Source organism: Danio rerio, chromosome 8, assembly GCF_052040795.2.
Source record: "Danio rerio strain M-AB ecotype USA chromosome 8, GRCz13ab, whole genome shotgun sequence".
Classification (NCBI taxonomy): Eukaryota; Metazoa; Chordata; class Actinopteri; order Cypriniformes; family Danionidae; genus Danio; species Danio rerio.
Window position 1 is genome coordinate 8616157 of NC_141028.1, and position 72089 is coordinate 8688245.

Genomic DNA, 72089 nt, shown 5'->3' on the forward strand with positions numbered 1-72089 from the left:
TGACGTGGAGCTTGAAGGATGTCGACATCTTCTTGTCAAGGTCTAAAACTTGATACTTCTAATATAATACGTTGAATTGGATTAAACACTATTAAACATAAAAATAAAATATGGTATATAATCCCAAACCTTATTTTTGAAAAAGTCCATGATATAGAGTTTCTTTTAAAGTGTGACTTTGACATTAAACTCCCCATTCAGTTTTTCATAGGCAGGCTCTTTTATGTTGGATTCTTCTATACAAACACAATTTTTCACCCCATAAACAAATGCAGTAATAAAACTGTCAGATATAAAAACAAATAAATTTTCTATAATATTTGGGTTCAAAACTATATTTTATTGGTATCACAGTTATTAAACAATGAAGGATATTTACTGACTTATAATCACGAGATTAAAGTAATTGATGCAATACCAGCCGGCCTGGCAAGGCTTTTGCAGGGTTACAGTGAACCAAATAAACTAACAGTTAAAAAGGCTTAAAAAATATGGAGGACAAAACCTGCAAAAACAATAAATAAATACGCAAAAAAATACATGAATGAATAAATGATTACTCAAATTCCTGCATAAATATACCAATAAATAAATAAATAAATATGCAAATAAATAAAAAAATGTATATATAAATCTAAAAATTCTTGCATAAATAAATATATAAACAATTAATAGTGCAGTTCTATATATAGCATATTTATTTATTTATTGTTTTATTTATGCAGGAATTTATACATTTACTTATTTATTTGTGTGTTTATTTATTTGTTTAGTAGGTTTTGCCCTCCATATAAAAACAACTGAAATTCGTAAATTAAATATTTTTCTTGAATGTGTGATGTATATATCTTCTCTGTATCTTTTTTTATTATATATATACAGTTGAAGTTCAAATTATTAGCCCACCTGTTTATTTTTTTTCCCAATTTCTGTATAACTGATTTATTTTGTCTTTGCCATGATGACAGTAAATAGTATTTGACTAGATTTTTTTCAAGACACTTTTATACAGCTTAAAGTGACATTTAAAGGCTTAACTAGGGTAATTGGGTTAACTAGGCAGGTTAGAGTAATTAGGCAAGTTGTTGTGTAATGATGGTTTGTTCTGTAGATTATCAAAAATAGCTTAAAGGGGCTAATAATTTGACCTTAAAATGGCGTTTAAAAAATTAAAAACTGCTTTTATTCTAGCCAAAATAAAACAAATAAGACTTTCTCCAAAAGAAAAATATTATCAGACATACTGTGAATTTTTTTTTGTTCTGTTAAACAACATTTGGGAAATATAAAAAAAAAAAAGAAAGAAAATCCAAAGGGAGGCTAATAATTCTGACTTTAACAGAATATTTGTATTATATTCTTTATACTACTGTGATTGTATATTTTCGCATTGTTCATTAAAAATATCTCATCTTCATGTTCTTTGTAAATTCTACAGCCACAAATGTACATTTAAGAATTTTGTAATTATTTAAATCTAATTTCAGTATCTGAAAATAAGAAAACAAGCAGAACTATGCCTATTTATGTGCTGTAATTAACTCTTAAATGTTTTAACCTCAAGTTCATGTTCATTATTATTTATTTCTCTTTCTTACTCTCTTTGTATCCTTTTTCAGTTGACAATGTATGCCATTAATGTTGTGCATTGAATATAGAATACTGTTTACATATATTTTAGTTGCATTAATAAAAATAATTTAAAAAAATCTTCTTGTCTAATCTGAGCTTTACTTGTAAATCCCGATTTAGTTTTTTCAATGTGTATTGTTTGATTTAAAATTCTTTCTCTTTTCTTATTTTCCATTTCAGTGTTGAGAATGCCATTACTTTGGTGATAGTTATACTTTAATAGCCGAATGCAGGGGCGTCCTAGCTCAGTCCTGGAGGGACCTGCAAAGGTAAGTTTCAAATCCAAGGGCTAGCTAATCAAGCTCCAGACTTTCTAGAAACATCAGTGCAGTTGTCTTGAGGCAAGTTGGAGCTGAATTCTGCAGAACACCAGCCCTTCCAGGATCAATTTTGGGCACCCCTCGCCTATGTGAATACATGTATATACCGTTTTTGACCATTAGCCAATAATTAAACAAAAAAAAAATATTCTATGCTAATTGGTCACAGACCCAAATCAAACGCACCTTTCAAGGTCTTTAGCCATGAAAGACTCAAATATAGAGAAACAGTGAGAAAAATCAAGCCCTAATGCAGAAATTAAGGAGTTTTTTCATTAATATTTGCTAACCCTTTGACCCAGGGGTGCAAAATTACAACATTGATATATATAAAAGTTTCAAGTCAACAAATATTCAACCATGCATTTATCTACATATTAATTCACATATTATTTTACCTACTCAAATGTTTATAGTTTCGATAAAAGCTCGACTAATTTGTGAAGGCCTCCTTCCATGTGAATCAAATTGCTAATAACAACTTCTTATTGTAACATATATCCAGACGCCATTCATGAAATTAATGAAACCAAAGGGATTTAATTTACATTAAGTGTGGCTTGAGACTTCAACAGGATGACACAACCATGAAGCATTCAAGGCGAATCATATATTATTATAATGTATTCACACTATACAATGCAAGTCAAACATTTCTTCAATATTCCCAACTACATAGTTGATCTTGTTAAGGCACATCCAGTACATCACACAGCAAACTAATAATGCAAAACGGTTTCAAAACAATAGTACAATGCACATCCGGCAGTGATGCTGAGAGTATATTAAAGATTCATCTGTAAACAATCATCACTTTTCGTACTGAAAGATAAACTACAATACGAACAGAAAATTACCTGATAAATTGTAATAATACAGCAAGATTACTGTCATTTTGGCACAGAAAACACCATTTCATGACACTTATTTACATATTTAAGGAGACAGTTTACCTGAAAAATCAAACAATATTTACTCAACTTGTTCCAAACCTGTTTGAGTTTCTTCTGTTGAACACAAAAGTTTACCCTAATAAAAGACATTTGCTGTTTATTCAAACTATTTATTTAATATGAGCTGAACCAACACTACTTGTGTTAAGTTTTTTTTTGGGACAACTTAATTGTTTTATATTCAATCCACTTAAACTTGTATAAATGATTAAGTCAACTTAATCCATTTGTGTTGGGACAACATGTAGAAATTGTGTGGAACCCTGCATTTTTTACAGTGTATATTTTTCTACTCATTTACCTTCAATCTTTTCATACAGCACAGGGGTCAAATGTTGTTGTGTTTGTTTGTGCTTCACAATTAAATAAATGACAAATCAATTTGAATGAATGAGGGAAACCTGTAACCGTTGATTTCATGTATTTTTTCCTACAACGGATGTCAATGTCCACAGGTTTCCAATATTTTACCAAATATCTTCTGTTGTGCTCAAAAGAAAAAACAAAAACTAAAAAAAATATATATATATATATATATATATATATATATATATATATATATATATAATATTAAAATAAAAATCTAGAACCACTCAAGCATGACTACCCTGTTCCTGGAGGCAGACCATATTTTTATTTTTATATTAAATAAAATATACGTAACCCACCGGTCCTAATGCACCTAACCCGCTTTGAGCTGGGATTGAATCGGCGATTCTTTGTATGAGTTAGTTGCTCTAACAAGAAGTGTAAAGACCATTACCTCTAGTGTCTGTCACTAGAGCACCTTTAGAGGTCAGAGGAATGAGGTTTACCTGCATAGCACTTTGCTAGCTGGCCTCTGTTACATATATATAATATTAAAATAAAAATCCAGTACCACCCAAGGATGACTAAACTAGTGTGTCCCAACCCTGTTCTAGGAGGCACACCGTATTTTTTTTTTTTGTATATTAAATAAAATAAATGTAACCCACCGGTCCTACTGCACCTAACCCGCTCTGAGCTGGAATTGAACCTCCGATTCTTTGTATGGGAGTCAGTTGCTCTAACAAGGAGGCTTAAGACCATGGCCTGTCACTAGAGCACCTTTAGAGGTCAGAGGAGTGAGGTTTACCTGCATAGCACTTCACTAGCTGGCCTCCGTTACACTTACGCCCCTAAACCTCACTCCCATCCCGGACGAGCCCCAATGTGTAACCCACTGGTCCTACTGCACCCAACCCGCTGTGAACGGGGATCGAACCTGAGATTCTTTGTATGGGAGTCGATTGCTCTAACAAGAAGTCTAAAGACCATGGCATCTAGCATCTGTCACTAGAGCACCTTTAGAGGTCAGAGGAGTGAGGTTTACCTGCATTCACTAGCTGGCCTCCATTACACTCACACCCCTAAACATCACTCCCATTCCAGATTAGCCCCAAAGTGTAACCCACTGATCCTACTGCACCCAACCTGCTCTGAGCTGGAATTGAACCGGCGATTCTTTGTAAGGAAGACGGTTGCTCTAACGTCGGTCGCTAGTACACCTTTAGAGGTCAGAGGAGTGAGGTTTACCTGCATAGCACTTCACTAGCTGGCCTCCGTTACGCTTACGCCCCTAAACCTCACTCCCATCCCAGACGAGCCCCAATGTGTAACCCACTGGTCCTACTGCACCCAACCCGCTGTGAACGGGGATCAAACCTGGGATTCTTTGTATGGGAGTCGGTTGCTCTAACAAGAAGTCTAAAGACCATGGCCTCTAGCATCTGTCACTAGAGCACCTTTAGAGGTCAGAGGAGTAAGGTTTACCTGCATTCACTAGCTGGCCTCCATTACACTCACACCCCTAAACCTCACTCCCATTCCGGACTTGCACCCATGTGTAACCCACCGGTCCTTCTGCACCCAACCCACTCTGAGCTGGAATCGAACCGCCGATTCTTTTTAAGGAAGACGGTTGCTCTAACAAGAAGTCAAAAGATCATGGCCTCTAGCATCTGTCGCTGGTGCACCTTTAGAGATCAGAGGAGTGAGGTTTACCTGCATAGCACTTCACTAGCTGGCCTCTGTTACACTCACCTCGCTAAACTTCACTCCTAACTCGGACGAGCCCCCTCGTGTAACCCACTGTTCCTACTGCACCCAATCTGCTCTGAACTGGGATCGAACCTGCGATTCTTTGTATAGGATTCGGTTGCTCTAACAAGAAGTGTAAAGACCATGGCCTCTAGCATCTGTCGCTAGAGCACATTTAGAGGTCAGAGGAATGAAGTCTACCTGCATAACATTTTGCAAGCTGGCGTCCGTTACACTCCCCACGCTAGAGGTCAGAGGAATGAGGTTTACCTGCATTCACTAGCTGGCCTACGTTACACTAACTCTGCTAAACCTCACTCACATCCTGGACAAGCCCCAATGTGTAACCCACCGGTCCTTCTGCACCCAACCCGCTCTGAGCTGGAATCGAACCGGCGATTCTTTGTATGGAAGACGGTTGCTCTAACAAGAAGTCTGAAGTCCATGGCCTCTAGCATCTTTCGCTAGTGCACCTTTAGAGGTCAGAGGAGTGAAGTCTACCTGCATAGCATTTTGCAAGCTGGCCTCCGTTACACTCCCCACGCTAAACCTCACTCCTATCCCGGACGAGCCCCCACGTGTAACCCACTGATCCTACCAAATCCAACCCGCTCTGAGCTGGGATCAAGCAGGCGATTCTTTGTATGGAAGTTGGTTGCTCTAAAAAGGAGGCTAAAGACCATGGCCTCTTGTCATCTGTTATATAATCATTATATATTCAGTGGCATAAAATGCTCTCAAAATGATAATAATATTGATTATCACCACAATTTCCATGATAATCTATAGCACAACAAAAATTCCTTATCGTGACAGGCCTAACACCAACAGTAGACATTTTGAATGGCTGCTTTTTCTAACCCATTAACTTCAGGTTTTGGAGTCTCTTCTTTGTGTTCTGATGAGTTGATTCAGCTCATCTTTGATTAGGGAGAGGTTAAAAGACAGTTGGTGTGCCTTCAGCAACAGGGTTGGGAAACACTGGACTAAATGATGCATAATTTTCATTTTTAAGCAAGGTGAACTATCCCTTTAATACTAGTTTCTCCCTTAGATCACTGATTATAGGAAACAAGCTTTAATAGTCGCTTTAATCTGAGATTTAATGGATTCAGTGCTCATTAAAGGCTCAATATTTACAAACACACACGCACAGGTTTGTATCTCAGTGTGAGGAGCCTCGAGGTTTAAATCGGTCCCATCCGGCTCTATTCTTCCAGCTGTTTTCAGGAAGCAGCAGGTCTTTCAATCTGTCTGGCAGTGGCAGGGCTTTGACCTTCTCCTCAAACGGCCAGGGCAGAAGACAGTTGCGGATCAGTCTCCTGCAAAGGCACCTGAGCGGCATCGGTTGGCTTTCTCGCTCCTCTAGTTTGCCGTAGAGCTCCAGCAGGGGCTCATGGGTCGAGCCCTGCTCCAGCACAGGCAGTTGAGAGCGAGGAAAAAGAGGAGGGATGGCCGGAGAGCAGATCCTGGCTAAATCCAAAAGCACTTCGGCTTTGGCTAAAACATCCGCCACTTCTGCAGCATCTACAGCTTCACGGAGAGCTTCAGCAAGTCGGGTGAATATCAGCTGTGGTCCTGTCCAGTAGGAGGCGCTGTGGTGAGAGCAGACGAAGGAGGCACTGTGTTGGAGAAGGAGAACTGTTAGGGGAAAAAGCAGGTCGAAGTTTTCCAAGCTGGTGTAGGTGAGGGAATGCTCCCACACTTCCCCGTCGGTGGCGCTCAGGCAGCAGCTTGGACCAGCGCCGTGGCTGATCAGAAGATGTGCCACATGGGTACAGAAGTGGCCGATTTCTTTGGCATCCTCCACACTGCTCTCTAGAGCCTCCTTCACTAGGAAGGTCAGAGAAGACATAGGGGTCTCGCCGTCTTGTGTGGTCGCGTTCACATCTGCACCTGCATGGGATGGATTAGTGTACATTAACCCCTGTGTATTGTTCAAATTGACTACTCTTTCGTTATGTTCGGGGAGGTTTTTGCCCCATTGACTTCCATTATAATAAAATGTTTTGATTGCAAAGCCATGACAGCACATAATCATGCATTCTTGATTGCTGGAGGTTTTCACTGATTACTGTTAATAATCTGTTGGTAGCAGTAACTCTTTAGATAGGTCTGTGCTAGACACGTTTCAGGCTTTTATAAGGAGTTCTATGGAGTAAAGCCGCAGATTATAGCGTGTGTGCATAAATACACTTACTGTTTACTGTGTTCTGAGAGCTGAGCTGCTAATTTAGATTTTCTCAAACATATCAAGGTACTGTAAGCGTGCAAAGGTCTCTCTCTCTCTCACACACACAGACATACACACATACACACATACACACACATACACACACAGACACACATAGACACACGCGCACACACACACGCACGCACACACACACACGCACGCACACACACGCACGCACACACACGCACACGCGCACACACGCACGCACACGCACGCACGCACACGCACGCACACACACGCGCACACACACACACGCACACACACACACACGCACACACACACACGCACACACACGCACACACACAATAATACAATGAAGAACGCATGATTATATGCCATCTTTTCAATCAAAAGATGTCATTATAATTCAAGTCAATGGGGCAAAAACAGCCCTGAACATAATGAAAGGGTAGTCAGTTTTTCCAGATTGTATTGCTGGGTTTTTTGCAAAAGAACTTTCCAAAAGTATGTCAAAATACCAAAAATCATTCCATTTTATTAAACACAGGGAAGGCTGTGACCAAATTAAGACTCAAAATCCCCCAGAGTTAGGGCTGGACAATAATTCGATAACAATATATCTCACAATAGATTTTCTTTTTTAAATAAAGGTGATATGATTTTTAACCCTATTTCCGGTTTTTTGATATATATATATATATATATATATATATATATATATATATATATATATATATATATATATATATATAAGATCTTATACATTGTACCATTTGTCACTGAATGACATTTTTTTTTTTTAAAAGTTGTAAGAGCCTGGAGGTATTATAGACTTTGCCAATTCAGTTTGTAGACTTTTATGAGTACAGACATCTATTGTGTGCATTCTTGGCAGTTTTTTCCTGGCTTTTTAAAATTGTCCACATTGATAGCGACCAAAATTAAGAAATATATTATGATATAAAATTTTTGCCATATCGTCCAGCCCTACCCAGAGTGGATGAAAAAATCCTCAACAGCACATAAGGGTTAATAAGATCACCGCAAAAATGCCAGTTCTGTCATCGTTTACCCACCATTCACTTGTTCCAAACCTTTAGGACTTTATTTCTTCTGTTAAACATAATAGAAAATATTTTTAAGAATGTAGGAAACTTGTAACTACATAGATCTTCTTCCATAGAATTAGTTTTTTGGGTTTTAGGTTTTTAGCTTTCTTCAAAATATCTTCTTTTATGTTAAACTGAATAAAATACATTAAAGGAGGAGTAAATTTTCATTTTTGGGTTTAAACTATCCCTTTAAAGCACTATCAAAGTCTTTGTGAAATCTAAAATTACTATGTTTACTTTGCTAGAGCACATTGTTATTCTTTAGGTGAACAATTAATCTGTGAAAGTTAAAAAATGTATATTTGTTCTGGTAATCTAAGTTTTATTTCATGATAAATGAAGCTGGATATATGATTGGAGAAAGTCAAAAATATGTATAGTGGGAGTCTTTATGTTGATATTTACAAGTCAAAATATTCCTCAGTACATTTGATTCAATTAAGTATTAATAAGTAATCTCCCATTTTTAAGTCTATAAATATATAAATTATACACAATTTAATACATTTATAAATATATATAGTTGAAGTCAGAATTATTAGCCCCCCATTTATATTTTTTTCTTTGATAAACATAATTTGGGAAATATTTTAAAGAGCAAAAGTATTTTTCACAGTGTGTCTGATAATATTTTTCCTTCTGGAGAAAGTCTTATTTGTTTTATTTCGGCTAGAATAAAAGCAGTTTAAAAAAAAAAACATTTTAGGGACAAAATTATTAGCCTCTTTAAGCATTATTAGTTATTGATAATCTACAGAACAAACCATCGTTATACAATAACTTGCCTAGTTACCCTAACCTGCCTAGTTAACCTAATTACCCTAGTTAAGCCTTTAAATGTCACTTTAATCTGAATAGAAGTGTCTTGAAAAATATCTAGTCAAATATTATTTACTGACATCATGGCAAAGATAAAATAAATCAGTTATTAGAGATGAGTTATTAAAACTATTATGTTTCGAAATGGGTTGAAAAAGTCTTCTCTCCGTTAAACAGAAATTGGGGAAAAAAACAGGGGAGCTAATAATTCAGGGGGGCAACTAATTCTGACTTCAACTGTACATATATACATACATACATACATTATATATATATTTAAAAAAATATTAATCTACAATAAAAATTATGCAATTTATGGGTCATAATTCATAAATGTAAATTTTTTTTTAATAAATCTAAAACATTAAATTATATATATATATATATATATATATATATATATATATATATATATATATATATATATATATATATATATATATTTATATATATATATATATATATATTTATTTATTTATTTATATATATGCACCACAGGTCATATGAAAAATAAAATAGATTTAAAATAATTAAACTTAATATAATACTACATATTTACAGCATATAAAGTACATTTTAAAACCTTTTCTCAGAGATGGGTTGCAGCTGGAAGGGCATCCGCTGCGTAAAACCTTTGCTGGGTAAGTTGGCAGTACATTCGGCTGTGGCGACCTCAGACTAATACAGAGACTAAGCCGAAAAGAAAATGAATGAATGAATTTCAAAAGCTTAATTGTGCGTTTGTATACACATACACAATATCTATTATGCATACAATAGTTAACAGTGGGCAACGCAGTGGCGCAGTAGGTAGTGCTGTCGCCTCACAGCAAGGAGGTCGATTGGTAGCTGGTCCGAGCCTCGGCTCAATTGGCGATTCTGTGTGGAGTTTGCATGTTCTCCCTGCGTTCGCGTGGGTTTCCTCCGGGTGCTCTGGTTTCCCCCACAGTCCAAACAGTCACATGCGGTACAGGTGAATTGGGTAGGCTAAATTGTCCGTAGTGTATGAGTGTGTGTGTGTGGATGTTTAGCAGAGATGGGTTGCGGCTGGAAGGGCATCCGCTGCGTAAAAACGTGCTGGATAAGTTGGCGGTTCATTCCGCTGTGGTGACCACAGATTAATAAAGGGACTAAGCCGACAAGAAAATAAATGAATGAATGAGTAGTTAACAGCATAATTGTTATTTTTTGTGTGTATATATATATATTGAACACCATATTTGCTAAATAAAAAATAAACGTTTTCAAGTTTATTTTGCACAAAATATCTTAAATTAATATTTTATAGAAACTACCATTTTTGTCTGATGTACATCTATTATTGACATTTCTTAATATAATAAAATAAAGGGAAGCACCTCTTTCTAGAAGCAGCTGTATGTTGTCCATGTTTTTGACCGTGAGTCCATCGCTGCTGGCCAGAGCATGAAGCAGTGCTGTTTTTCCTGCAAAATTGCAAAGCAAGCATGTGCCAAACGACAGAGAGTAACAATCACATATAAACAGAGTAAGAAACCACAAATGTTCTATTTTGCTAGATCGCTTAGAGAAATCACCGTTCTTGTCTTTTGCATTCACATCAGCACCAAAATCCAGAAGCACACGGAGACATGGCAGCTTATCAGCCTCCTCACTGGCCAAGTCAATAGGGCTGCTTTCATGAATCTAATGCAAAATAAAACACACCGAATGCATCAATACATGACTATTGTGCTACTTTATATAACATACAGCAGTCAACAAAAATAGAGAAATCAAGCACACAGAAACAGCTTGTATATTACAATTGAATTAAATGTGGTGTGATAAGGGTTGAATTACCAATACATCGCATTAAAATATAATTTGCAATCTACAGTAGTACATGAGACTAATAGTTTGTTTGCTTCTGCTTAAAATTCTGGTGGTACTTAATTTTTATTTTGACTTTATAGGGTAAAGTGCCATTTTGAACTAAATTGATTTGAATTTTTATATATTACAATTTACAGTTGAAGTCAGAATTATTAGCCCCCCTGAATTATTAGACCCAGTTTATTTTTTTCCCAATTTCTGTTTAACAGAGAGCAGATTTTGTTTAACACATTTCTAAACATAATAGTTTTAATAACTCATTTCTAATAACTGATTTATTTTATCTTTGCCATGATGACAGTACATAATATTTGACTAGATATTTTTCAAGACACTTCTATACAGCTTAAAATGAAATTTAAAGGCTTACCTACGTTAATTAGGGTAACAATTTACCTAATTAACCTACGTTAATTAGGTAAATTGCTTCCTAGTTGTGTAAATTGCTTCCTTGTCCTCATTTGTAAGTCGCTTTGGATAAAAGCGTCTGCTAAATGACTAAATGTAAATGTAAATGTAAACTAGGACGTAGAGTTGCACAATTAATCGTTAAAAGATCGCGATCTCGATTCGACCCCCTAGACGATCTTAATCCAGCATTTCTACGATTCTGTCAATCATATTTCAAGTTCAGAAGAGAAGAAAAGGCGGCTGCACGAGTCTTTTCATTGTTTCACACAAGTTGCTCAGTGACACCTCCAAATAAAGTTGAATGAGTCACATAATGTACTTGTAAGGTATAATTCACCTAATTATGTCATTTTTGTCTTTATATAATGATGTTTTCGCGGCCGGGAAAATCACACGTGACGTGAGCTGCTGACCGTGAGCCGTTATAGAGAGGGCGAGCGCGCTCTACTTAATAATAGACGCGCGCGTCTACTTTAGTGAACAGAACCTGCATAAGTTGCGAGTAAAATGTAATACATTTGTAAATAATGTTCTGTTTGTGGCACAGAGTGATCGTTTGGAAGCCGCGCGCGAAGTATGAACAAGTGCTTAGCAGTCAAAATGAAACCGAAAGTGTGCACTTCATTTAAATGATCATATCGCATTTTAGAGTTATGATTACGGCAAGCGTTTGAAATGTTTTTTCTTTGATAGTGAACCCACAGTTGTGCATGAAAATAAATGTTTACAATGTCAGTATAACTACTCTAGCCTATATATTGTTGAATATAATCTGATAATGGCAAATGTCTGATTTTACCAGTCAATAAAATTGTCTAATATGACAGAATGCAAGCATATATCTTAAACATAATAATTCAACATCAGTAAGTAGAAAATAATTTTTTATAAAAACCAGTAGACCTACACATAATATTATTATCGATGTTGTGCCATATGTTTGTTTTTACCATACCTTTATTTTACATCTACAGAATCGAGAAAATCGTGATCTTTATTTTAAGCAAAAAAATCGCGATTCTCATTTTAGCCAGAATCGTGCAGCTCTATTAGGACGGTTAGGGTAATTAGGCAAGTTATTGTGTAATGATGGTTTGTTCTGCAGACTAGAGAGAAAAAAAAGGAAGCTTAAAGGGGCTAATAATTATGTGCTTAAAATGTTTTTTATTTATTTTTTGTTTTTTTTATAGCCGAAATAAAGCAATTTAGACTTTCTCCAGAAGAAAACATGTTATCAGATATGCTGTGAAAGATTCCTAGCTCTGGTAAAAATCATTTGGGAAATATTAAATAAATAAATAAATAAAAATAAATAAAATAAAATAAATAAATAATTCTGACTTTAACTGTACGTGTCTAAGTAATAGCTATTAACTTTTTTTTTTTGGTGGGGCCAGTGAAAATTTTGTGCAGGGCAAGTAAAAAATCTCAACCACTGGTATGATCGGGCCAGTAGAAAAAATCCTTAGTGTTGAACCCTGTATTTCCTAAATATCTAAATATTTCTAAATTGAAATGTGAATATTATAATAGTATATACATTTTAACATATTGATATAATATATTATACATTTACAAATAATAATATATAATAAATATTCTTAAATTGTATGTGTGTGCATTTATAAATTTATCATGAATATACACAGTATGCACACGCAGTATATCAATAAAAACTTACATTTTGTACATTTTGGTCAGGATTAATCATTAAACACCACAAATGAAATGTATTAATTCTCACCCTGTCTCTTTTGTCAATATCAGCTCCACTCGAGATCAACATTCGCACCATGTCTGGTTTGTTTCTCAGTACTGCGATGTGTAAAGGGTTGTAGTACGATACAGGGTCTGAAAACAATAAGACAAAAATATAGATTTGTTTTCCAGGATGGTTCCGGGGTGAGTTATCAACACTGCCTTTAGCATCTACAATACACACCCTCAAAGTTGAGATCAGCTCCGTATCGTAGGAGCACCTGTGCGGCGCTCACTAAACCAAACTCAGCCACTCGAAACAGAGAGTAACTGATTCCCTGCATGAAGACGGGAGACTGCGCCTCTCTGTCCAGCAGCTCGGCCAGAGCCACAGACACGCTTTCCTCTTCATCTTGCCTGTGAAATGAAGAAAAACAAAACATGATTCACAGAAATGTGGAAAAAATGTATGCAGTTTATGTCCCTTAATCTCTGTAGCGTGAAACTGTGTTAATTTTTTTCTTGCATTATCCATCTACAGTTGAAGTCGGAATTAAGTTAATATTAATATTATTATTATTAATTAATTTAGGTAAGTTAGGCAATTTATTGAAATTAGGCAAGTGATGAATATTGATGCTTTGTTTCGTAGACAATCGGAAAAAATATATTGCTTAAGAAAGCTAATAATATTGAACATTAAAATGGACTTTAAAAATGTAAACTGCTTTTATTGTGGCCGAAATAAAACAAGACTCTCCAGAGGAAAAAAATATTACAGGAAATACTGTGAAAAATTCCTTGACCTGTTAAACATCATTTGGGAAATATTTAAAAAAGAAAAAATAAATAAATAAATCACTTTCACACAAACAAAAACAAAATTCTTTTTTTTCTTTTTGAAATATATATATATTATATTTTTACATTAAATTTTTCTTCTGGAGAAAGTCTTTTTTTTAGCTTTGCTGGAGTAAAAATAATTACTTACAATTAAAAAACAAAAACAAATGGTAAACTCAAAATAATTAGCCAAGAACTTAAAGCTAAGCATTTTGATTGTGTTAGCTCACATTGCTAGTTTTGTGGTGGAATCATCTGTGCATGTCATTAAGTGACTTTTTTTTTGCCCTTCTAATCTTTAACAAAGACTCTAGAAAACACAAGACGTTTCACTCATATAGTTTTGAATGGGGGAAAAGTGTAATGGTCAATATGGCAAATGAAGCCCCGCCTACAGGTACAGGAGCCAATCATCCATTGCTATAGACTGTGTGCTTTTACGAACAGGTTTTTTTGGTCAACAAACACACTGGAATCTCACAGACATAAGACATATATCCACGAAAAGCTTAAAATTTGTACTTTTACACTTGAAAAAAAATGTTTTTTGGTTTTGTGATCTGTATGAAACGAACGCGAGGTTTAGTCCGTCCTGTCAAACGCACAGTACATGACAGCAACTACTCAAACACCCACAAATTAGTAAACAAAGAGTCGCTGTCATTTCCGAAGTTAGACTTTAAAATGTAGTTGAAACCTCATTAGCTTAAGATACTTTTTAAACTTAAACTTAAAACAATTTCAAGTAACATAAAAATATTTGTTGACATGAATTTGTTGTCATGAATTTGTCATATTTTACAGAGTATTGCTCTAACTGTGGAGCTGCATATTTCTTTACAGTTTATGACAGGGGGTCAAATTCGGACGGCAGCCCAACACAGTTTAGGTTTAACCCTGCTTCAATTCAATTAAGCCGCGGTCTCACTGCACTTTGTGACCCATAGACTTCCATTTATACGCATGCGAATGTGATAGACCAGAAAAGCAAGTTCCTGCGACAAGTTTCGCAGTTTGCTGCATTGGAAAGTTCAAGCTTGGTGAACTCCACCTGCGAAATCGTATCACTTGACTGCATGAGACCATTCATTCATTCATTTTCTTCTCGGCTTAGTCCCTTTATTAATCTAGGGTTGCCACAGCAGAACGGACCGCCAACGTATCCAGCATATGTTTTATGCAGCGGATGCCCTTCCAGCTGCAACCCATCACTGGGAGACATCCATACGCACTCATTTTACACACACATACACTACGGACAATTTAGCCAAACCAATTGACCTGTACCGAATGTCTTTGAAACCGGAGCACCCGGAGGAAAATCACACGAATGCAGGGACAACATGCAAACTCCACACAAAAGACCTTCTTGCTGTGAGGCGACAGCACTACCTACTGCGCCACTGCGTCACCCTGCATGAGACCAACCGAAGTTAACTTAGTTCGATACGAACAAACTGAATAAACAAAGAGCACTGGTCGCTCACTTACCAAATCTGTAGAGACAGGACAATCACCAGCAACTAGAGCCGCGTCTTTATGAAGAGAATACTACAAGCTTATCCGGATCTCAGCGTTTGCAGATGAGAACAGCTCTCAAGTAAACAATAATCCTCCTTAGACACGTAAGTTATTGTTGTCGAGCGTCGCGTACACTGTTAATCCACACGTGAGTCTGAGCTCTCACAAAGAGAAAAAGAAAACGAAACTTAACGGCAGCAAACTATAAAAGCAACACTTCACGCTTGTTTTGCCAACACAACGTGGCGTCTATGTCGTGTAAACACAGTAATGAATATTAATGAAGTTGTACAATAGAGCGCGCTGATTGGTTTGAACCAAGCCTTACTCATGCATTAATGCAGCACACTGTAACACGTAATAAGACTCACTCTGGCACAGACGCCCAGTCTGCACGCTGGAATACAGGCTATTATGTCATGGCCGTGACGCAGCTTCAAAAATTCGTTTCAAACAGGAAGTACGAATTTGCTTGAAATAACGCAAAAACAACCAATTTACACTTTTTAGTGAAATATAGGTGTCCTAATAATGTTTTTAGCAGTGTGGGACACATATACGACTGTCAACAGCTCAAAAAATGTGTTTTGGTGTTTCTTGACCCTTTAAATGTCTAATCATCTTGTTTAATCCCACCCCTTTGTGCATGCTCAAACTCTAGTGTGATCGCACCATTAAACTGCAGTCACACTCCAGTTTGAGCGTGCGAAAATCTGTCGTACGGCGATTGCGAAAAGAGGTGGGATTAAACAAGATGATTAGACATTAAAAAAGCAAGCGATTGCTCCAAATTTTACATTTCTGTCCAGAGAGGCCATGTTTTGATCCTCGATTGGTATTACACAGTCCAATGATGCAGTTTCGCAGGTCAGAGAACACCAAGCTTGAACTTTCCAGTGCAGCGATCTGCGAAACTTGTCTCGCTAGCTTGCGTTTCCAGTCTGACGCATTCGTGTGCGTATGAATGGAAGTCTATGGGGAGAAAAGTGCAGTGTGACCGCAGCTTTAGGTTTCAAACAAGCCTGAAAGACTCAAATGGTATGATCAGGTGTGTTTAATTAGAGTTGGAACTAAACTGTGCAGAGCTGCGGCGGAGATTGACACCCCTGGGCTGCTTCCGAAACTGCCTACTACTCAGTAGGTACTTCATTTGAATTTAAACGTACTACTCGGCCGTTAGTAAAGTACGTTCTATACAGTATAAATGTGAAAAGAATAAATGGAATTCAGACGTACTACATCAGCCATTTTGTCATGGTCACGTGACCATCTTGCATCAGTTGCGTAGCTTTACTCCCATTCATGAATTCGCTTGCGGATGCACACTCCAGAATCTCGCCGGAAGTAGTAAGTCATCCAAGTACTTCTCGCATACAGATTTTCAAATTCTATGAATTCGGACATACTACTCGGCTCACGTACTGATTTTAGCGTACTATATTTTCTTGGAACGCAAACTTACCCATTATGCTTTGCGTGTATGCGAAAGGAGAATGCGAAGAACTTCTGGTCGGCAGCTGATGTGTGTAAACAGACACATTTGGACAGCTTTGAAACGATAGTTTTCTTATTTTACCTGCTTTTATCCTCTTTGAACTAATACTGTTGTCCATCAGCACCATCTCCTGGACTGATCATTTAAAGAAATGCGATCTAATAGGATGGAAAACAGCTGCTGTGAGGCATTTTCCCCTCGTTGTCAGACGGCATCTTCAGCAGTTTAAATGAAGCCTTGCCATCGCTAAAGTCAACATTTTCTCTTTATTTCAAATATATAACCAGCCCAAACAAATGTAGTTCACCAAAATGTTTGACACACACACGTAGCCTGTACTGTCTCACTGACACACTGATTTAATAACTGTGACAAAGTAAAAATATAGGCTAGTGTCATTTCGAAATGACAGAAAAACACAAACCCTGGTAAAAACAACACACTTAATAAAACTCAAACGGCTCGCGATTAGAATGATCAGCAAATCAGCCAGCAGAGTATCAATTACAGACTTTTATTGGTCATTTTTGTAAATTGCACGACTTTCATACCTGTTAAGTTTCATGCCAGTACTCTGGTTTGCTCTCTCTCTCTCTCTCTGTGTGTCTGTCTGTGTGTGTGTGTGTGTGTGTGTGTGTGTGTGTGTTATTTCTGTTATTTCTGACGGCAGACACGTGAACTAGGAGAACGTTTTTCTCGTATTTCTGACGCGCTTGAACCACATGTGACAAATTATAACGGCTTTAACGGACACATTTCTACGTTGTGTGTCACAAAAACACTCTGTTATCCATTAAAAACGTCATTGAAACCCATTTTCGGAGTGCAAATTACCAGTTGTACACGCTGTAAACGGAAGTTTTTAGCATTCTACCGGAAGACGCTGGTCGCTATGGCACCCTTCATGCAGCAGCCATGAAAAAGGTCTATAGTATGGAAGTATGCGGTTTCGGACGCAGCCCTGGTCTATGATTTCTATGGCAGGGGTGCTCAACCCTTTTCCTAAAGATTTACTTTCCTGCAGATTTCAGCTGCAACCTTGATCAAACACACCTGTATTTAATTAACAAGTGCTCCTTCACATCCTACCTAATTTGATTATCTGTGTTTGACCAGGGTTGGAGCTGAACTCTCCATGGAGGTAGATCTCCAGGAGCAGGGTTGAGCCCATCTGCCATAGGAATCAAAGACCAGGGGTGTCAAACTCAGTTCCTGGAGGGCCGCAGCTCTGCACAGTTTAGTTCCAACTCTATTTAAACACACTATGTGAGCTGCTGACCTGCGCTGGTTTTCTCCGTCTGTCCCCAGCACACAAAGCACCGCGTCCACCAGTGGCTGATACTCGTAAACAATCCTCCTGAAGCCATGGAGGAAAGGCATGTTCGGGTCCCGCTGACTCACAGTCTCTTCTCGCTGGAAAACAACACAGATATGCAAATATCAACATGTTGCCATTCAGGAAAGCGCACCATAATATAATCTATTGTAGACCTCAACAGCTTAATAAGACATATCAATGTGATAAACTGCGTTATACGCGATAATCTACCAGAAACGTACATGAACTGTCCCTGAAAAAAAAACATAAACACACACACACACACACACACACTCTCTCTCTCTCTTAAAGGAGCCGCATCCCGTTTTTACTCGTTACAAACACTTGTTGACTGACTGTTTACACAAAACGCGTGTGCTTGTACGGGCGTGACATGGAGCCGATCCGCGAATCGCAGCATATTATGACGATGACCAATCAGAGTCACTCGAGGGCGGGCCTTTCAGAAGAACTAGGATATATATCAGTCGTTTTCATGTTAGCTGAGTAGCTGTATGTAATCAAAGTGAGATTTATGAAAAAATACCACGATTTCCTTCAAGTGAAATATGAGCACACATTGCTTTGCATCTTATTAACACAACCAAGCCTTAAAATTACATTCTGAACCACCCCTTTGAAAACATAAGATTATAAATAAATTCAACAATAATTAAATAATACAAATATATAACTCAAATACATTTACAACTGTCGCCATGTTTCAGTCAGTCCTGTCACATTTGCTCTAGATTTACAATATAATGCGTGCAATACAACTCTGATGTTAATATGACTTAAAGGAAGTGACCAAATTTGATGCAGGAGAAGCTGACAGTGATCAAGAATGCATTCTATCATTGAATTGTATGATTTTGTGTATGTTTTCGTATGGTTGTTTTGAGGATGACAAGTGTAATCAGGCCCCGTCACATTTTATAAGTGCAAATGTACGTTTTTGGTAGAATGTCCCATACATTAGACATTATGGAACACTCTAAAATGCTTAACATTTCTTAATGTACCTAAACATCAACCAGAGAAACCAAAGTATTTTGTCAAACATTACTTGAAAATAACACTAATTACTCTGAAAAAATTAATAGTAGTTTTGACAGTAATTAGCGTTAATTACAGGTAAAATTTGATAGAAATTTGATTTGTTATTAAAGACAACAAAGCACAATAGCACACACAGTCTCAGTCGAGCATCACATCTTAACCAACAATAAAAATATCAGCCCTAAAACAAAGATTATAAGACAACACGGGTTTCTGTCATTCAGGTAAAGTTCAGGTAAAATTCAGGTAAAATTCAACTGCTCCAGAACGCAGCAGCACGAGTGGTCTTCAATGAACCTAAACGAGCACATGTCACTCCGCTGCTAGTCCGTTTGCACTGGCTGCCAGTTGCTGCTCGCATCAAATTCAAAGCTCTGATGTTTACCTACAAAGTGACTTCTGGCCTTGCTCCTTCTCATCTGCTCTCACTTCTGCAGATCTATGTGCCCTCCAGAAACTTGCGTTCTGTGAATGAACGTCGCCTCGTGGTTCCATCCCAAAGAGGGAAGAAATCCCTTTCGCGAACACTCACGCTCAATCTGCCCAGTTGGTGGAATGAACTCCCTAACTGCATCAGAACAGCAGAGTCACTCGCTACTTTCAAGAAACGACTAAAAACTCAACTATTTAGTCTCCATTTCACTTCCTAATCTGCAATTGCCTCTCTGAATATCACACTAACTGTACCCAAAAAAATAAAAAATAAAAAAATAAAAAATTACTAATACTACTAATACTTCCCTTCTTAGACTTTACAGACCTGAAACTTGCCTATAGCACTTATTCATTGTTGCTCTTAGTTGTGTAAATTGCTTCCTTGTCCTCATTTGTAAGTCGCTTTGGATAAAAGCGTCTGCTAAATGACTAAATGTAAATGTAAATGTAAAGTTGGTTTTATACTCGCACATTCGTTCAGTGACTTGTAACATGCTCCTTCTATTGTTAACCATGGTACTTTGAATATTCGTTCTGAAATAAAGTGTTTTACATTTGACATTCATTAGACATTTGGTTTAAAACCAATTCAATTCTTTGCTCCTGCTATTGTTTGAGTCAAAACTATGTCAAACGGACATAAATATGTGCCTGATATGTTGCACAAGGCTTAGGCAAGGTTTTTGAATAAAAAAAATAAATAAAATTAACCATATCAAATTATACAACACAACTAGTACCCAAATGTTCAGAAAAACATCATGGTTATTGCACAGGAGTCTGTTTTTTTGGAATTAGGCCTTTATTTATTTTAATATATTTTTTAAATAGTTTTTTAATGTTAAAAAAAAAATAATCTTTTAAACTCTCACACCATTTAAAATAAAATAATCAAATCAACTCTAATATTGTCTAAATATTGTTCTCTATGATGCAAAAGACCTGTTTTTTTGTTTTTTACAGTTTTTTTGTTGTTTTTATATCCAGTACTGAATTCATATTTTCAGTATATTGGATTTATTGTAAATGCTTAAATGAATTAAAAATCTGACACTATTTGGATAAAGAAATTAAATCAATTGTAAAATTGTCTAAATGTTATTCTCTCTGTTGCACAAGACCTGTTTTATTACAGTTATGCATTTGTTGTTTTATACAGTATTGAATCCATATTTTCAGTTTATCAGATATACTTTAAATGCTTAAATTAAGAAAACTATGACACAATTTGAGATAAAGAAATCAAATCAACTCTTAAATTGTCTAAATGTTATTCTCTATGATGAAGAAGCTTTGCTTTTTACAGTTCTGTCTTTATTGTTTTTATATACAGTACTGAATTCATATTTTCAGTATATCGGATACACTGTAAACACTTAAATAAATTAAACTCTGACACTAATTAAAATAAAGGAATCAAATTACCCCCCCCCCCCACCCAAAATTTTGCATTTTAAATGATTTTTAATATTTTTATTACATATATATATATATATATATATATATATATATATATATATATATATATATATATATATATATATATATATATATATATATATATATTTGTTTAATAAAGTGTCAGGAACAATACTTTTAAATTCCAAAGCTATTAACTTGTTTGTGTTTCAAAATATCATCCTTTTTTAAATGTCCACTACAGTGGACAACAGGACCATCTTAATGTAATTAATGACTGCATGTTGTAGGAGGCAGAACTGAAGCAGAGAGGATTCTTTATAAGATAGTTGAGGGAGACTCTGACATAGAGTCTGACAATCAGACAATTAGAGAATGACAATCACTCAGTTTTAAATCGCTTTTATGTTAAATTTGTTTTGGATTAACGTCACTTCTTTTTTTGTTTTTGAGTTTGGCTCTCTTTCAGAATAAACTGTTTCAGGAATTTCAATACAAAAGGAAAAAATGGCTTTTGTTTTGTTTTTGTTACATTAATATTGGATTATTATCCCTTTACAGTCATATCCTGTACAGTTTTGTTGTCTGAGTGGCGGTCAATTTGTACTAAATTGGTCCTGTGGTCAACTACAGTGGACATGCTGTAAAATTAAAAACAAAAACAAAATGTAAAAACTCTGAATTGTAAATTTAGAAAAAAAAGAAAAAAGAAAAGAAAAAAAATTAAAAAAAAGAAAAAAAATTCTTCAGGTCTCAGAAGGATATACAGTACTGAAATCATAATTTCAGTATATTGGATACACAAACACTTAAATGAATCGAACTCTGACACTATTTGAGATAAAGAAATCAAATCAACTCAAAATTGTCTAAATAGAATTCTTTTAGATTTTTACAATTTTGTCTTTGTTGTTTTTATATACAGTACTGAATCCATATTTTCAGTATTTCGGATACACTTAAACACTAAAATAAATTAAACTCTGACACCTTTTAAAAAAATAAAAGAACAAATCAACCTAAAAACTGTCTAAACATTATTATCTATGAGGCACAAGACCTGTTTTTTACAGTTCTGAATATGCGTTGTTTTTATATACAGTAATGAATCTATATTTTCAGCAAATCAGATACACTTAAACGCTTAAATTAATTAAAATGACACCAAGTTATTTGAGATAAAGAAATCAAAAAAAAAGTTTTTTTTTTCTCTATGACGCACAAGAGCTGTTTTTTTTTTACAGATATGGATTTCACATGGTTAATTTTATTTAGTTTTTTTATTGAAAAATTAAGCCTTGTGCAACATAAAGGGCTCATATTTATGACCATTTGACATAGTTTTGACTCAAACAATAGCAGGAGAAAATAATTGAGTTGGTTTGAAACCAAATGTATAATGAATGTCAAAACTAACTTAACCACAGATAATATGATGTCCCTATTTTAAATTTGCAAACAATACTTTTCTAAAATTATAATATTAAGAAGAAAGCGCGAATGTGTGAATATTAAACCAATTTTGACTTACCTCAGTACATTAGAGTCCATTGAAGACCTCAACTGCTTAATAACAATGAACAATCAATCTGTTAAACAGTTTAATAAATTAGAAATTATACATACATAATATACTAAATATATTAATGGTGCAGGTATATAAGTAACAATCCTCTTCAAGTGTTTAAATAATGCACATTCACGTCAGAGGTTCAGTTTATCAGATGTAACGTTACCACACCTCTAAAAAGAGCGGCCAATTTGACTGCTAGCATAGTTAGCATCACAATGTTGACTAATATTTTACACTCAGTACGATATATTTACAATTTAACCGCCTAATGTAATAGTAAATAAACCTAGAATACAAATTTATTCATTCTGTTAGATTCATATTGTAGGATGTTCAATGTGGCGGGCTCTAGTTGTTTGCAAGCTGTTTACCTTTTACTATTATGATTAACGGCTAATCCGAAATTCGAGGTTCCTCATTTTTCCCCACATATATATTATGCGTTTAAATATTCAGGTCACAAATGTAATACTCGTCTATTCTACTGTTTGATATTACATTTTTCTTACCCACTGTAGAACCGGAAGTAATTCTTCCCACATGTTACCTTCAAAATAAAAGTACGTCGGGGAAAGTGTTGCAAAATAAAAGCGTTCCATTAAAACAAAGTCAACGAAATTCATTCATTCATTTTCTTTTCGGCTTAGTCCCTTTATTAATCTGGGGTCGCTACAGCGGAATGAACCGCCAACTTATCCAGCATATGTTTTACGCAGGGGATGCCCTTCCAGCTGCAACCCATCTCTGGGAAACATCCACACACACTCATTCATACTCATACACTAAGGACAATTTAGCCTACCCAATTCACCTGTGTCGCATGTCTTTGGATTTGTGGGGGAATCTACGAAATTTAAGTATCATCAAATGTTTGACAGATTAATAAGGATTTATTTTTATAGCCAATAATGTGTGTATGAAAATAAAAAACTACTAAACATGCCTAATATTTAGCTGCAAATCAGTATGTTTGCTGGTTTTATTATGTTACATTTAAGACTTTAAAAGTTATCTCTAAAGATATATTTATCAGAAGCATTGACTTATTTATTTTCGAAAAAAAATATCAGTTTAAATAATTGTGCTACAAAACACTGAAACATAAATACAATGATCTATTTACATGTACACTCACCGGCCACTTTATTAGGTAAACCTTACTAGTACCGGGTTAGGCCCTTTTTTGCCTTCAGAACTGCCTTAATCATTCGTGGCATAGTTTCAACAAGGTACTAGAAACATCCTTCAGAGATTTCGGTCCATATGGACATGAAAGCATCACACTGTTGCTGCAGATTTATCCGCTGCACATCCATGATGCAAATCTCCTTTTCCACTACATCCCAAAGGTGCTCTATTGGAATGAGAACTGGTGACTGTGGAGGCCGTTTGAGTATGGTGAACTTATTATCATGTTCAAGAAATCAGTCTGAGATGACTCGCGCTTTATGACATGGTGCGTTATCCTCCTGGAAGTAGCCAGCATGTTGTTGTCGCCAAATTCTGACCCTAGCAAAAATCGAGACTCATCAGACCAGGCAACGTTTTTTAAATCTTCAATTGTCCAATTTTGGTGAGCCTGTGCCAGTTGTAGCCTAAGTGTCCTGTTCTTAGCTAACAGGAGTGGCAGTGTTGTCTTCTGCTGCTGTAGCCCATCTGCCTCAAGGATGCTCTTCTGCAGACCTCGGTTGTAACGAGTAGTTATTTGAGTTACAGTTGTCTTTCTATCAGCTGGAACCAGTCTAGCCATTCTCCTCTGACATCAACAAGGCATTTACGCCCACAGAACTGCCACTCACTGGTAATTTTCTATTTTTCAGACCATTCTCAGTAAACCCTAGAGATGATTGTGCGTGAAAATCCCAGTAGATCAGCAGTTTCTGAAATACTCAAACCAGCCTGTCTGCCACCAACAACCATGCCACATTCAAAATCAATTAAATCACTTTTCTTCCCCATTCTGATGCTCGGTTTAAACTGCAGCATCTTGACCATGTCTAAATGCATTGAGTTGCTGCGATGAGATTGGCTGATTAGAAATTTGCGTTAACGAGCAGTTGAACAGGTGTTCCCAATATAGTGGCCAGTGAGTGTATATACAAATTCACAAGATTTAATTCCTCAGTATTAAAAAAAATAAAAAATCATTACTAATGTTTTTGCTTTATTTATTTATTTATTTATTTATTTATTTATTTATTTATTTTTAAATTGACCCAAAGGAAACTTTTCCACAGATGGGTTGCAGCCGGAAGAGGATCCACTGCGTAAAACATATGCTGGATAAGTTGGCGGTTCATTCTGCTGTGGCGAACCCAGATTAATAAAGGGACTAAGCCGAAAAGAAAATTAATGAATGAATAAATAAATCAGATGTAATATTATAACAAACATCTGCCAATGGTCTTAGGAAAATCAACTTAATAAATATGTAATTTTTCGCTAAATGAGAACTTAGCATTTACTACCATAACGCTCAATTTAAGACTTTCTACTCTAATTTAAGAACATCTTAAAGCCTTAAATTGTGAACGGTGTGTGAACTAACACCTTTACGATCCACATAAACCCTGGTATTATCAATAATATCCAAAGTTAACAGTTAAGTTGTCCTTTAGTTTCAAAATCTTGTATAATGTATCCACACAATGTAAAAACTCTTCTGATGTCAAATCCAAGGAACAGGCAGAAAGACCCAAGTTAAGCTAGTGTGATTACATTTATTAAGTTCAACAAGGCATAAATACAGTAGTGTTATTGTGCAAGCGAACGAAACTTCAGTCTCCAACGTCCTCATTCTCACACACTTACTCAAAAGACACACGACGGTGAATAAAGTATTATATTATTAACATCTCCTCTCTTTTAAGTTACACATTTATGACCACAAAGCACAGTAGCGCACACAGTCTCAGTCGAGCAACCAACAATAAAAATATCAGCCCTAAAACAAAGATATAAGACAACACGGGTTTCTTACATTGAGGTCAAGTCGGTTTTATATTCGCACATTCGTTCAGAGACAACTTGTGGCACTGTCTCTATATTGTTTATTACGCTACTTTGAATATTCGGTCTGAAATGCCATGTAAACACGACTTCAAAACAACATTAGCTCTATTTATTTGAGTGTGAATATCTTCTGATAGTCTTTGACTGCGAATATGACTTCCCTATTTAGGGATATATTTCTGAACTGATATGATAAAGGAGAAAGTCTGAATGTGTGAATATAAAACCAGCTTTACCTCAATGTCTCCTTCATGGTCCACAAGATTTAAACGGTCGTCGCACGTTTACAGTAGGAGTTTCATTGCACGTGATTAAAGCCAGCCTGCATGGAAGTTACTGTTAGCGAAAGCTTTATTTGTCATGTTTACTTCTGCTCTCGTCTCCAGATTATCACCATCCCGGAGGCGTCAGAGGAGGCCAGCAGGCTTTCGTCGCAGTTGAAGCTCACGTCCAGAACGGGCCCGCTGTGACCCTGCAGCTTGTTTACGATGGCCTTAGTGTTGCGCTCCACATCGAAAAAGTAAACGCATGCATCCTCGCTGCCAGTGACTGTATAAGAGGGAACAGGAGAAATGAGTTACTATAGTCTTGATACAAAACCACAGATAGTTCATGTAAATGAAGTCATTTATTGTTCATTCATCTTATCATGTTAAATCACAGTGCATTGACTAATGTTAAAGTTTCAGGACACCCTGGAGAACTTTTTTTTATATATTAACAGATTTGTGTGTGTTGAGCATCAGATAAGGCAATGTTAGCACCTGTCAGCTTTAATTGTGGGGAAAACTGGATAATTTTGAGCTTTTGTCTGCTAATTTCAGCTTCCGGGTTTAAAATGATTTTTAGGGCGGGATCAAAATCTGCGACGTAGCGAAGTACCGCAAGTGCAATGATGACGCGACGGTTTCTCATTATTATTCAAAGCGGAGTTTTCTTATCCTATGAGAAGAGCCGGCTGCTTAATTATTCATGAGACCTGCCAGAGTCAAGCCCGAGCTGTGAGACACGGACCCCCACGGCACACAGTATTTAGCCATTCATAAAAGCTTATGTGTGTTTGTTTCCATGATCCACGGGGTTTGTTGCATGTTTTTCCCCGCGATCTTGTCAGGGCCGATCATACAGCAAAGCTGTGTGTGTGCTGCTAGCATTTTTGTCGAGAGAACAGCACGAGAATTAGAGAATGGCGGACGCTGTCTTTTATCAGGAGTTCGTTCACATTCAGACACATCGCCGTGCTGCTGTGTTTGCATAAATCCTCCAGATTACCAGCAGGGCTAATGGTTAAAATAGACAGGTCAGGAGACCTGCTGCATGAGTCTGCTGGATACGGGGATTGAGGGAGAAGTCCTCATTTATAGGGTTTACATGAACACACTTATCTTTATAATGATATAAAATGTGGTTATGTGTGTATGAAAATACGAATAACAAATGTAGCAGGGCATTAAATCACTGTTCATTTCTTTGCATTTTAACTTTGTAAACTATAAACTCATGCGTCTCCTCACGGTTTGTCTCAGTTTGTGAGCTAACTGACAACAAAGTTGTTCGCTCACGTTCTCCCCTGCTGGCTACGCCCACTCCTGCCCTCTGCTCGCGGAGCTCCACGCCCATTAATCATGCATCTTTAGAAAAAATTCTGAAGTAGACTTTAACCGAAAGTGGGGGGTGTCATGGCCCTTTAACTAGAATGCATTTGAAGTTTAATAATGCACTAGTAAATGCTGACCTACGATAAATAAATGCTGTGCATACACTCACTGGCCACTTTATTAGGTACAACTGCTTGTTTACACAAATTTCTAATCAGCCAATCACATGGCAGCAACTTAATGCATTGAGGCATGTAGACATGGTCAAGAGGCTCTGCTGCAGTTCAAACTGAGCATCAGAATGGGAAAGGAAGGTGATTTAAGTGACTTTGAACGTGGCATGGTTGTTGGTGCCAGACGGGCCGGTCTGAGTATTTCAGAAACTGCTGATCTACTGGGATTGGTCCGGAAAATAGGAAATATCCAGTTAGTGGCATTCTGTGGGCAAAAATGCCTTGTTGATGCCGGAGCGGAATGGCCAGACTGGTTTATGCTGATAGAAAGGCAACAGGAGCTCAAATAACCACTTGTTACAACTGAGGTCTGCAGAAAAGCATCTCTGAACACGTCCAACCTTGAGGCAGATGGGCTACAGCAGCAGAAGACCACACCGGGTGCCACTCCTGTCAGCTAAGAACAGGAAACTGAGGCTACAATTCACACAGAGTCCCCAAAATTGGACAACAGAAGATTAGAGAAACCTTGCTGGTCTTATGAGTCTCGATTTCTGCTGCAACATTCGGATGGTAGGGTCAGAATTTGGCATCAACAACATGAAAGCATTGTTCCATCCTTCAGGCTGGTGGTGTTGATGTAATGGTGTGGGGGGTGTTTTCTTGGCACACTTTGGGCCCATTAGTAGTTATTGAGCATTGTGTCAAAGCCACAGCCTACCTGAGTATTGTTGCTGACTATGTCCATCTCTCTATGATCACAGTGTACCCATCTGCTGATGGCTACTTCCAGCAGGATAACATATTAAGTCATTAACGTGAATTAGGCATGGGCCGGTTTAAGATTCTGACGGGATAGGTGCAGTATGTGATTGTCTTCAGAAATGTTTTGCTGTGCTAGTCTCTTCACATTCCAATAGCAATGATTAAAGTAAATGATCTGAATGTATTTATATGTATTTTTATATTTTGGGTAATGCATAAAACTAAAAAATGTTCAGCCAATTAAATAGTCATAATTTCGATAGGAAGCTCAAACTGTCTGTCAGCAAATGCAGCTTTGAACAACTGCGCAGCCATTTGTATGTAGCTCCGCCGACCTGCGCGTTCATGAGAGAGAGCAAGATCGGCAAAAACCTGCTGAATCAAAACTTTTTTAAAAACTGAATTTATATAGGAGAAAGGATGACACCATGGCTTAGTGATTTCTCATAGACAGGTTATGTTCTGTTTTAAAACAATTTTAGCTTCACGCAAAGCAGATTTTGCTGTTACAAAATGGGTTATATCTTGACAGAAGTGTTGTTCAGCCACAAAAATCTTCCGGTGAAAGATTGATAAGACAATTTTCAGTTTCATAAGGAACCTTTTTACAGCATCTATAATGTAGATTTTAATTAGTTTAACAACTTAACACAAGTAAATTCTGCTATTCCACCTAGTCTCTCCCTATATTAATTACCATAAAACTCTAAATACTCGCTCTGAAACAGCATGTCAGTTTGGCTTAGTAATGAGTGTAATTCCTGCACGCCGCTGGACAAGCACTAGTAGCTTTTAACACATGGGAGAAGGTTCTTCTGCTGTCATCTTTAAGGTGCGCGTGCTCCTGTTTCAGGAGGCATAGCTCTGGACGGCAGAGGAGAGACTGATTCAGAGATGTATGCTAAGCTGTTAGCATTGTGGAAGATCACCTACTGCACCTTTAACCTAACTTGTCTAATAACCTAATTAAGTCTTTAAATTGCAAATTTGCATTAAGCTGAATACTAGTATCTTGAAAAATATCTATTCAAATACAGTGGTGTAAAGTAAAAAATTACAAAGACTCAAATTACTGTAACTGAGTAGTCTTTCTTAGGAATTGTACTTTTCTAAGTAGTTTTAAAAATGTGTACTTCTACTTTCGCTTGAGTACATGTTCATGGCTGTATCAGTACTTTTACTCCACTATTTTCCTTCAACCTGCAGCCACTACTTTTTCTTGTCTATGGAGGATTGGCTAAAGTAGAAAAAGCAGTTCTGTGATTCCTGTCCAATGATATTACCAATGACATGGACGCTTCATAAATGCAGCTAATCATTTGGAAGCATTAAAAGTGTCCAAGAAGATGTCTAAGATCACACACAATGACCCAGAGACTGTGTAGACTGCATATCACTGATGAGAAGATGACAGATGTCTTTTGTATGATGACTGAAATGGCCTTAAATAATAACTAAATGCTAGGGCTGCAATCATGAAAAATCATAATCACGATTATTTTGGTCATTGTAATCACGATTATTCAAAACGATTATCAGTTGAAGTCAAAATTATTCATCCTTCTGTGAATTTATTTTTATATATAAATATTTCCCAAATGATGTTTAACAGAGTTTTTTTTTTTTTTAACAGTATTTCCTATAAATTTTTCTTCTTCTGGAGAAAGGCATTTTGTTTTATTTCAGCTAGAATAAAAGCAGGTTTAAATATTTGGAAACCTATAATAGCTCGATATTATTAGCCCCTTTAAGCAATATATATGTGTTTGATTGTGTGCAGAAGAAACTACTGTTATACAATGACTTATCTATTTACCCAAATTAAGCCTTTGAATGTCACTGAAACTAGTATCTTGAAGAATATCTATAAATATAATGTGTAAAATCTAATGTGCTGTCATCATAGCAAAGATAAAAGTAATCAGTTTTTAGAGATTAGTTATTAAATCTGTTGTTTAAACTGTGCTTTAAGCATCTTCACTGTATTTTTGATTTTTTGTTATTGATTAATAATAAAAACAGTCGGCAGCAGCAGGAATATCGCATGCTCACTTTAAGAATAGTGCGGCTCTGATATGGTTTCTCTTTCTCGTGTCTTTTGATTCTCAACTTGTTAGTTTATTACACAAATGAGGGTTAATATGAATAATCACTAAACACCGCGCTCTCACACAAATGTGCATGTATTTGACCATTAAAGCGCTCACATTAAGATCGCGTTAGATGTGTGTGTGCTCTGCTGTCTGAGGCTAAGCGCGGCACGCGCAAACACACACTCACGCTACCTGTCCGAGGCCAGACACGGCGCGCACACACACAACAGCACGTGCTCTTTTACGCTTTTAAAATTATGAATGATGCGCATCCCGTGCTGCAAAAGTTACATTACAGCTCATGCTTTTAGTCATTTTCACGTGGAACTGAGCTTTGCAGAGGCAAAGAGTTTTCACAAGTGTACAACTGGAAAGGAGGCGGTACGTAATAATCGTTTATCTCGATTAATGGTTTTTCATAATCGTTAAAAGCCGAAATTGAAATCGGATTTTCGATTATGCCCTACTAAATGTAGGGCCCTACTAAATGCCCTACTAAATGCACTACAGAATGTTACGTTTACACACACAGACTTTCACAGTGTAATACTCACTACTCTTGAGTACTTTTAAAAGGGCTACATTTTACTCATACTTTGACTTATAAACAAATACTTTAACTGTACTTGCACTACATTTTTGGGCAAGTAATGGTTATTTTACTTTAGTATGGTTTTTCAGTACACGTTCTACCTCTGGTCAAATATTATGTACTGTCATCATGGCAAAAATAAATGAAATCAGTTATTAGAAATTAGAAGTTATTGAAACTATTTTGTTTAGAAATGTTAAATCTCTGTTAAACAGAAATTGGGAAACAAAATATAACATAAGGGAAGTTTACTTATAAAATAATTTAGAGAGGATCACGTGCTTTTGATTGCTATCGGCTGGATCAGCATTATCCAATTCTCAATGCTCCAATCAGATGACTCCTAAGCTATTACAAAAACCTAATATTTCTATCTAGTTACCTATCTGTCCATATAAATATACTTCTTTTTAACTTTTAAATCTGCACCACAGCCCGCGGCAACTTTCTCCTATGCTGTTTCCTTAACCTGCAAGTCTTTGTTTTACAAATTCTAAAGAATGTCTGCTTCTCAAGTCATTCATGTATTTTAGGATGCACTCGGTCAGAAGACTATCGCATGAGATATGACATTGTGTTTTTGATCGTCTGCATGATGTAGGCTTATAGAGACAATAATATTTATACAATATGATTATAATGATATTTATACATGACCAAACTAGTGTGCAACTTAAGCAACTTTTTTTTTTACATTTAGTTTTGTAGTTCGGGCCCAAACAAATATTTGTTGCATTTTTTTAATTGTTAAGGTTCATTTGATTGACAATGTAAAATCTTTTAGCTACGATTGATGTTTCATTGTTGAGTTAAACATTTTTTTAAGGGTATCCGATACATTGCTTTTATTATTTTATTAATCAACAATAACTGTGCATCAGCAGGCAGTTTTTATGTTCATTATTTATTAGGCTCCCTCAAAACACACAGGCACACACAAGAACACAAGATGGACTTCCGGTGTGGATTATCATTTTATTATAATAATAAATTGAAAAAATTAAGTTTTTATTTTGCCAACTCTTGTTATTTAATATAAATGGCTTTTGTGCTTTTATAAAATGGGAGTTGGTAAACATTTTTAAGGGCGTGCACAGATGGTGAGCATTTTGATTGATGTAGTGGGCCGCTCAAGCCCAAAGTGCCAGGGCTGATTTTTTTGTTCCAGTTTTCTTTATTGGCATCGATTGTTTTAAAATTCAATTGGCATTAACAGGCCTGTGTTTTTATTTCTGTAATAAATATGGCTGTCAAGCAGGATCTTGATGGTTTTTTGTGGGTATGTTGTTTACATGAAGAAACCCGTGTTACAAGTTAAACAAAAATTCTAATAAACAATTATATTTTGAATTTAAATAGTTTTTTGTCTTGCGTTTACATTAATTTTACATTCGAATAGCCAAAATGACAAGTTTCAGTCTTTAAAATGCAATTAATCACGATTATTATTTTTTTTAAAGTGTGATTAATTAGTTAATTTATTTTAATCGATTGACAGCACTACTTATAATTAATCATCAGCTAAGTGTGAACTCTTGAATTGAAATTTAAAAGGAGGGCTAATAATTCTGACCTCGACTGTACAGTATATCCTGACTTGAATCAACCCTTTTATCATCAAAGCATTAATAAACATATGAATATCACAACAACTCAAAGTTAAGATCATGCAGGTTTATGAATGAAGATCTCGATCTTTTTACACTCTTACCAACACAGGCTCCCTGCCTGAAGGACATGAGAGGACAGAAGATGCTGTGCAGAGGTTGGGATCCGTGTTGAATGGGAAAACTCCTCTTCAGCTGTAGAGTCCCTTCATTATCTACAACCCTGTCAATAGCAGATTTACACCCATCAACAATCGCCTAAGCTGATAGAATGAGATAATCTGGAGAGTTTTACCTGTAGAGCAGTAGTTTGTTAACACAAGCGTTGACGAGCAGCGATGGATCGCGAGCCTCTCGACTGATCCAGGAACGAGCAGAGATACTGGAGATAGAGCTGCCTTCATTCACCACCAGCCTTTTAGCTTTGGTCAGCTTTCCTACGGTTGTAAAATGAAACATTAATGAGAATACATAAAGATTCAGGGCTTTCATGCTTATGAAATGTGGCTGATGACTATTTGTCTAAGATATAATTGCAATTATAGTGATTAATAGTCTGTTTTGGGGTGCATACAGAGATCTAATGCATGGTCAAATATAAACATATACTGTATGTAAAATTACAGTTGATTTATTTGCACATATTTGAAATTTATAATAATTGAAAATAAATACAAAAATTGCAATTTTTTGAAATATATATTGTACGTGCGTGATGTATAAATATTTTTAATTTGTGTGAAATCCAAACATAAACTCACATGTTAAATATGTAATTTGCATACAGTATTGAATATATCAGATTTCTATATGAGGGCTCAGCTGAGCTTTTTATGTAGATATTAAAAAAAACAGTTTAGAAATTATTGTGATTATTTTGAAAAAAATGCTTTTCTTACTTAGATTTTTTGTCTTGTTTCTAGTCCAAATATCTAAAAGTTCCTAAATCAAGAAGAATTTTCTAAACAAGCAAAACATATTGCCTTGTTTTGAGAAATATTATGCCAATATTAAGTCAGTTTTTCCCTAAAACAAGCAAAATAATCTGCCAATGGGGTAAGCAAAATAATCTTACGTCAAAAGAAAAAACAAGATTATTTTGCTTACCCCATTGGCAGATTATTTTGCTTGTTTTAGGGAAAAACTGTCTTATTATTGGCATAATATTTCTCAAAACAAGGCAATATGTTTTGCTTGTCTAAAAATGCTTCTTGATATAAGAAATTTTAGATATTTAGACTAGAAACAAGACTAAAAATCTAAGCAAGAAAAGCATTTTTTGCAGTGTGAAAAGTATTCATAGCGCTTCACTTTTTTATGTTACAGCCTTATTCCACAATGGATTAAATTCATTTATTTCCTCAACATTCTACACACAATACCCCATAATGACAATGTGAAAAGAGTTTTTTTGAAATTGTTGCAAATTTATTTAAAAAAAAAACCCTGAAAAATCACATGTACAGAAGTATTCACAGCCTTTGCCATGAAGCTCTAAATTGAGCTCAGGTTCATTCCGTTTCCACTAATTGGAGTTCACCTGTGGTCAATTCAGTTGATTGGACATCATTTGAAAAGGCATACGCCCATCTGTATAAGGTCCCATGGTTGACAGTGCAAGTCAAAGCACAAACTAAGCATGTAGACAAAGCAATTGTCTGTAGACCTCCAAGACAAGGTTGTCTCGAGGCACAAGGTTGTAAAAGGTTACAGAAAAATTTCTGCTGCTTTGAAAGTTTCAATGAGCACAGTGGCCTCCTTCTTCCGTAAGTGGAAGATGTTTGGAACCACAAGAACTTTTTCTAGAGCTGGCCGGCCATATTAGCTGAGATATCAGGGGAGAAGGGCCCTAGTCTGAGAGGTGATCAATACACGATGGTCACTCTGTCTGAGCTCCAGCGTTCTTCTGTGGATAGAGGAGAACCTTAAAGGACAACCATCTGTGCAGCAATCCACCAATCAGGCCTGTGTGGTAGAGTGGCCAGACGGAAGCAACTCCCCGACTGGAATTTGCCAAAAGGCATCTGAAGGACTATCAGACCATAAGAAACTAAATTATCTGGTCGGATGAGTCTAAAGTTGAACTCTTTGGAGAGAATGCCAGGCGTTACGTTTGGAAAAAACCATACACCACTCATCACCAGGCTAATACCATCCCTACAGTAAAGCATGGTGGTGGCAGCATCATGCTGTGGGGATGTTTTTCAGCAGCAGGAACTGGAAAACAAGTCAGAATGGAGGAAAAGATTAATGCAGCCAAGTACAGAGACATCCTGAATGAAAACCTGCTTCAGAGTGCTCTTGACCTCAGACTGGGGACACGGTCGTCTTTAAGCAGGACAATGACCAAAAGCACACTGCCAGAACATCAATGGAGAGGCTTCACAACAACTTGGTGAATGCCCTTCAGTGGCCCAGCCAGAGCCCAGACCTAAATTCTATTGAACATCTCTGGAGAGATCTGAAAATCGCAGTACACTGTCGCTTCTCATTCAACCTGATGGAGGTTGAGAGGTACTGCAAAAAGGAATGGGCAAAAATTCCAGATGAGTCAAGGCTGTAATTGCTGCAAAAGGTGCATCAGCAAAAGATTAAGCAAATATAAAAAAAAAAAACCTCTCTGTTCGCATTGTCATTATGGGGTATTGTGTGTAGAATTTAGCAAATAAATTAATTTAATCCATTTTGAAATAGGGCTGTAAATATACATAAAAAATGTGGATAAAGTGAAGCTCTATGAATACTTTCCAGATGCACTGCATGCACATACTTGTAATTCTAAAGATTAAAAATGATTACGCAACCTGCCATTTTTGCAATATTTTCAAATATATTGAATATTTACATGTACAACATATATAATTTTATATCTGTGAAATCAAAATATGAACTTGCATGTTAAGTTAATTATGTGATTTGCATATTTAAACATCTATCAGAATTCTAAATGGAGGCTCTTTCAAACTTTCTGTGTTCTTAGGTATATTAAAATGGTTTAGAAAGTATTGTGATTATTTACATGTACATTCAGTCATTTAGCAGATGCTTTTGTTTTTGCAAATCGGCTTACAATTATATATTTAAATTCACCAGCTGAAACTCACATATATTTTAACAGATTTGTGCAGATTTGTAATTCAAATGATTCAAAATTAATATGCAACCTGACATTTTTGCAATATTTTCAAATATATACTGAATACTTACATGTACGACATATATATATTTCTTTATCTGTTAAAGCTAAACATTGACTTTCTATATGGGGGCTCTGTCAAACTTTTTCTGTACTTGGTTATTTTAAAAAAGTTTTAGAAATAGGTTTAGAAAATATTGTGATTATTTAAACATATATGTGCATATTTCTAATTTAAATATTTAAAAACGAATATGCAACCTGCCTTTTCTGCAATAATTTAAATATATATTAAATATATATATATATATATATATATATATATATATATATATATATATATATATATATATATATATATATATATATAATATATTTCCTTGTACAACATATATACTTTTATATTTGTGAAATCCAAACATGAACTTGCATGTTAAACATGTGATTTGCATGTATTACCACATAGCCGATTTCTATATAGACCCTCAGCAAAGCTTTTTGTGTACTTTACATTATTTAAAAAATGCTTGCGATTAATTGACTATTATGTAAATTAATTTGTAAATGAATTTGTAAATTTTTGTAAATAGTCAATTTGCACCTTTAAATATGTAATTTACTGTATTCTGTAAATGTTAGAAACAATTACAACAAATTGACCTAAAAAACAAAATGGCGTGCACACACACACACACACACACACGCACATACGCACACACATGCATTATTGACATGCATAAAAACATTGTATTATCTTTAGGCAATTAGCTTTTTTCTCAGCAAAGAGTTGATGGCATTGCTTGTATTTGAAGTACTTAAATTAAAGTTGCTAGTAGAGAGATCTAGAGCATCTAAAAACACTTTATTTTGATTTCACAGGGATTTTAAATAAATCACATCTCTGTACCTGTTGCCATGTCAAAGAGGAAAGAGAAAATGCTTCCCCTGTCATCACCAGCCCACAGGATTCTCCCCGGAGCATCAAACGACAGAGAAAGCACTCGGCCGGTGAGTTTGCTGGAGCCTCCTTTCACTTTCTTCCCAGTGGAGATGTTCACCACCTGCAGGTGCTGTTTACTGTTGCCAACCTGGGGACAGAAAGACATTCACAGCTCTCTCTTCTGTGGGTCTTGGTTAAAAATGCACACAGAAATGTTTATTTTTGATCAAGCACTAGAGAAATGTTTTAGGTTACCAGTGCACACTCTACATATGATTTCTTTAGTTACATGCATTGAATAGACTGTTTCACTGAGAAATAAAAATTTAATATTAGAATGATATATTATATCACTTTCAACTTATCATATACATGGGTCTAATGTCAAATCTGTAAACTTATAGCATTCAGTTTTTAATGTTGTGTCTTCTTTTTAAAAACGTTTTGAAAATTGTAGTTAATTTTTTTTAACTACAAATGTATTTATTTTTATTATATTTTTCAAAAATGTTAAGGTCTACGTTGCATTTTATACAATTTATTTATTTGTGTTAATTTTTTTCTTAACTAGGAGTGGGATGGAGTAAAGAGGGTTTTAATTTTGCTATCATAACAGAGGCCAGCTAGTAAAGTGCTGTGCAGGTAAACATCACTCCTTTAAACCCCGAAAAGGTGCTTTAGCGACAGACGCCATGGACATGGTCTTTAGCCGCCTTGTTAGAGCAACAAACTCCCATGCAGAGAGTCACCGGTTCGATCCAGCTTGGAGCGGGTTGGGGGTGTAGGACCGGCGGGGTACCACTACAGTATTTGCTATTGTGTTCTAAATCTTTCCAACAATTGCTTTACGTTTAACATTGCTATTTTCTGTAGAAAATTCGATAAACATTTAAAAAAAACATATTTATTATGTTTAACATATATGTTTTAATTTAACTGTGGTATCAAGCGGCAACCTCCCGCTCTCTCTCAGGAAGCCAATACGGAAGTTACTAAAACTGCAATTCATCCAAAATTCCGCTAGTCCTGGCCGCTCCTGGCTCCAAAACAGAGCAAATTTCAATTGAGCCCACTGTTAGAATGGCCAACTTTACAGCAGAAAAAAAGGTGTTTACAGCCTGGTACAAAAAAAGATTTTGGTTAATACAGCTAATATTACCCTTCATGACAACTGTGAGGGGGGTGAATTTTTTTAGAACTCATTTGTTTCCCTTATATTAAGTTATATTAAGTTTGCATAATTAAGGGCGTGGCCACTTGAGTGACAGCTAGGTCTCGCTGGTCGCCGTCACGTCACCTCAGCTGAATCCTGCAGATTAGCCACTGAACTCGGCATATTAATCGTATTTCTGTGTTGTTTTATGTGGCTTTACACAGTCAACTGCCTTTTAGACTTGTTTCCTACACTTATTTGAAGGAATGTCATGCTGAGTGCACTTAATTGTGCTCACAAACCATTCACGTGGCCTCCGTTTCCCATGTGAGTAAAGTTATATACTTATATACCATCTCTATACATGTATTCGTTTTATTTAAGATCATTTATCGTTTTTATTTATATTTAGATCTGTAATGCACTCCAGAATCTGACAGATTGATTAGCTGTAGGCTCTAGAACAGTCATCTGAAGCGTTGTCATACAGTTTTATGCTGGATTTCATCAATAGTCTTACATTAACTAACACAGACTATATCTGAAGTGTTTGGAAGTAATTTGCGTTTTCCTCCTGTTGAAAAACGTCATAAGAACAATGTTTAGTGGCTCAATGTATTACAGCAGTGTTTTTAAAAGACTAAACACTTTATTGATATAGTATACAACCAAGCACAAGTGGTCAGAATACAAACGAGTCACAGGTGATAAACTATTAAGCGTTTTCCCAAATTAAAGTGTGTCTGAACCAGGTCCATGCAAACTGTCAGCAGGTGTCTGTAGCTCCGCTCACTCTCCGCCTCTTTGCCCTTGTTTGGTATCCCGCCGTGGGAGTGATTACGCGCGAACAAAATGGCGACGGTTGGCCGCGCCTACTTGTGGCTTCTTTTGCGCTCTTTAGAAACCTATGGGTGACGTCACGAACACTACGTCCATATATTTTACAGTCTATGTGTGGTATATATATATATATATCTGGAATACCCCCTCAAGAGATTTTCGATCTTTGATATGTAACCCTTAACAGAACTTTGCATGGCAGGATCTGAACAAACTGGATTTTGGAAAACTGGAAAAAGTGGATTCTGACACGCCCTTAATGCTTTTGCACCCTGCGCTTTGGACTTTGCACCTGGATCATCAAAATAGAGCCCTAATAGTGTTGTGTAGCATAAGCTTTGTATAATAGCATAGGCGGATACAAATATATGCAATGACAAATTGCTAGAAATGAAAGTTAATCTAGAATGCACATTATAAGCAAACCAGAAAAGGTGAATAAAGTAGAAATGTTATCATCGAATACATTTCTTTGTGTATGCATATTTTGCTGTAACGTTTCATATCAAATGTCATTCAGATATGCATTCACAGGTCGCTCACCGCCGTTGTGAGGCTGGCAGATAAGCAGCATTACTCATTTCTCCATTCAAAGTACACTTTTTTTGGCTTGCAGCACAAGCTAATTTCACACTCTAATAGGATTACTGAAAAGACTGATGGTATTTGTTACCGCAGTGTTTCATGTGGACTCACCACAGTCAGGTTGTTGTTCATGGGCTGAAAAGTGCAGCACAGCAGCTCACTGCCCTCAGGGTCGACCACCTCCCGGATGCAGCGTCCATCTTCGGTGTTCCAGATTCGCAGAGTGCCATCTTTTGAAGTGGACACAATGATATCATTGCTCAGCGACCAAGCGAAGTCGGTCACAGGCCCAGCGTGGCCCTTCAGAGTCACCTTTACAGTTGGAGGAGGCGGAGACAGAGTCATGATTGACAACGTCCCATCCAATGAGCAGCAGGCGAGGAGGTGTTTATCGTCATTAGCAAACTGCAAACGGGGAACTGAGGAGATGAATAAGTCAAACATGTTAATGATCAAATTTAACAAGAGATTGCTGCATTTCTACAGGTTAGTGGGTTTGACAAACCACCTGTAGAAACACTCACAAAATTTGGATGACTTCTTTCCCTAGACTGAAACAGCATGTTACAAAAATCCATGTCTTCAATTATAGCATATCACAATTATTGTTTTTGCATATGCAATCCTTAACCGTATCCTCTTAGAAATAGATTATAAAAATGTGATATAAAAATGCTAATCATGATCGCTAAATTCTGATAATGCTGTTATAGACTATTTCAGGCAGCATTTTATTTTAAGGAGCTTTTTTTTACATATGCTGTAGAGCTGCTGGATTATGGGAAAAATCAATATCACAATTATTTTGGTCATAATTGTAATCACGATTATTCAAAACGATTATCAGTTGAAGTCAAAATTATTCGCCCTCCTGTAAAGTTTTTTTAAAGGAATTTTTTTTACAGTTTTTCCTATAATATTTTTTCTTCTAGAAAAAGTCTTATTTGTTTTATTTTGGCTAAAATAAAAGCAGGTTTAAATATTTTTAGGTCTATTTTAAGGTCAATATTATTAGCCCATTGTCTGCAGAAGAAACTATTGTTATACAATGACTTGCCTAATTGCACTAATTAAGCCTTTGAATCGCACTCTAATCTGATTACCAGTATCTTAAAAAAAATATCTATTAAAATATAATATACTGTCATCATAGCAAAGATAAAAATAAATCAGTTATTAGAAATGAGTTATTAAAGCTATTATGTTTAGAAATGGGTTGAAAAAAAAATCTTTCCATTAAATAGAAACTTGGGGAAACGGGGGACTCATAATTCAGCAGGGCTAATAATTCTGACTTTAATATAAACAGTTATTTTCCTCCCAGTGAATAAGGAAAGGGAAATAAATACAATAGAATAAAAATAGGAAACAAACTGTGCTTTAAGCATCTTCACTGCAAGTAAAAATCTTTAATTTTAGCCACAAAAGTCCTTCAGTCAAGAGCAGGAATATCGCCTGCTGTCACTTTAAGAGCAGTACGGTTTATGAGTGGGAGAAAAAAATCAACCTTGTTCTCTCTTCTAGCTGCCGTTATAAGTCTCATGCTTTTTTTTTCCTTTCTTTGAAAGTCTCGATAACACTATTGTTGAGTTTTTCTTTTATTATTTGAGCAAATGGGAATTAAAAAAATGAATCTGTTGTACTATCCCCTTCACTGCTCTCTAAGATTACCCAACTATGACTGCTTTTACTCCTGAGTAACAAGAAAAAAGGTATGTTATTCAGAACTGCATGCTAAAAATTCTAAACTATGTGCATACTAACCCTAACCATACAGTAATTACTTGCAATGAATTAATCTTAACCAGTAGATAAATAAACGGTTAAGCTGTAATGTTGATACCCTTAAAATAAAGTGCAATTAATTTTAGTTGCACACAACCTTAATTTTCATCAACAGTTTACTCACCGGCAGAGTCGACATGCTGGTCAAAGATGTGGTGCATGCCAGCAAATGCGTAGTTCTCACTGAGTGTGGTGTCGCCTGCCATTGCCCGACTGGCTTCCGCCACTGAGGTGGGCACCAGGCTTCCTGGAGGCCTGGCAACGAAGATTAAACCATGTAAAATGCATTGATCATTGGTAAAACAAAGGGTTTTTCACCAAAATAACAAAAGTCTTTCTAGGTTTTTTTGTGTAGGCTTGTATTTTACAGATGCCTCTGTTAATGTTTTCAACCAATTATATTTGAGTCACCAAAAATTCAAAAGTGTAAAATAAAATAAATCATTTTTGTTCTATAGAGAGTCACCTCTTATCCTTTTAATGAGCATTTTATTTTTTTTTTGGTCGAGCAGTTTTACACACAGATTTTCTACAAAGTATGTTTTATACTGTAAACTCCCAAACATTTTTGGTCACATCAATAACGCATGTTTATATCATCAATTTAAAATATAAAATATGCTTACAGATTGATATTTTTCTGATCCCATAACTCTGTGGTTATTTGTTTTGGATAATATAAACAGATGTTTCAAAATAATGTTAAAGGGGTGGTCCAGAGTTTATTTTTAAGGCTTGGTTGGGTTTATAAAATGCAAAGCAATGCTTATAAATCACGTTATTTTTTTATATATCTTATTTTGATTAAATACAGCTGCTTAGCAAACATGAAAACGACTGTCATATTTTCTTGTTCCTCCGAAAGACTCGCCCTCAAGAGGCTCTGATTGGTCAGCTAACATAATGTGCTGTGATTCACAGATGGACTCTACATCATGCCCCTACAAGCACGCACTTTTTGTGCTGTATAAACAGCTGTATCCGTTTGCCTGAATCAGACAGAATATGAAGAGCGCACAGCAGAACCTCACGCCTGCTCTCTAAAACAAAACCTGACAAGTGCCTTTCACATATATTCGGAATAAGGATGTGTAAGTAGACTGAAACATTCACATATCTTAAGCAAGTTTGTTATGAAATGTAGAAAGCAGGGAAAGCGGCCGCATAGAGAGACACTGGAGCGCTGCTAAAGATTGGGGATGTTTAGAGTGGTTTGACTGATTAATATGAATATGTAGCTAAATATTTAGTGGTGCCAAACAGCATTTCCCATTGTTTATATCCTTGTTTACGTCCTCTATACAGCATACCATTAACGCTAGTGCACGTAATTGATCAATTTTAACAAATAAAAATACTTACAGGTTGTGGCTCACAATCCACAGCTTCGTTGGTTGCAGGAGTTTTTAGCCGAATCCAGCACTGAACTGGGAGAGATTCTGGAAGCTGTCCTTTGTCAAATGCTAGAGCTATATCTATTTTATAATTCTCTGTTGTGACCTTTGAAAGCCCAAATACAGAAAAAGAAGAAGCTCTGTGGAAATAGCAGCGCTTGGATAGGAACCAGAAGCGTTTGTGATCTCACTAGCCTGGATGTATTTTTTTGTAGTCGCCAAACTTTGTTTGCTCTAGGCTTTGCTAAGCTAACTCTGTAAAAGCCAATGATCTTTGAGCGCATTACATTCAGAGATGTTGTTTATGTTCACACAGCTACATTACACATCAACTAAAGTTTAAAATATGATATCGCAGTAGACCACCCATTGAACATCTACTTTCTATGTGAATTTATGTTTTGGTTTTACGGTCACATCCATAACTTTGGAATTGCTCGTTGTGCTGGATCATCAACTAAATAATAATATTTAGAATCCATAAGTTAATGCCTAGTCATTTAGCTTCTTTTAAATTGTTGTTGCCATAGAAACATTCTGACAGTTAGAATAAGTTAATTGCCTCATTTAAAAAAGAACACCCAACAAGAAGACACTTCAAATCCACTCATCCTGTGATCATCTGTGGAAGCAATAGCCTATTTCAAACAGTGATACCGGTAAATATCCGGAAAATTTCTGGAACTACTTTACCGGTATATTCACAAATGCGCTGTTCATACAGGCGAGGACGTTACGGAAATTTTCCGGAAAAGAGCATTCACACATCCATTCCAAAATACCGGTAAATTCTGACATCATTTACCACAAATGAGCTTTAAACGGCTGCGCTTGTATTAGTAAACATTTGACTAAATTACAAACTCTGTGGATGATCAATATTGTGAACAACTTTCGCAGGATCACTTTCTCATGTCGAGATGTCCATAATATGTGCGTGTGCAGGCGCTCACAGGCTGTTTCAAAGGCGCACGCAAAGCTTAAAGGTAAACAAACAACGGCTTATCATAAGCATCTCATCGATGATTATTTACACAGTTGGCATTAAGAAGAACATATAAACGTGATCTGACTAACTTCTAGCAGCTAAATGTGTCTGGAAAAATATTCAAAGGTTTTTATTCTCACAAACCGCGCGGACGTAAATGCGTCTGACTGTTGTGATTGGCTAAAGCAGACGTCTCACGTCAGCACGTTCTAGACGTGCACGCGCTTATTACGGTAATCTTCCTTCTGCATTCACACAGCGCAGCATTCCGGCAAATTGCCGGTAATGTTACAACTTCTCTTTCCGGAAAATAGCCAGAACGAATTTACCGGTATTTTCAAAAAGGACCTGTTCACACATACAAGCTTTCCGGAAAATTGCCGGCAATTTTCCGGAAAGGTCTGTATGTGTGAAAGGGGCTATTGTCTGTAAGTTTATTTTCTGTTTGTAATTATATTCCATCTCAGATATTATTGTTATGTACATAAATAACTATAGCTCATTTTATGTCCATCTTTTTACATAGTTTCACTCTATTTCAACATACTCAATTTGGCTTGGAATAAACCAGCATTCTTCCACAATCTCATGTGTTGGAAAGAGTTTATCGGTCTGTCTAACTTTGGGAAGAGAGACGCCGGAGTGAGGGCAGAGCACTCGTATTTAATTACATTCAATGTAAGCCTTTTTAAATAAGATGTTTAACTCAATAAGAATAATGCAAAATGTGTCTGTTTCAAGCAGCAAAACATTTGATGATGATCGAGATGCCACCTCAACCTCATTTTTATCCATGTAATACAACAAGTGTTTGTGGGGTTTACCTTTCATCATACACCGCTCTGTTCATCTGGGCCTGCAACTGGTATGAACCACGGCTTACTGATCTCCGGTGGCCTCTGGCACCCTGAGCCCTGGGATCCTCCTCAAAGTCCTACAGAAACACGGAAAAAAAGAATAAAAAAAGACCAAGAAAGGAGGAAACCAAGGCAAGGGAGGTTTTAAGGGTGGTTTTAAGGGTGATTTTTGAGTTTAGCACTACAAAAGCAACATAAAGCCCGTCATGCATAATAGAGCTCGCAATCTACATGCACTGCAGCTCTCACACGACACAATGACCTGGATCTGGATTGCTATTTATATCTGGGACTATACAGATATTTTAATCTTTCCCTCTGGCTGTATTTTTGTAGGGGCTTAATACAGCCCGGAACTCCTAATTTTTGTTTCTCAACCCCCCTTTTTTTTCTGAATGCACCTAACCTCCATGCGATCCAGTGTGGTGCGGGAACTGCGCACACTGCTGGCTCTGAAGCTGCTCTGCTCTGACAGAGGCCCGTAACGCAGGGCGAGCAACTGACTGCGCAGACGCAGATACTGCCTGCGCAGCCCCGGCTCAAAGCCACACTTGGCATTCTCGCGGAGCAGCTGGCTGCGCCGGCGGATGTACTGCGTGCGGAACTGGGGGAACGTAGGTGTGCGGTAAGCATTGTACCTGAGGGAAAAAGGCAGAGACACATAATTAGACACTACAGATGTAAAAAATGTATGCAATGAAAGACTTCAGGGAGACGTTGCACATACCTTGCGTCCACTGCCAGCACCTGCTGCCAAACAGCAGCCATGAGATCCACAAACACAGAGAGATGCAGGAAACACAAGGGCTACAGGAAAACACAAAAAAATAAATAAAAAATAAATAAAAGTTGTATATGTCATTAGAACAAAAAAAATAAAAAATTATATATATATATATATATATATATATATATATATACATAGATTACATAAAAAACTAAATAAGCCTAAAACATAAAGCAATAAATATTGATAACCTAATTAATTAGAGCTGTGAACCTACACTAGTCTCACGGTTCAGTTCGGTTACGATTATCATGCCATCGATTCGGTTCAATTCGATATTTCGGTGCATCACGGTGCATTGACGGTGCTTTCCATACACAGTTTTATATTTTCTTCACAGCAGCATTTCTTATATTAAAATGTATGAATATATTTATATTTATATACTATTTGTAATACAATTTTGTCATTTAATACAAACAGTCAGATATATAAACTGTAACTTTAAACAAAACGAGCATTTAGCAAATAATATAAACAAATATAAATATCCAGCTCAATTTCTGATCCTTGTCTAGTTCTACACCCCTTTGATTAGTCACACCCTCAAAAAAAACGGTGGCGATTGGCTCTTGCGCGCTGCGTTCTTCACAGATGAGTGATACTGATAAGCGGCTGGCGGCAGCGGCGATCTCACAGCTGATGTATGATTGACACGGTGGAGAAAACTCTGCAGACACGCGCTCGTTTCTGTATGCAAAAGTAATGCTGTAAAACAGCCTAGAAGAGAAGAAAAGCCACGCCAGCAGGTCAAATGGGCCACTGTGTGTGTGTGAGAAAGAGAGAGAGAGAGACAGAGCAAAAGAGAGAAAGAAATGGAGTAGGCTACTTTCATTCTCTCGATCTCAGTGAAATAGGGGTTATTGTTGTATATGTCAGTGAAAGACTGATCCAGCAAACACACACAGTGAAGTTGTGCACAGTTTATGAGTTTTAAGTAGTTAAAGCGCTGTAAATACTTACGATCGCCTCCCTCGCGACAGAGCGCATATGAAGTAAATGACGTCAGTAATAACCAGTTATGATTATTACTGAACCGATACCGAATTGTCCGCGGCTGCATCGCAGTGCACCGAAGAAACGATTAATTTTGACACCCCTAATATATATATATATATATATATATATATATATATATATATATATATATATATATATATATATATATATATATATATATATATATACACACACATATACACACACACACTGCACAATATATCATTTCAGCATCGACATGGCAATGTGATCATTTGCAATCCGCTTGTTAAGTGTGACGTCACGCGAAGCGGCTTCCGGGTCCAAGCACTCTATTCAACTGAATGGGCAAACTCATGAAATGGGAATAATAAACGTTTACAAAGCGATTTAATGCTTTTGAAAATCACGATCGCAGTATATATGTCCATGCCTAATATCCGATGGCTAGAAAGTGATTCATTTTTTTTTATAAATTGTTACATTTTTGGTATTTGTTATGCAGCAAGCCCAGAGATTGTTGTGTACACTATGTTTTTATATAAAATGAACTTTAATGTGTGATAGGAATAAAACGTGATCCTAAATGAATGATTTCTCCACTCAAATGAATGGCGGCTTGGACCCGGAAACAGTATTACATTCGTCACAAACACGTCACGACTTAACAAGCGGATAGTTACATTGCAGAATATATGTTGAGTTTGTATTATATTTCATCATTTGCATGTTTTACTACCTGTGATTGTATAATGATTTAAAAGCATTTAGGTATAAGAAATTGTACCATTTGTGACCTTAACCACAAATAATTGTATTGAATTATCTTAATTTTTATCATTCCGATACTGTACTTGAATATAGTTACAGCAATATATTAAACACTTTTTTCATTTGTACCTTTTTTTGGTTGTATTTATAGATTGATATGCATTAAATATATAGAGATGCATATATAGAGATGCAAATAGTAAACATTAATTCATCAATCTCTGACTAAACATGTGCATGAAAATACTCACAACATATACAAATACAGAAATGAACTGCAAATAGCACAGACAAAAACGAAAATGTATCAGGGAACCCCAAACAAATTATAAATTGTTTATTAGATTTTATGGAGACGCATTTCCATTGCAGTATCATCCCAATTGATATAACTTTATAAATTCTTTTCAAATAGAGATATTAAGTCATCTGGTGAAATTGTATTCATATTGCAATATATATCCCAAAATAAAAAATATCGCAATGTTACATTTTTTCCAATATCCTGCAGCCCATATCAGAAAATTAAAGAATGAATATATACACACACCCTTTTATTTTTTTTTTATTTTTTTAAATATTTCCTAAATGATGTTTAACAGAGCCAGGAAATTTTCACAGTATGTCTGATAATATCTTTTCTTTTGGAGAAAGTCTTAATTGTTTTATTTTGACTAGAATTAAAGCAGTTTTTAATTAATTTATTTTTTTAATTTTGGGATGAAATTATTAGCTCCTTTAGGGTAATTATTTTCCAATAGTCTACGGAACAAACCATCATTATACAATAACTTGCCTATTTACCCTAACCTGCCTAGTTAACCTAATTAACCTAGTTAAGCCTTAAAACTTTACTTTAAGCTGTATAGAAGTGTCTTGAAAAATGTCTAGTCAAATATTATGTGCTGTCATTATGACAAAGATAAAATAAATCAGTTATTAGAAATTTTAATTTAAATTTTAAAAAGTTTTTAAAAATATTATGCTTAGAAATGTGCCGAAACAATCTTCCCTCCGTTAAACAGAAATTGGGGAAAAAAAATAAACTAAAAACTTAGGGGGGTTAATAATTCTGACTTCAACAGTATATATATATATATATATATATATATATATATATATATATATATATATATATATATATATATATATATCAGAAATCCATTTTAAATTATATTACATTGTAAAGTAGTTCAAGATTACAGAATATTTGACTAAATTAAATATTAACAGCTAATTTGCATAGTTATTTAATAACGCTAATTAATGACAGATATAACATTGTCACTTTAATATAACAATTTTTAGAACAAGTTTATATTTATTTTTCTTATTTTGGGTTATAAGGAAAATACGTCAATACCAAACAATAATATTTAACTTTCTTATTTCTGTCTTTAGAAGTCAGAATGAAAAGAATACATTAAATGAACGTGGACTAAAAACATTATTATTCCCAAAAATGACATGTTGGCTACTTGTTCTTATTTCTCCCACATACTAGCACAATATAGCATGAATAACCAAACACGGTGTTTAACGTACATATACAACTACAAAATGATTCATATTAGTGCACGGGATGATCTTGTCATTTATTCTTCAATCAATGTTTTGACGCATTAGCCACAGTTAGCAAGAATGCTAATAACAACAGCTGTTATACTCCGCTTAACAACCACTATATAAACATGTCAGTTTGTCTGAGTCCACAATATTTAGTTAATAAACCTTTCAGAATGTTTATTTCTTATCGAAGAGTAATTTCAGTGTATGATTTGATATTTAAAGGACACCTACCGTGCAAGATTCTCACCGGTTCATGCTGTCTGATGGATTGGCTTGATCACGTGACCGACCCGCCCTGACAGCAACTGTTCTGCATATGACTGACGTCACTGCAGCGCGTGCACGAGGACTGGTTTATATATGATGTGTGTTGTTAAAGATGGACATCCTGTAAATATAATTGATGTTTACATGTACGTGCGGTAAAAACAGTGTTTTCGTTACATTTACACTAGCTTTAGTACATAAAGAATCTGAATCAGTTAATGAGCAAGGATCATCAAAACAATGTCTGTAGACTTCAAGTTCAACAGCATGACAGATGTTTTAGATAAACGGCTCACATATAAACAGTGATGGAAAGACTACTGAAAAATCAAGTAAATCAAAATACTCAAGTAAAAGGACCATTACTTACTCAAAATGTAGTGCGAGTAAAGTAAAAGTATAAGTTTTACTCAAAGTATGAGTAAAAAGTAACCCTTTTAAAAGTATTTAGGAGTAGCGAGCATTTTTCTTAATTGTGTTTTAACAATTAACCATAACGATGGATGACATCAAGTACAACGATAAACAAGAAAAATGATAAATAAGTAAATAAAATAATACTAAAGATAATAAAAGAACAGGCTACAGAGGAAAAACTATCATATAAATAATAAATAATGTTAAATATTCATTCATTTATTTTCTTTTCGGCTTAGTCCCTTTATTAATCTGGGGTCGCCACAGCGGAATGAACCACCAACCCATCCAGCACGTTTTTTCGCAGCGGATGCCCTTCCAGCCAAAACCCATCCCTGGGAAACATCCACACACACACTCACCCACACACATACACTACAGACAACTCAGCCCACCCAATTCACCTGTACCGCATGTCTCTGGACTGTGGGGGAAACCAGAGCACCCGGAGGAAACCCACACAAACGCAGGGAGAACATGCAAACTACACCCAGAAACGCCAACTGACCAGCTGAGGCTCGAACCAGCAATCCTCTTGCAGTGAGGCGACATCACTACCTATTGCGCAACTGCGTGACCCAATATTTACAGTCACAAAGAAAATTCTGCAAATTAAGTAATGATGAAGGAAATTTCCATTTGTGAATATATATTTACCCAATAAAATAAATAAATTGCCTATAATTTCTAAGTTATGTTTGTCAAAAAGATGAATAAATCAGACCAAAACACTTTAACTGATGCATTTACATGCAGTCTGTGCATGTACATGTGTAAATGTAACATTCTGTAGTGCATTTAGTGATTATTTGGTATTTTAGTCATCAGTAGGCATCCTTCATCTTCTCATCAATGGCATGCAGTCTAAACAGACTCTTGGTCATTGTGTGTAACAGTTTTAGACATCTTCTTGCACACTTTTAATGCTTCCAAAAGGTTTGCTGCACCTGTAAAGTGCCCGTGTCATGAAGTTGTTCAGTATGATGCGATTTACTTTATACACTGTAAAAAGTGAAAACTTAAACAAATTACTTCGACTTGTTACAATTAAATGAATAAAGTTTGACAAACTTAATTTATGACAGTTTTTAGTATAAAAAAAATAGTTATTTTAGGTGTAACAAGTTTTAGTAATTTATTAAGGGTGGCGCAGTGGTGGAGTGGGTAGCACGTTTGCCTCACAGCAAGAAGGTTGCTGGGTCGCTGGATCGAACCTCGGCTCAGTTGGTATTTCTGTGAGGAGTTTGCGTGTGGTGAGACGTGTGGTACAGTTGAATTGGGTAAGCTAAGTTGTCCGTAGTGTATGAGTGTGACAGGCCCAAATGACAGGCCGGCCGGAAGGTGTAAAAAAGTTGTTATCATATGGAACTTAATTGTTCCAAAAAAGAGCCGGAACATTATATACAGTACAAATTGTCACGAGCAAAGAGGTGAACTCAAATGCAGAAAAACAAAAGTCTTTAAGGAGTGGGTCTCAGGAAAAGTAAAAAAAAAACAAAGTAACCCAGTTGGGTGAACGCTGAGGAAGCACCAAGGAAAAATTCAGAAACAACAACCGCTCACCGGAAGTCCTGGACACAAATACAGGGTGAGTAACAGAATGCTTCACACAAACACACAATTGACAACTTACTATCAAACATGAAGGGAAATGACGTGCTATAAATAGGAAAAAAGGCAATGAGAGGCAGGTGGAATGAATTGGCTGAAGTAACCTGTGCTCCTGTGACTGTAAATAAAAGCAGGTAAAAAGAGGTAATCTGTAAATATTAATGGTGAACAATACTTATACTTGCTATAAATGAATTACTATGACTTGTTACATTTAAAATAGCCAACTTAATATATTACTGAAAACTGTTATAAAAATAACTTTGTCAAACTTAATTCATTTAATTGTAACAAGTCAAAGAAATTTTTTTAAGTTTTTTACTTTTTAAGGTGTGCAGTTGAAGTCAGAATTAGTTGCCGCCCTTTTAATTTTTTTTCTTTTTTAAATATTTCATGGTATGTCTGATAATATTTTTTTTCTTGAGAAAGTCATTTTTTTTTATTTCAACTAGAATAATACTTTTGAATTTTTTAAACACCATTTTACGGACAAAATTATTAGCCCCTTTAAGCAATTTTTTTTCGGTAGTCTACATAGCAAACCATCATTATACAATAACTTGCCTAATTACCATAACCTGCCTAGTTAAACCTTTAAATGTCACTTTAAGCTTGAAAAATATCCAGTCAAATATTTACTGTCATCATGGCAAAGATAAATTAAATCAGTCATTAGAAATGAGTTAGTAAAACTGTGTTGGGTGTTTCGGTTTTCCCACTGCCAAAGACATGTGCTACAGGTGAATTGAATGAGCTAAATTGGCCGTAGTGTATATGTGGGAACGCAAGAGTGTGTGGGTGTTTCCCAATGTTGGGTTGCAGCCGGAAGAGCATCCGCTGCGTAAAACATGTGCTGAATAAATTGGCAGTTCATTCCGCCCTGTTTATTTTTCCCAAATTTCTGTTTAACGGAAAAAAGATATTTTCAACACATTTCTAATCATCATAGTTTTAATAACTCATTTCTAATAACTGATTTATTTTATCTTTGCCATGATGACAGTAAATAAAATTTTACAAGATATTTTGCAAGACACTTCTATACAGCTTAAAGTGACATTTAAAGGCTTAACTAGGTTAACTAGGCAGGTTAGGGTAATTAGGCGAGTTATTGTAAAACGATGGTTTGTTCTGTAGACTATCGGAAAAAAATATATAGCTTAAAACTATTAAAATATCAGTAAAAGTCACTCTGTTAAATTGTAAATTAGAATTTTCAACAACAAAAAAACTCTAAAAACTCTAAGAAAAGGAGTGTGATATTCAAAATCCAAATCAAAAACTATTTAAAATGATCAAAACTTTTGAAGATGAGCCTAAATTAATGTCCTGAATGTTGATTTAACAGGTAACAAGTACTGTGCTAATAATTTTTTTCCTTAAAATAGTGTTTAAAATAACTGCTAATTAATTAAAAACTGCTTTTATTCTAGCCTAAATAAAACAAATAAGACTTTCTCCAGAAGAAAACATATTATCAGACACACTGTGAACATTTCCTTGCTCTGTTAAACATCATTTGGAAAATATTTAAAAAAGAAAAAAAAAATTTAAAGGATGCTAATAATTCTGACTTCAACTGAATGTATATTATGTCAAAACAAACTTTTATTTTGGATGAAATTAATTGCATTAATTCCATTGCATTTAATAATAATAATAATAATAATAATAATAATAATAATAATAATAATAATAATAATAATAATAATATAAAAAATAATATAATAATAATAATAATAATAATAATAATAATAATAATAAAATGATTATTATTAATTATAATTATTTTAGAAGAAATATTATAAATATATATTTTAATCAGAAGATAGCAGATTTATTATAGCTACATGAAATTATCCAATATTTTTCATTTAAAAATGTTTATTGTGAAACTGTTTTATAGAAAAGTTTATTTTATTTAAAAAATATTATTTAATGAAAAAATTGTTAATTAGTTATAAGTAATTTTTATTTTGATTTTATAGTTCTACCAGGTTAGAAAAGTCTAAATATATATGCATATTCCTGTCAAAATATTTGACTGTATAATATTGCCAACCCTTTCATCATAATTAACGAGATAAAACTTTGTTTTGGTAAAAATGCACCACTTATTTTTTTGCATCTGTTGAGCTGCATCTTTGCCCTGAATATCAAAAAACAAATCCAAATAAAAAATGAGTAAATACATCAGCACTGAAAGAAAGGATGCAGGAGTGAACCATCAATCTGGTTTCAGCAAAAATAAAGGATTAACTGTACAAAAGATGCATGCACGGCCATGATTTCACCTGAGCTCAGCAGAGGCTGGTGCATGGACAGTGGTGAGGCTCAGCTGACGGGGCTCTTTGCTTGTTCCTGAAGCTCTTTCCCGAAGGGGCCCTGCAAACGGAGCCATTCAGTGGACGGGGCCATAAATGAGGCCCGCACCAGCCGCTCGGCACTGCTTATTCTAAGAGGACGCAAAAAACCTTGGAGCGCAGCCAACATGCCTGGAACAAAAGGTAGATATTGATACCACAGAATTTAAATATGCAGATTATTGATTGAAATGTGCACTGTAAATAAATATCCGTGAATTTTTTATATCTATGCTTTTGCTGCAACACCCCCTCCCCCCCCCCAAAGTTTGAGAACTTAATCTTTCTTCCAATAACTTTTAACCTTAAAAAGTTGAAAAAAGGTGAGTTTTATAAAAAAAAAATTTAATAGTTTAAAGAGAAATATAGTCTGGGATGATGCTTTATATTACACTACAAAAACTGCCAGTACATTCACAGACTTATATATTATTTCTTATACATTATATCATTTCAAACTATTAAAATGTCAGTAAAAGTCCCTCTGTTAAATTGTACATTTGAATTTTCAACACCAAAACCCCCTAAAAACTCAGAGAAAAGCATTTTTTGCAGTGTGATATCCAAAATTATCAGTCAAAAAAAGGAAGAAACTATTAAAGTAGATGTGCATAAATTAATGTCCTGCATGTTGATTTAACAGGTAACAAGGCGGACAAGAAATCCTCCACCAAGGTAAAACTAAAGAAAAGTTACACTTGCGTGATTCACAATGCCTGCTCACAGTGCAGCGATTGTCAGTATCACTTCAATTTTTTAAACACTTTTCTTTGAGATTGACTTTCGATTTTTTGCGTCCCCCTCCAGCAACCTCAGAGTCCTAAGGAGCAGCCGAAGAAAGGTGATCAGAAAGGAGATGACAGTAAAAAGCAAGGAGGTAAATACTGAAAACAGCACTGCAGGCAGTTCAGATGTACAGTTGAGGTCAGAATTATTAGCCCCCCTTTTTTAAATATTTCCCAAATGGTGTTTAACAGAGCAAGAAAATTTTCACAGTAGGTCTGATAATATTTTTTCTTCTGGATAACGTCTTATTTGTTTTATTTTGGCTAGAATAAAAACAGTTAAAATTTTTTAAAAACCATTTTAAGGTCAAAATCATAAGCCCTTTTAAACGAGTTATTAAAACTATTATGTTTAGAAATGTGTTGAAAATCTTCTCTCCGTTAAACAGAAATTGCGGAAAAAGATAAACGGGGGGGGCTTATAATTCAACAGAGCTAATAATTCTGACTTCATCTGTAAATAAATGCATGAAATACAACCATAATGTCAAAACACTGCTTCAAATAATACCTGACAGCAACTTGCTGCTATAAATAAAGGGGTTTCACACTTAAATTGAAGAATAACCTTTATTTAGCAAAAATTAAGTTCTTAAAACTTTTTTCTTGAACATTTACTATAAGAACTATTACTATATTTACTTTTTCTGTTCACTATAAAGTTCTTAATTACTCAATAAGTACTCTGTAAGTGATTTTGTTACTTAAAATCTCCATATAAAAATAAACTCTTCATTAATTCATTCATTTCAGTCAAACAATGCCATTTAGCATTACAAAAAAATTGATACTTAGTTAAACATTATATACAAATGTATACAAAGGACTGTGTTTTAATGATCTAGGTGCAAAGTCTAAAGCGGAGGGTGCAAAAGCATTAAGGGCGTGTCCGAATTCGCTATTTTGAGGACGGAAAAATACGGTCTGCACATTATTCTCTTAATGAGTTATGGGTGTGCTTTGAGCATAACGTGCACTAAACCAATCAGAGTCTCATCTCCTATTACCCTTAAGAGTCAGTTGCATCACGCCATGGCACATTTGCAATTTACATGCCGGACTTTGTAAGTGGAAAAACGGAATGCTTCACAAGCGAGAAAACAGTTAAACAGACCATCTGCAGCAGGCATGTGCACATACCCTTTTTTCTCTTTAAAGTCCCCCCTGGACGTTTGCGACCGTCAACCAGTCCACCAACTGTTTTTCAGCACATAAATCCCCCACCCACCCCCAAACTCTTCTGTTCGTGATTGTATTCCCCTACTGATTAAACAGAAAATAAGAATTGTCAGTTTTGATTTCATGGTCACTTCAGTTATTAAAATTAAATTAAATTAAATTAAATGCAGGACGACGCAGTGGCGCAGTAGGTAGTGCTGTCGCCTCACAGCAAAAAGGTCGCTGGGTCGCTGGTTCGAAACTCGGCTCAAATGGCGTTTATGTGTGGAGTTTGCATGTTCTCCCTGCGTTCGCGTGGGTTTCCTCTGGGTGCTCCGGTTTCCCCCACAGTCCAAAGAAATGCGGTACAGGTGAATTGGGTTGGCTAAACTGTCCATAGTGTATGAGTGTGTGAGAGTGTGTGTGTGGATGTTTCCCAGAGATGGGTTGCGGCTAGAAGGGCATCCGCTGCGTAAAAACGTGCTGGATAAGTTGGCGGTTCATTCTGCTCTGGCGACCCTGGATTGATAAAGGGACTAAGCCGACAAAAAAATAAATGAATGAAAAATTAAATGCAAATTATAGGAAATAATGATGACAAATAAACAATAAAATAAATAAATAAATAAAAATAAATAAAATATAAAATTATATATATATATATAAGGTAATAATAGATAAAAAATAATATTATTAAAATGAAGTAACGTTGAATAAAATAAATGAAATAAAAGTGCAACAGATTTATTTCAATGAAGTCTCAAAATTCAGAGTGAGAAAACAAAATACAACGTCTTGACACAAATGAGAAACGAGATTGCATACTACTGCCTATCTCTGAGGAACAGTTATATACACTCCCTGTAGCTATATTTCCAGTCATGATATCTGTCTATGTGTCTTCCCCTCGCAGGACAGCCGAAGGGAGAGAAGCAGTAATTTCCAGGCCTTCGTAAAGCTGGCTCTGGAGACTCTCCTGGGCTCCTGTCGACGCAAGCATGGGGGTCCCAGCGGCAGGCAGGGCTGAAGATTCAACAGCCTCCATGATTCGACCATCACTAGACAGAGTTTGAGTCCGAAGTCTGTCCCTTCTGTCCCTCCACAGGGCCTCAGGCGTCAAAAACGCTGCTGATTGGCTCATTGGACGGCGAGACTCTGTGACCCCGCCCTCATCTGCCCACATTTGACTCCGCCCGTCTCATAGTTCGCAACTGTTGCTGTACATAAATGAGTTACAAATAAACATGATTTCATACACTTGCTTTAAATTTGGAGTTTCCGTTGATTTTGTTTGTTTGAGTGTTTGCTTATCACCGTATCCTAACAACACGCAAGATTCCAGCGACAAGCAATTTGGCTGTCTGCACCAAATGTGATGCCACATGACAGAAACATTTGCTTTTACAAAAGGATTTAACACACCAAGATCCAGACTATCCTGTGTTCCCCCGCATCCAAATTCCAACACTTCTGCCTTTCTGACTTTCATTTTCAAACCGCCGGCTATTTACGTTATTTTCAAGATCTGAGATTCAATTTAAACAATCTGCTGCTGCTGTTAGGCAATTATGGAGTCAATTCAGGGCCTTTTACACTTGCAACATAAAAACAAAGTTTTGCAAACAAAACAATAATTTATTGAGCAAAAAATCATAAAGGGAAAATTCAGTTTTGGGGAAAATTTTATCTCGCAAACAAGAAGAACTGCTAATAAAAATGAAGCAGTGGAGAAAAAAACAAAAATATTTGCCAAATAGATTTGCATTTTTTTATTATTTGCTCAATAATTTATTTTTCATTTGCAAAGCTTTGGTTTTAAATTTTATCATCATTCATTTTCGTTTTCGGCTTAGTTCCTTATTTATCAGGGGTTGCCACAGTGGAATGAACTGCCAACTATTTCGGCATATGTTTTATGCAGGCGATGGCCTTCCAGCTGCAACCCAGTGCTAGGAAACACCCATACAGAAGAGAGGTCATACACTCATACAGTATGGCCAATTTAGTTCACCTACAGGCCCAATTCTCTCTTTGGCTCTTGGCGAAGGCGGCTGCATTTCCTCCCGCTCCGTCCCATATCTCTCCTTGCTGGCTCCTCTTGACTTTATCTTATTCTATCTCTGAGGCTCTCCATGCCCAGCTATCCAAACGAATAAGGAATTATGGATTTGATCAACTGGCCTCTGAATGCAATTGACGAGGAGGGAGGTGGGAGAAGGGGCGCGTCGAGTGCCTGGCTGCTCGGTCTTTGGAGGATATTAAAGATATTTACCTATTCGGAACTTTAGGGTTTCTGCTGATGGGCTTATGCGGGGCCCTGGGGTATCAGCGACTAATGAAAGAAGTCAGTTCTGCACAAAACCCCACCAGGCTGACCAGCTTGATTGAAACGCATATGGGTAGAATCGCAAATTCTCAGACTATAGCCCTACACCGCAAACTGGAAAACATCTGAGTGAAATTAGCGGCTCTGCAACAAGATTTGGCCAGATCTGGAGACGAGTGATGGACATTAAATATCTGTGAAATTGGCAGATATTGACCCAAAGTTGAAGTATTTTCCTATCTTTCAGCTCCCTGTTTTCTTTTCTCCTGCCAGGCTGGACAAAAAACAACTAGGCCTATCTCCTGGATAGCAAGATACGGAGATGCTCTGAAATTCCTGCTCCCTGTCAAGGACACCTGTTGGATTCTACAGGTTTACGCACAAACACATTCACAACCACAGATAAACAATCACCCCTGATCCCCTCATCCAAACGCCTTCATGTGCTTTCAACCACTGGGGGGGGTAGGCGGTCTACGATTGGCGCCTCCATGGCTGCAGGACCAGGCGGCTGCCAGCCCTCATCGGACAACATCCATATCCCCTGTTCCCATCCCATTAGTTAATGTTGTGTCTTGTCTGTGTGCTTTCTTGTGCTGTTTTCTAACCTTGCTCTAATCAAAAGCAAGGTTAGAGGGTGTTTTTTTGCCTTACACTCCTGATCTTACTTGCCTTTCTAAATGCTACCTTCTGTGACCTGTCTTGCCATAAAAATTGTGATGTTTTTGTACGGTCAGGGTGGGTACAGTTTCACTATGCGAAAGTCTATGTGACAAATAAATGCCTGATTTGATTTGATTTGAATTCACCTACAGCGCTAACCACTGAGCCACCGTGTCGCCCATCTCTGTCATCGTATACTTCATTAAAGAAAATGCATTGACTTCCACCAGTAATATTTGATGGAATGACCCAGATTTTTTGTCACAGCAGAAACATTTGTTATTCTGATCAAGAAAAAATCGCTTTAAAAATGACAGTATTTTTATTTGAAATGTGGAAGGAATGTCATCACACCCTTACAGAGTAATACAAATATTAAAAATTTACTCAAACCCACAGCTAATCAATTCAGCAAATCCAGAGAAAACTAAAAACGTTGGCAGTATGGTAGCTCAGTGGTTAGCACTGTCTCCTCACAGCAAGAAGGTCACTGGTTCGAGTCCCAGCTGAGCCAGTTGAGATTTCTGTGTGGAGTTTGCATGTTTTCACTGTGTTGGCGTGGGTTTTCTCCGGGTGCTCCAGTTTCCCCCACAGTCCAAACACATGCACTATAGGTGAATTGGATGAACTAAATTGGCTGCTGTGTGTATGTGTGTGTGAATGAGTGTGTACGGATGTTGACCAATACTGGGTTGAGGCTGAAAGGGCATCCACTGCGTAAAACATATGCCATAGTTAAATAGGTGTAAATAAAAACAATACCCTTCAGAAATTATTCTAAAATAAGTGTTTATTTACTGCTATTATTAAATTTTTCATTCTTTGATTAATGAAAAGCTTCAAAATCCAGTTTAATTTATAACTGAAATGTTTCGTAACATTATAAATGTCACTTTTGATCAACTTAATGTGTCCCAGTGCTGCATAAAGATGAAAAACTGTGAAAATTACAAACAAGCACACTAATTATTCATTCACAGTCAGGCACAGCGAGCCCAGGAGAATGAACTACAGAAAACAAATAGGCTCAATTGTGTTTTTTTTTTTTTTTATGCCTGAATTTTTTATTTAGTCAACAATCATGCAATCATTTTTATAGCTAAATAATTATATATGTAATATACATCATACACATATCTTTTTAACACATTTCTAAAACATATTAGTTTTAATAACTCATTTTTAATAACTGGTTAATTTTATCTTTGCCATGATGACATTGATGACTTTTTAAAATACTATTTAGCTTAAAGTGACATTTAAAGGCTTAACTAGGTTAATTAGGCAAGCAGTGTTGGGGAAAGTTACTTTTAAAAGTAATGCATTGCAATATTGAGTTACTCCCCTAAAAAGCAACTAGTTGCTTTTGTTACTTAATAGCCCCTTTCACACATACAGACCTTTCCGGAAAATTACCAGCAATTTTCCGGAAAGGTGTGTATGTGTGAACAGGCCCTTTTTGAAAATACCGGTAAATTCGTTCTGGCTATTTTCCAGAAAAATAAGTTGCAAGATTACCGGTAATTTGCCGGAATGCTGCGCTGTGTGAATGCATAGACATATAAACTGTTGTAACCTAAAAATCGAAATTGCTTTAAAAAAAATCTAAATTTTCACAGCAGGAATATATTGATAATTACAACAAACTAAAAAATGCAAATAATTGAAAGATAAATATGTCTGTCAATTAGTTTGAAACAATATTTAACTCGTAGGAACCCAAAGAAATTGAGTTAATAACTCCACACAAATGGAGTTCTGGATTTCAAAGCTCCTCCCCCACTGAACAAGCAAGTGGCAAGTCCGGACAAGTTATAGGCAGACTGTTTGGCACAAGGGACATTTTAAGGAGTTTTATTTAATTTCCTAATTAATTTTCCCCATTCCACTAGAGTGTTGGCTACTTCTGGTAAATACAGTTGATGTAAGCAGTGTTTTGGCAAAGTGATGACAATTGCCATCATTGGTGATCAGTCTACTTTGGAACCACAAGACGGAAATAATCATGGTTGAGGGCATCCGAATCCTAAATGCAATAGTTATCTCAAGGTGCTGTGCTCTACTGATGGGCATAATATATGCTTTAAATCTCAAGGAACTTAAATTTACTTGTAAAAGTTTCTCGAACAAGATGAACTGAAGCCCAGTGCAAAAGTAATGCATCTCAAGAACATTATTTTATGAAGTCTCTACTTATTTCAGGGTAGATTTTGCTCTTTATGTTGCACGTTATGTTGTGTGCTATTTTTGAGTCCACGCACTGATGATTTTATTTATTTTTTTTGTCATTTTCCAAATTGTTTATATGAGACTGTACACATTTTTGTTTTGTAAAATACTGAAAAACTGGTTTAACATAAATATAAAATTACTGGAAAGCAATAATGTTGTTGTTGAGTGAATTTTTCACAAGCAAGTAAAAGAACAGCAAATTTAAAAACATCCAAAAAAATCTAACTTTTCAGCTATTAAATTTATTTGAGGTTCTAAACTTAAAAACTTGCATGTAAAATTATGGTAATTAAGTACATAACACTGTATTTATTTTACATTTTATTAAAAAAAAAACTAGTTGAAAAAACCTAACTTTTAGAGTACTAAACTTAAAAAAGGGAGTGTATGCTATGTAAAAATGTCTCTGCTTAAAGAGGAAATGCTCATTTGGCTAACATAATAAAGATGCTGTCTGAACTTCAATTTTTTAGATGTTGCCGTAACTTGAATATATTGATGCAAACTGTTGTGTTAATTTTTTATGTTTGTTTGGTCAAAACAATATTTTTAGAGTGTATTAAAATGAATACATTTTTGCCTAAAGCAGCCCTACTAACATCTGGCCCAAGCAACATGCAGACCAAAAATAAATAGGGAATGAAAAAGCATGCGTGTAATTTTAAGCTGAGGCAGCAGAACTATACAATGCATCTGTGCCATGCAGAGAGCAAACAATTCTTTTACAGGAAGAGCACGTAGTCGCAATTAGATTAGGGGTTGAGTTCTGTACACAAAGCATATTACAATCACAATCGCACCACACAGTACTTCTGTTTCATGCAATGTCAGAAAACAGATTGTCGTTTCCTCCCTTGATGTAATGATTTCTGACAGATTGCGAGTGTGTCTGTGATCACATATGCAGAGCTACATATGCAAGACTGTCAGAGTCAGCCATTTATTTGCTGATGCACTTCAAAAAACATGTCATTCATATTTGATCTTATGTAATGCACATGCACTTAACATGGCCCTGTCATGTTATGGCCAGACCTTCAATAACTACACGTTTATGGAGACCCAAACGAACTGAGACTGTGAACCCCATATATTTTCTTAACTTAAACAATTAAGTGAAGTTGACTAAACATAACTTAAAATTTAGCATTTTGGTCCCATCACTTAAATATGAGTTAATTTGTGTACCATGAAAATGCATAAAGTTAAGATTTCAATAGTGAGCTCAAAATCTTAATAAATTTTTTGAAAAAAAATAGGTCAATTTCACAAATGTTGTCTTGATTGTAAAATTGTAATATGTGCAACCTTTTAAGTGCAAGGTCTTTTTTTAAATTAGAAAAAAAATAGCTTCAGGTATAATTATTCATCATAATGTGAATAAATGGCTCCTTATTCTTTATTTAAAATTTATTTAAACATTTTTTCATAGTATATTATTACACACACACACACACACACACACACACACACACACACACACACATTGTTATCCATGGAATAATGGAAATACAAATGCTGTTCAAATTGAACTACAGTGCACTAGAGGGCGCTAGTCAGACACCTGGAATGTATAATAGGTGAGTGGGTGAATAAAGACGAGATTCAGTCGTGATAGAGGGAAGGGAACGCATGGTTCCCTGCACTGCAGCTACTTCAAACTGTTTGTATTGTGAAGTCCTAGTTGGGAATCCTTGTGTTTTAAGCTCAGCCTAAGGACTTCCTTATTGTCCAGATAACTGAATGTTTGGATAACGTATTGGTATGCTGTCTTATTAAGATTTGACGTTTTAGATACTATCATTATGAAGTTTCATTCCTTAATTATCTGCAAATAGATCAACATATTTCAACACACTCAATGTCTTTTTACTCCGAATCAGTGACCAGTTTTTTTTATTTGTATATATTTAATTGAGTACTAAGTTTGGTGAACTGAACACTTTATAGTCTACATAGTCTACAAAACAGGCAAGTTAAATAAACTTAAATATGCAAGTTTTGGGAGACTCCATTACTCAATTAAATTGGGGCAACGAGATTACTCAGTTAATTTAGTTCAGTCAACTTATTAGGGTTTTCAGTATATACACTGTAAAAAATTACTAATTTTGATGGTAAAAAGGGTGACACAGTGGCTCAGTGGTTGATACTGTTGCTTCACAGCAAGAAGGTTGCTGGTTCGAGTCCTGGCTGGGCCAGTTGGCATTTCTGTGAGGAGTTTGCATGTTATCGAACAAACTAAATTGGCCGTAGTGTAAAAGTGTGTGTAAATTAGTATGTATGGGTGTTTCCCAGTACTGGGTTGCAGCTAGAAGAGCATCCACTAAGTAAAACATATGCTGGATAAGTTAGTGGTTCATTCCACTATGGCAACACCTGATGAATAAAGGGACTAAGCCGAAAGAAAATTAAATGCCTACTTACCCAGCCGGAGCTCAAACCAGCAACCTTCTTGCTGTGAGGTGATTATGCTACCCACTGCGCCACCGTGACGCCCCAGCTTATATATATTAGCATTAATATATATTAGCTTATACATATTAGTATGTTCATTTTATGACTTATCAACTCATGTTTATGGTTGTGCTTTTGTTACAAAGTTCTGATGTTACTTCAAAGCACTGGCGTATATGACTATAAATGAATGAAATACGGTATTTTATCGTAAGATTTAAAAACTATTTTACGGTTGCTGAACAGTTTGGTGGCTCAGTGGTTAGCACTGTCACCTCACAGCAAGAAAATAGGGTCAGTTGGCATTTCTGTGTGGAGTTAACATGTTCTCCCTTTGTTGGCGTGGGTTTCTTCTAGGTGCTCAGGTTTCTCCCACAGTCTAAAGACATATGGAGAATTGGATTAACTAAATTAGCCATATAGTGTATGAGTGTGTGTGAATGAGTGTGTACGGATGTTTCCCAGTGATGGGTTGTGGCTGGAAGGGCATCCGCTGCGCAAAACAGTTAAAGTTAGAATTATTAGCCCCAGTTTTTTTCTCAAATTTCTGTTTAACGAAAAGATTTTGTTTAAAAAAAATTCTAAACATAATAGTTTTAATAACTAATTTCTAATAGCTGATTTATTTTTTCTTTGCCATGATGACAGTGAATAATATTTGACTGGATTTTATTCAAGACACTTCTATACAGATTAAAGTGACATTTAAAGGCTTAACTAGGTTAATTTGGTTAACTAGGCAGGTTAGGGTAATTAGGCGAGTTATTGTATAATGATGGTTTGTTCTGTAGACTATCGAAAAAATATAGCTTAAAGGGGTAATGACCTTAAAATGGTGTTTAAAAAAATTAAAAACTGCTTTTATTCTAGCCGAAATAAAACAAATAACACTTTTTCCTGAAGAAAAAATATTATCAGACATACTGTGAAAATTTCCTTGCTCTGTTAAAAATCATTTGGGAAATATTTAAAAAAGAAAAACAAAAACAAAGAGCGGCTAATAATTCTGACTAAGCGTTTAAGCCAAAAAGAAAATGATTCTATAAAAATGTTTATAAATCTGTAAAAACTTACAGTTTAAATGCAGATTTGTAAATAAACACTTCATGGTAAAACAATGTGGTAAGTAAGCACTTTGACAAATTGTAGAAAATATTTTTGTTGCATCAAAAAGTGTGGTTGAGATCACCATCTGAGAAGATTAGTGCTTAAAATGTCACTAAAATGCAGTATCTGAACCTCGTAATTTACAAAAAAATTAAGCAAATAACTGCAAAAAGGGAGATGCACGGGGGCTGGTTTAAGCCCAGGCTGGGTCTTTTGCATTTCTGTGTGGAGTTTGCATGTTCTCCCAGTATTCATGCGGGTTTTCTCAGGGTGCTCCGGTTTCCCCCACAAGTCCAAAAAAACATATAGGCGAATTTGGTAGGCTAAATTGTTTGTAGTGTATGTGTTTGAATGAGTGTGTGTGTGTGTGTGTGTGTGTGTGTGGATGTTTCCCAGTGATGGGTTGCAGCTGGAATGGCATCCGCTGTGTAAAACATATGCTGGATAAGTTGGAGGTTCATTTCGCTGTGGCGACCCTAGATTAATAAAGACACTAAGCTAACTGAACTGCAAAAAGGTTCAGTTTTGGAGAATAAAGAACCACCCCTTTTAATATCTGGATACAGGCCTGTAAAAATAGATACTGTTAAAAATGGATATTTATTGGATAATATTATTTAAAACTATGATTGCCATCAAGCATTAAAGCATTAAAAAGCTTTTAAAAAATCCCTATTGTGCATGTCCAAAAACACAACAATACAACGTTTTCTTATACTACTACGGACTCTAATAATTCTGGGGGTTCACGCCCACAAACTCCCTCCCACTCTCTCTCTCTCTCTCCTCTTTCTCGCACACACATACTCACGATCCTCTGCTTCAGCCATTAGAGCTTCAGAATCATAACACGGGAGGATCCAGCTCGCGAGAACCATCATCTCCTCAAATATAACATGGCTTTCCGTCAGTGTGTCGGATGGACAGCGGCTCTCTGCAAATGTTCGGATAACTGTCGTCTGTTTTCCTGTCCAGCATCTTTCTGAAGTGCTCCAGGTAAGCGCTCGTGCTCTACAAGTGACGCTGCCGTTCCAATCACTGTCGCTGGCTTTGATGTTCCTCGGATGACTGATACAATGGAACGAGCCATAAAAGCGGGTCGTGATTTGGCGCGTTTCACCTCAGACTGTGTTTTGATGACAAGGTGAATTTCTCGAAAACGTGACACCATTACATTTCAGCCTGAATTAAGATTCATACGAGAATAACATTTCTCTGTGGAGCACAAACATTTGAATGGCAAAATTACTCGATTTGAGCTTTAGATTTCTTCTTATTGGATTGTAATGCATTATCTTCAATGGCAAAATATTTATTTATATTTTAGTATGTGTGTTAATGAGAATAGAGGTTCCAGTGTTTGTCATGCATAAACTGTCATTAAAAAAAAAAAAAAAAAATATATATATATATATATTTATAATAACAACAATATATTGTGACCGATATATATATATATATATATATATATATATATATATATATATATATATATATATATATATATATATATATATATATATATATATAATCATAGCAATAATAATAATTCAAATTTCCTTAAAGCAAACATTAGTTATATGTTATTTAGATTTTGTGGTGAAATATGTAGTAGATTTAGTTTTTTTTTCCTGTCAGCAGGTTGGTAAACTATAATTAAATGGTCTTGGGAACTTGTGTGGGCAGAAAATTGCCCTATACATGCTCTCTGTAGGAGTTTGGGTGCAGAGACTTCCTGTTATATTGAGTGTTGCATTGATGAATTGTCACTTTTATGGTAGTTGCATTGCTTTGATTCTCCAACATTTAGCTGAACTTTAGAAAAATTGTCTTGTTTTTACATTTTACTCTCTAAAGAAATGTGATTTGATATGATTTCTGATCAAGAATCATTGTGGTTACTGTTCAATCAGGATGAAATGACGTATACAATTACATAAAAATTGTAAACTTGAACTAAAAACTGCAAATGGCATGTTTTAAATGTAACAATAGCTTAAGTCACTTGAGATTTTGTTGCTTATTTGAAATATGTCATTTAATTGTGAATTCAGTGGGGATTTTTCGAGATTTTAGGATTCCAGCATTCATTCAGATAGGAGTTTGGTTTCGATTTATTCTAAAATGACTTTTGTTTTTGAGTAAAAATGTACTATTTTCTAGTTCTTGTTACCTTGCACTCTGTGTTAATATTTACTATTATTATTCTTAATTTGTTTATGATATTTTGGTGACATGGTGGCCCAGTGGTTACCATTGTCGCCTCACAGCAAGAAGTTCGCTGGTTCTAGTCCCGAATTGGTCAGTTGGCATTTCTGTCTGGAGTTTGCATGTTCTCCCCATGTTGACGTGGGTTCCCTCCGGGTGCTCCGGTTTCCCCCACAGTCCAAACACATGCGCTATAGATAAATTGAATAAAATAAATTGACCGTAGTGTGTATGTGTGTGTGTGTGTGTGTGTGTGTGTGTGTGTGTGTGTGTGTGTGTGTGTGTGTGTGTGTGAGAAAATGAGTGTGTATGGGTGTTTCCCAGTACTGGGTTGCAGCTGGAAGGACATCGGCTGCATAAAACATACTGTAATAGTTGGCGGTTCATTCCGCTGTGGTGACCCCTGGTAAATAAGGGACTAAGCGGAAGGAAAATGAATGAATGAATGAATGAATGAATAAATGAATGGTGTATAGCAGGGGTGTCCAAACTGGGTCCTGGAGGGAAGGTGTCCTGCAGATTTTAGCTCCAACTTGCTTCAACACAACTTGCTTGATTAGCTAGAGCTAGAGCCAGGTGTGTCTGAATGGGGTTCTACTAAACTTTGCAGGACACCAGCCCTCAAGGACTGAGTTTGGACACCCCTGCTCTATAATCCTTATTGTATAAATAAATACTTTAATAAATAATCTGGGACAGGCGGCGCAGTGGGTAAAACATATGCTGGATAAATTGATGGTTCATTCCGCTGTGGTGACCCTAGATTAATAAAAGGACTAAGCCGAAAAGAAAATGAATGAATGAATAATCTTTGTTAAAGTGGCAAACATTATGATTTCGTGTGTCAAAATAATTTAAATTCACTTGAAAATGCTCGACATTCTGAGACGATCGATGTTTGAGCGATATATTCTGCAGCCCTAGTATAAATACTGTAACAATAGATGACATTTTACTGGCAATCTGCTCTAAATCACAGTAAAACACAGTGACATTTACTGGCTCGACCCTCATGGGATTTGAACACACAGCCTTTCAGCTATAATCCCAGCTCAGTAGACTTGCATCCCAAAATGACGTCGTCTTTGCTGAATGATGACTCATTTATAAAAATATAACTCTCTCTCTCTCTCTCTCTCTCTCTCTCTCTCTCTCTTTGTTTACCATCTCTCCCAGCTTTCCCAGTGGAGGAACAAGTCAATGAAGACATCAGTGATGGATCTTAAAGTGGAACCAATGGACATTGATTTCGACCAGCCTCCGCCTCTCCAAGTGTTCGCTCACACCTCAACTCTACACGGCATCTCTCACATCTTCTCCTATGAGAAGATCACGGCTAAATGCTGCCTCTGGGTGGTGTTTTTCCTCAGCTCTTTGACTTTTCTCATGTACGTCTGCATTGATCGCATTCAGTTCTACCTGGAATATCCTCATGTCACCAAGCTGGATGAGATCACCACGCCGGTGATGGTGTTTCCGGCTGTGACCATTTGCAATCTGAACTCCATTCGCTTCAGCAGGATCACGCGCAACGACCTGTACCATACAGGAGAGCTGCTGGCGCTGCTCAACTCCAGGTTGGTGGAACTTTCCTTACTGTTTTCTCAGACTTTGATGATTTTTTTTTCAAACACAAACAAGATAATTTAAAGAATGTTTAGAATATACTCACACACACACACACACACACATATTTTCACATAAGCTCACATACAATATATATATATATATATTGTATATTATATACATTATATATATATATTATATATATATATATTTTAAAGGTGTCATGATCCTCCAAATTCTCGATTCGATTACATTTTCAATTCTAAAGGCACGATTCGATTCCATTTTCGATTATGAATAATTAATTAATTAATTACCAATTAATTATTTGTAGTCTACCGTTTAAACTACCTGACCTGCATGGTCTTTGTTTTACCCATAAACAAATCATACAGTAAATGAATAAAGGCAAGATACACACATAATTACCACCTGTCAATCACTTTTTCTGCGGGACTCGTGAATAGGCAGTGATCTGTGTCGTTATAATGGCGTCGGTAAAAAAGAGGCACAACCAACAGGAACCAGCCTACAGTATCTGAGGTGTTCGCTAAAATGACAAAGTACAAGTGAGTGAAAGATTGAAGCAGTCCTCTGACTGCCTGGACCTGCTGTCTCGAGCCCAAGGCTGTATGTGCGTCTGTGTCTGTGTGGTCACATGATGTGCATTTTCAGAGGTAGAGAGGAAGGAGGTGCTGCTCAGAAATGCTACACGCCACTGTGGATGTCAAATCGTTGTCGTTCTAAAATGCCATTTAAAAAACAAAGACAGTGTAAACAGGGCTTAAGTGTGTACTTTTCGCGAGCAGATTTGCAATGGGGGTGGGCGGAGGATCGCGATGCCGGTGTTGTCTATCGGACGAACCGTACGTAATACGTACATAGCAGAGCTTGCAAAACTGTGTTTTTTTTGTCGACAACACGAACGTTGTCAACATAACTCACTGGAAATCCAAAATGCTTACACACCGGCGACTTCATTGAAAGAGGAGAGGGTTTAAGTTCTGTCGACGGGTCTCCTGCTTCTGCAGTTTAACAAGCACTTCAACAAGCCTGTTTTTTTCCCGCTTGGCAAGTCAAGCTGACGTGACATGGGGGCGTTAAAAATCGAAATTGTGACACCCCTTATATATATATATATATATATATATATATATATATATATATATATATATATATATATATATATATATATATATATATATATATATATATATATATTGTATGTGGGCTTATGTGAAAAACGGAAAAATACTGTAGCATTAAACATTTGTGAATAGCACTGTTTCCATCCAATGAATCAAAGAGAATTAAATCATCACTACCTGATAAACTGGCACCAAATATCAAAAGGATAAATAAAATTAGCTGCTTTATGAGACCCCATGGGTATTTTTCTAATATGTAAATTACTGGCAACTATATTTTATAGCCATTTCACACAGTAACACCATTAAATTGCCATAAAATTAACAGAATTACTTTACTGGTAAATTTAAAAATGTGCTGTTCATTTGTAACATGTTTATTTAAAGTTATCAAAATCAGAGGCAAGTTATACAACAAATGAACAATGGGTTATAGTCCAAATATCAACCCAGGCTCATTCTGAAAACGTAGTCCAGCGGACATTTCTGGAGACCGCGAAATACGTCCCGGGAGGTACATATGGCTGCATTTCATTTTTTTAAGCGAACGCTACGGGGCGGTGTGACGCCATTCCCTTTTGCGCTTGCCGGCTGACCGCTTACCTCAGTGTAGAAGGCTTTCCCGCCGCAATCAGTTTGTTCAGTCAGCTCATCGTGTGCGTCGGCGGACTTCAGATGCAGAGAGGAGGAGTTGACAAAGGTGTCCGGGTTCAAGAGTGGTTCCAGAAACCAGGTAAGACAAAAACAGAATCCAAAAAATAAAGCGAACGAGTTCATAAAAGGGTGAGAACGTGGTGAAATCCGAAAATGTGGTAAAAAAAAAAATATAGGGCTTTTCTTTTTCTTGACGGCTTTTTTAAATTGTTGCTCGGGTTTAAGGAAATCAGGTAAAACTGGTTGGGTTCAGGGAAGGAGGAGGGTGGGTCAGCCGATTGGCCGGTCACGCAGTCAGGGCCGGCGCGTCCATAGAGGCGACCTAGGCGGCCGCCTAGGGCGGCAGAATAGAGAGGGCGGCATCCGAACACCTCCCGCACCACCGGCGACTGCAGTTATACCCGCGCCTAGGGCAGTAGAGAGGGCGGCATCCGAACACCTCGCTCACCACCTGCGTCCGCACTCCGCAGTTATATCTGCGCCTAGGGCGGCAGAATAGAGAGGGTGGCATCCGAACACCTCCCGCACTACCCGCTTCCGCAGTTATACCCGCGCCTAGGGCGGCAGAGAGGGCGGCATCCGAACACTTCGCGCACCACCTGCGCCCGCAGTTATACCCGCGCCATAGGGCGGCAGAATAGAGAGGGCGACATCCGAACATCTCCCGCACCACCCGCGACCACAGTTATACCCGTGCCTAGGGCGGCAGAATAGGGTTCTTCACTTTGATAACCGGTCATTTTCATTTTCACTTTCGGTTTGAGGGTGGCGTGATCGTCCTTTGCCTAGAGCGGCAGTTCAGCTTGCTCCGGCCCTGCACGCAGTCAATCATTCGGTCAGTCAGACAGCGGCCTCTGGTGGGTTAATGCGAGAACAGCCAGGCGCGAACGGCACTCGCAAGAGACGTTCCAGATACGAAAAAGCGCACACAGCAGCCTCTCGCGGATTCGCGAAAACAAAAACTGCACAAATACGTACCTCCCGGGACGTATTTCGCGTTCTCCAGAAACGTCCGCTGGACTACGTTTTCAGAATGAGCCTGGGTTGCCAAATATACTAAAAAATCAAATCATAAACAATTGTAGCGTATAAAAGCATATTTGCCAAATTATTAAATGCAAGAATTTTTTAGGGCAAATTAATAATAAAGAAATTATAGTATCCTTAAAAAATAAAGAAATAAGTATATAAATCAATAGATAGATGAAAGTAAGGAAAAAATAAGAAAAAAATGGGAACATCATATCATCTATAACACAGGTGTCAAACTCAGTTCCAAAAGGGCCGCAGCTCTGCACAGTTTAGTTCCAACCCTAATTAAACACACCTGATCAAACTAATTGAGTCCTTCAGGCTTGTTTGAAACCTACAGGTAAGTGTGTTGTAGCAGGGTTGGAACTAAACTGTGCAGGGCTGCGGCCCTCCAGGAATTGAGTTTGACACCCCTGATCTATAAGCACCAATATTGGTGACTGAATAGTCCCAAAGCCTCTAGAACAGGGGTCTCAAACTCAAATTGGCGGGGGACCATATGAAGAACTGACAATTCATAGGAGGGCCGATTTAACACTCAGGCAAAACATAAAAGTGGAAACCTGATGTAATTGATGCACTCAGATATTCTTCTACAGAGCATATGCAGTCTAAGCTCCTTCTTTTTGTTTCTTGTTGTACATATTGAAGGGGTAGTTTAAATAACTATGAAAATATTATTTAATAATAGGCATATTAATAATTATTAATACTTTGCAGTGTTTCCTCAAGGATTTTTTCCAGCTGTGGTGGGAGGTCTTTTCTACCAACTACCTGTGGCATTATTTCAATGACAAATGTCGAGATCGCATTTATGTAATAGCCTACAGCATGCAAATCTCTTTGCTTGCTTGCAGATTTCCTCTGCTCGTGCACAAAACACACCCTCAAATATACGCTGCTCAAGTGCAGATCTTGTGCGCTTTCAAATAAACACTGCTGAAGTGCGATTTAGTGAGTTTATGTAACAAGTATGTCTCCAACATTTATTAGATTTGCTATAGGAATAATCATGAATGTCTCCAATAGACCTACAGAGCGGTATAAATGCGTCCTGAAGTAAAGTGAAATGGCTATATGTCGTGTTTGCTGGCCTCATGCATCACGCACCTGTCAGTCAGCCAGTCAGTCAGTCCAATGCAATCTCACGGCAATTCGTAACGTTTTCATTTAGTGGCTAATTTGTATGAATTTGTACGATCTTATTCGTACAATTTAGTACGATTTGCCCATCACTTAATGATGGTTGGGGTTAGGGGTGGGGTTAGGTGCCTCGTCTCCTTTTTAAAACCGTAAATTTTTGTAGGGCTGAACTCGTACGAATTAGCCACTAAACTAACAAAACGTAAAATACTTACGTTTCCTCGTGAGATCAGGCTGATCAGTCAGCCAGTCAGCACGTAACCTTAAGGTTCAAACAAATAACGCAGCACTACTACAGTTACAGAAAAGTTCACGCTGTTATAATTCACTTATCTTTTAATACGTTTTGGTGCGATTATTACCCGCTTTAAAAAAAACACGACTCTATGAAAATGATGAAAACCTGTGATGTAGCCGTGGTGGGATGAATTTTGGCGTGGCGCCCACCATGGAAGGATGAGGCTGTTTCTCAATTCCAAGAACGCAGAGAACAGACTTGCGTTCTTGTGGAGATCGGTCTTGCCAGGTGTCCTCGGAAGAACGAACTCAGGAGACCGCGAGGGCAGAGAACGCGTCCTTTGAGAATTGCGATGCTGCATTCTTCCTGAT

General features: G+C 36.4%; 3 protein-coding genes and 3 long non-coding RNA genes across 14 annotated transcripts in view; 4 read left to right on the plus strand and 2 right to left on the minus strand.

Annotated features, from left to right (window-relative positions):
• The first annotated feature begins 2541 nt into the window (after positions 1-2541).
• Positions 2542-6469, plus strand: LOC147842550 (uncharacterized). The gene is made up of 3 exons (XR_015497575.1): positions 2542-4253; positions 4694-5147; positions 5217-6469. It is a non-coding gene; the product is annotated as an uncharacterized LOC147842550 (long non-coding RNA).
• Positions 6044-23282, minus strand: asb6 (ankyrin repeat and SOCS box containing 6). Of its 9 annotated transcripts, none has more exons than XR_015497091.1 (8): positions 23230-23282; positions 18193-18326; positions 13299-13471; positions 13101-13207; positions 10648-10756; positions 10450-10536; positions 9675-9781; positions 6044-6862 (listed from the first exon to the last, which is right to left on the minus strand). XR_015497091.1 is itself a non-coding variant. In NM_001020576.2 (8 exon segments), coding segments are annotated over 6 exon segments (1308 nt in total). In that variant the 5' UTR covers positions 18294-18326; positions 22679-22710; positions 23230-23280; the 3' UTR covers positions 6044-6131.
• Positions 13487-16731, plus strand: LOC147842551 (uncharacterized). The gene is made up of 3 exons (XR_015497596.1): positions 13487-14257; positions 14345-15329; positions 15963-16731. It is a non-coding gene; the product is annotated as an uncharacterized LOC147842551 (long non-coding RNA).
• A 2138-nt stretch (positions 23283-25420) lies between the features above and the next one.
• On the minus strand, positions 25421-48612 carry wdr13 (WD repeat domain 13). Its single transcript, NM_001023573.1, is given in 10 exon segments — positions 25421-26281; positions 32665-32783; positions 32856-32997; positions 36604-36784; positions 39326-39633; positions 41124-41254; positions 44206-44315; positions 44645-44876; positions 44966-45045; positions 48575-48612. Coding segments are annotated over 9 exon segments (1449 nt in total). The 5' UTR covers positions 45007-45045; positions 48575-48612; the 3' UTR covers positions 25421-26096.
• A 4471-nt stretch (positions 48613-53083) lies between these two features.
• Positions 53084-56212, plus strand: si:ch211-255g12.6. Its single transcript, NR_134975.1, is given in 4 exon segments — positions 53084-53145; positions 53645-53676; positions 53809-53878; positions 55858-56212. It is a non-coding gene; the product is annotated as a si:ch211-255g12.6 (long non-coding RNA).
• Positions 56213-64653: 8441 nt separating this feature from the next.
• asic1a (acid sensing ion channel subunit 1a) overlaps positions 64654-72089 on the plus strand; it is a 54326-nt gene continuing 46890 nt past the window's right edge. Inside the window, 2 exon segments of the mRNA NM_214790.2 lie at positions 64654-64725; positions 67114-67514. Of these exon segments, the coding sequence (NP_999955.1) occupies positions 67138-67514 (377 nt within the window). The 5' untranslated portion in view covers positions 64654-64725; positions 67114-67137.

Bases quoted from the DNA above. Each gene is read 5' to 3' on its own strand.
- asb6 (XM_087263362.1), bottom strand. From the start codon at position 23,262: ATGTGGGAAGAATTACTTCCGGTTCTACAGTGG. The intron at 10,757-13,100 runs GTGAGAATTAAT...ATTTTGCATTAG, and splicing joins ATATTGACAAAAGAGACAGG to ATTCATGAAAGCAGCCCTAT. The intron at 10,537-10,647 runs GTGATTTCTCTA...GCAATTTTGCAG, and splicing joins GAATGCAAAAGACAAGAACG to GAAAAACAGCACTGCTTCAT.